The 69,463-nt window shown below is 53.0% G+C and overlaps 3 protein-coding genes across 5 annotated transcripts; 1 reads left to right on the forward strand and 2 right to left on the reverse strand.

Annotated features, from left to right (window-relative positions):
- Positions 1-407: 407 nt before the first annotated feature.
- On the reverse strand, positions 408-23,138 carry LOC149523104 (uncharacterized). 3 transcript variants are annotated; one of them, XM_089771263.1, is made up of 4 exons: positions 22,987-23,138; positions 21,801-21,913; positions 10,253-10,327; positions 408-2,757 (listed from the first exon to the last, which is right to left on the reverse strand). In XM_089771263.1, exons 2-4 carry the CDS (start codon positions 21,832-21,834, stop codon positions 542-544), a joined length of 2,325 nt encoding a protein of 774 aa, XP_089627389.1. In that variant the 5' UTR covers positions 21,835-21,913; positions 22,987-23,138; the 3' UTR covers positions 408-541. The 3 variants fall into 3 exon arrangements, with proteins under 3 accessions (XP_089627389.1, XP_089627388.1, XP_089627387.1); XM_089771262.1 differs by having other exon boundaries at positions 408-2,760; XM_089771261.1 differs by having other exon boundaries at positions 408-2,808.
- A 12-nt stretch (positions 23,139-23,150) lies between these two features.
- Positions 23,151-36,062, forward strand: ZNF544 (zinc finger protein 544). Its single transcript, XM_089771348.1, has 3 exons — positions 23,151-23,284; positions 24,501-24,622; positions 27,165-36,062. The coding sequence occupies exons 2-3, from the start codon at positions 24,535-24,537 to the stop codon at positions 28,622-28,624; spliced, it is 1,548 nt and encodes a 515-aa protein (XP_089627474.1). The 5' UTR covers positions 23,151-23,284; positions 24,501-24,534; the 3' UTR covers positions 28,625-36,062.
- A 9,358-nt stretch (positions 36,063-45,420) lies between these two features.
- LOC149523106 (uncharacterized) lies at positions 45,421-49,719 on the reverse strand. Its single transcript, XM_089771435.1, has 2 exons — positions 49,279-49,719; positions 45,421-47,092 (listed from the first exon to the last, which is right to left on the reverse strand). The coding sequence occupies exons 1-2, from the start codon at positions 49,594-49,596 to the stop codon at positions 45,743-45,745; spliced, it is 1,668 nt and encodes a 555-aa protein (XP_089627561.1). The 5' UTR covers positions 49,597-49,719; the 3' UTR covers positions 45,421-45,742.
- Between the last annotated feature and the right edge of the window lie 19,744 nt (positions 49,720-69,463).

Raw genomic sequence — 69,463 nt, forward strand, 5'->3', positions numbered from 1 at the left:
GGTGGGGAGGTGGGAGGAGCCAGGCGTGTGAAGGTCAAGAAGAGGTGGTGGGCGTGGCTCTCGGAGGAGGAGAAGACGACCTGGGGAAGGAGGAAGGAGCTGGAGAGTAGGGAGCTGACAGCACAGCCCTGGGGGCAGGAAGAGTGAGAGGGGAGACAAAATGCAGGGCAGGAGGGGGAGACATGGGGAAAGCGAAGAGGGAGGCAGGTGAGAATTAGGCAGTGTGAGGGGGGAATGAGAGCGGCGGGGGGGCGACGGGAGGGGAGAAAGGCAAGATTCTTGGGCAGTAGGGAGGGAGAGGGGTAGGTGAGAATTAGGGAGTGTGAGAGGGGGAACGGAACGGCAGTGGGGGGCGACGGGAGGGGAAAAGGCAAGATTCTTGGGCTGTCGGGAGGGAGGGAGGCAGGTGAGAATTAGGAAGCGTGAGGGGGGGAACGGAACGGCAGTGGGGGGCGACGGGAGGGGGAAAGGCAAGATTCTTGGGCCGTCGGGAGGGAGGGAGGCAGGTGAGAACAAGGGGGCACGAAGAGGGTCGGGGGGGTTAGTTTATCAGTGACGAGGCCGGGGCGCCGGACGGAGCCGGGGAGGGGAAGGACGGGTGGGGGAAGGCGCGGGAGGGGAAGGACAGGGCCCAGGGCAGGTCCAGCGGGTTGCTGGAGAGGGCGGGGATGGAGAGGGGCGAGGGGGAGGAGGGGAAGGAGGGCAGGGAGGGCAGCGGAGCGGAGGAGGCGCCCAGCGGGGAGGGGAAGGAGGCGGAGGAGAAGGCGGAGGAGGGCTGCAGGGGGTTGCCGGCGGCGGGGGCGGCCGCGGGGGGAGGAGGAGCCTTGGCAGCCAGCAGCGAGGGCTTGTCGCCGGCGTGGGTGCGCTGGTGCCGGTTGAGGTGGGAGCTGCGGCTGAAGCATTTCCCGCACTCGGGGCACTTGTAGGGCTTCTCGCCGGTGTGCACCCGCTGGTGGATGGTGAGCTCCGAGCGCTGGATGAAGCTCTTGCCGCACTCGGAGCACTGGTAGGGCTTCTCGCCCAGGTGGATCCGCTGGTGCTTGATGAGGTTGGAGCTGACGCTGAAGCACTTGCCGCAGACGTTGCACTTGTAGGGCTTCTCGCCGGTGTGCATGCGCCGGTGCTTGGTCAGGTCCGACTTCTGGATGAAGCCCTTGCCGCAGTCGGGGCACTTGTAGGGCTTCTCGCCCAGGTGGGTGCGCTGGTGCTTGATGAGGTTGGAGCGGACGCTGAAGCTCTTCCCGCAGTCCCCGCACTTGTAGGGCTTCTCGCCGGTGTGCATGCGCCGGTGCTTGACCAGGGCCGAGTTCTGCCCAAAGCTCTTGCCGCACTCGGGGCAAGTGTAGGGCTTCTCGCCCGTCTGCGTCCCCTGGTGCTTGACGTTCTCCGCCCGGTAGGTGAAGCTCTTCCCGCACTCTGTGCACTTGTGGGTCCTCTCCGCCGCCGGGGCAGGCCGGGCGCGGGAGCCCCACAGCAGGCTCTTCCCGCAGTCGGTGCACTTCCCCGGGCGCTCGCTGCTCAGCGCCCGGCGCCGCTTGGCGCTGGCCAGGAAGCTCTTCCCGCAGTCGGTGCACTGGCAGGGCTGCTCCGCCCCCTGGTGCACCCGCTGGTGCCGCTCCAGGTGGGAGCTCTGCGAGAAGCTCTTGCCGCAATCCCCGCAGCGGTAGGGCTTCTCGCCCATGTGGATGCGCCGGTGGCGGTCCAGGTGGGAGCTCCAGGCGAAGCTCTTCCCGCAGTCGCCGCACTGGTAGGGCTTGCCGGCCGCGTGGGAGCGCTGGTGCTGCAGCAGGGAGGCGCTCAGCCCGAAGCTCTTCCCGCACTCCTCGCACTTGTGGGGCTTCTCGCCGGCGTGGGAGCGCTGGTGCTTGGCCAGGGCGGCGCTCTTGTTGAAGCCCTTGCCGCACTCGGGGCACGGGTAGGGCTTCTCAGGGGGGGCGGCGGCAGCGGTCGCCCCGCGTTGGGCACCAAGGCAGCGGCCGCAGTCGGCGCACTTGCAGGCCTTCTCCCCGCCCAGGTGGGTGCGGCGGTGCCGGTCCAGGTGGGAGCTCCAGCTGAAGCTTTTCCCACACTCGGGGCAGGTGTAGGGCTTCTCGCCCGTGTGGATGCGCCGGTGGCGCTCCAGGTGGGAGTTCCAGTTGAACCCTTTCCCGCACTCGCCGCACTTGTAAGGCTTCTCCTCCAGGTGCTGCTTCTGGTGTTTGACCAGGCCGGCGCTGGCGCCGAAGCTCTTCCCGCAGACGTTGCACTGGCAGGGCGTGACGCCGCCGGCGCCGGCGTGCACCCGCTGGTGCTGGATGAAGGCCGAGCCCACGCTGAAGCTCTTGCCGCAGTCGGCGCACTTGTAGGGCTTCTCGCTGGCGTGCCGGCGCTGGTGGGTGATGAGGGTGGAGCTGAGCCGGAAGCACTTCCCGCACTCGGAGCACTTGTAGGGCTTGTCGGCGCTGCGCAGCCGCGGGCGCTTGGTGAAGCCGGCCCCGAAGCCCAGGCTCTTCCCGCAGTCGTGGCACCGCCCGTGGCCCAGCAGGCCCCGCTGGTGGAACTTCTTGAAGCCCCGGTGGGCGGATTTGCCCTGCCGCTTGCCCGGCGGCTTCCGGGGCTGCGCCTCCGCCTTGGGCGGGCCCTCGCCAGCCTTGGCCCCCTCGGCGCTGGGCGGGGCGCTCCCCTTGGACTTGCCCGGCGGCGTCCCCTGTGCCTCCACCTTCTCGAGGCCTCCCTGCTGAGCCGCCTCCTCCTCATTCTCGCTCACCAGCCCGTCATCTGCTGGAACAACGAGAGAATCCAGTGACTCCCCGGCTCTGGGAAAGGAAACTTGGGAGAAGGGAACGGGAGAGGGTCTGTCACATCGTCAGCCACCCATCCACGCGACCTCGGCCAGCCTGCTCCCGCTACCCCGCCTCCTCCTCTCCTTTCTACTCCACCTCCCGCTCGCAGCCACCGCTTCCCCGCTCCTCACCACCCACAGAGGCCCCGGCAGCAATTTTCAGAAACAGGGGCCAGATTCTCCCAGCTCTAATTATACTGCGAAGCGTCCCACTCAATGCATGACCCGTGTGGCCGGCTAAATCCGAGGCTATGTCTAGACTGTAGGTTTCTTTTGGAAGAAGATTTTCCGGAAGAGATCTTCCAGAAAAGCTTATTTCGAAAGAGAGCGTCCACACAGCACAAGCGCAACGAAAAAGCGATCTGCTTTTTCGGAAGATAGCGTCCACACTGATTGGAGGCTCTCTCGCATTTAAGTTGTGATTAGTCTCGACAGAGTGGCCACCAGGGCACCTGTGTTACTTCCTGGAGGCCTCTTCTTTTGAAAGGAAACCCTCTTCCCCATCCACGCACGCCTTTTTCCGAAAAAACTTTTTTGGAAAAAGGCTTCTTCCTTGTAGAATGAGGTTTATCACTGTCAGAAAAAACCCTTCCATTCTTTCGACTTTCTGCTGAAAGAACTCCATGGCAGTGTGGACACACATATTCTTTTTCCGGAAAAATGGCTGTTTCCCCGGAAAAATGCTGCAGTCTAGAGGCACCCTGAGAGTCAGAGATTCTCACGCCGGCAGATCACAGCCTGGATAAATTCCGAGGGCAGACCGTTGAGAAGAGCACCCAGCCTCGATTTAAAAACGGTCAGTGACGGGAGAACCCACCGCAACCCTTGGTAAATTGTTCCCATCGTCAATTTCGCTGTTAAAAACGTACTCCCGATTTCCAGCCTCAATTTGCCTAGTTTCATCAACACAGATCGTGTTCCACCTGTCTCTGCTCGTCTGAAGACTCATCATTAAATAAATTCATGGAGGTTAGGTCCATAAAAGGCTATTAGCCAGGGGATAAAATGGTGTCCTTGGCCTCTGTCTGTCAGAGGCTGGAGAGGGATGGCAGGAGACAAATCGCTTGATCATTGTCTTCGGTCCACCCTCTCTGGGGCACCTGGTGCTGGCCACTGTCGGCAGACAGGATACTGGGCTAGATGGACCTTTGGTCTGACCCAGTACGGCCGTTCTTATGTTTGTACGTCCTGTCTGCCCACAGTGGCCAATGACAGGTGCCCCAGAGGGAGGGAACAGAACAGGGATCGAGTAATCCCACCCCCAGCCTCTGACAGAGGCTTGGGACACCATTCCTACCCATCCTGGCTAACAGCCATTGGGATTGTCCTGCTTTGGGCAGGGGGCTGGACTTGATGACCTTCTGAGGTCTCGTCCAGCTCTATGATTCTATGGACCTGTCCTCCATTAATTTATCTAGTTCTTTTTCGAATGCTGTTAAAATCCTGGTCTGCCCCACATCCTGTGGCAAGCAGTTCCACAGGTTGACTGTGTGAAGAAAAACTTCCTTTGGTTTGTTTTCAACTTGCCACCTATTCATTTTATTTAGTGACCCCTCATTCTTACATTATGGGAACAAGTGAATCATTTTTCCTTATTCACTTTCTCCATACCACTCATGATTTTATATAACACTAGTATATCCACACAGAGGTATAGGAATTTGGGTATAGAGTAGGAACTTAGCAAGCCATCCCTTAACCTTCGCTGTGTCAAGCTAGACGGCACCGCTTGAGCCTGGCACTTTAAGGCAGGTTTTCTAACCCTTTGATGGTTCTTGTAGCCCCTCTCTGACCCCTCTCCAATTTCTCCCCTCCTTCTGCAAGTGCAGGCCCCAGAACTGGAGGTAGCAGTCCAGCAGTGGTCCCAACACAAAGTCGCACATTTGCTTATGTTCAGCTGATTAGCCACCAGGACCCACCAAGTCCTCCCAGTGCAGAGTCCCCACTCCGGTACACATGGGCTGCTGTTTTTGTTCCTAGACGGCTACGTTTCCGTTTAGTTGTATCATCACACGCATTGTTGTCGGCTAAATAGACGTGACAGCCAGGTGGGTCTAGTCTGACCTCTTGTAAAATGCTAGAGAGTTCCACCCAATTAATTGGGTTGCCAGATGGTTTCGACAAAAATACCGGACTCGCCTGACATTACATCACAATCTACATTACATCTTATTGAGAAAATACCAGACATCTATATTTTCTCAATTTGCTCCCCGAACAGAAAGCTCAAATACTGGACTGTCCAGTTCAAAACCAGACACCTGGCAACCCTACCAATTCACCCTGTACTACATCCCCTAGCGACTTCACTGGGCTCTCTAACCGAGTAAGATGCCAGTCATGTAAGCGTAGCAGAATCTAGCCCTAAATTCCTCCCCATTTCCCACTTCCTGCCTGTTGGGGGGGTGAAACGCTGGAATAAATTGCCTAGGGAGGTTATGGAATCTCCATCTCTGGAGATATTTAAGAGCAGGTTGGACAAACATCTATAAGGGATGATCAAGATCAGTGTTTCTTAAACTTTTTAAGACTGAGGATCACCAAACAATAATTTTCTGTTATGAGGAACACCAAGGATTTTTGGTGAAGAAAAAAAAAAAGTGGTCTGTCCCTTTAAGGGTGGCCGTTTTGAATTCTGTTGTTCTCCATGGCACACCTCCGACTGCCAGTGTGCCACGGAACACAGTTTAAGAAACACTGATCTAGATGGTGCCTGGTCCTACCGTGAAGGCAGGGGACTGGACTCGATGCCCTCTCAGGCCATGTTTACACTGCACAGTTATTTCGGAATAAGCTATTCCGGAATAGTTATTCCAAAATAGCATATTTCGAAATAGCATGTCTACAATGCAGGGAAGCCTCCAAATGAGTCCAAGGCCCGCTTCCCTAATGTAGATGAACTATCTCGATTTAGAGCCCCAGGAGGAATAACTTAGAATGGCTCTGGGGAGGGGCTATTTCGAAATAGCAGAAATGGAGCGTCTTACGCAGACCTTATTTCGAAATAGCTATTTCAGAAGAGGCATTATTCTTCGTCAAATGAAGTCCTATACCGGCCACCTCAACCCCCCATGACAGGCATTTAATGCTAGGCTGAGCAGGGCCCGCATGGTGGTTGAGGGTGCCTTCGGCCACATGAAGGTGCGTTTTTGATGCCTCCTCACCCGCCTGGACCTCGGGGAGCACAACATACCACATGCGGTGGCTGCGTGTTGTGTCCTGCACAACGTGTGCGAGAGGAAGGGGGAGGCCGTCCTGCCAGGGTTGGGGGTGAAGGCAGACTGGTTAGGCAGGGCCTACGAGTAGCTGCACACGGCTGCCATCCGGCAGGCCCATCAGGGGACTGTGTGCATCCTGGAGGCCCTGAGGGACAGCTGCTCAGGTCTGCCCTGTTCCCTGCTCTGCCCCAGTAGGGGCTTCTGCTTTACCCCTCACTGCCGTCCCTCCAGTTACCCGTCCCTTCCCCCAGTTCCGGCTGAAAAAATAAAGACACTGTTGTTTCTGAAAAACTCAGCAGTGTGTATTTTACATAACTGGGGGGTTGGAGAGACTGGGGAAAGAACCTGGGAGCGGGGAGGGGAGAGCTTGTCGGGTAGACGCTCACTATGTTATTTCGGAATCATGTTGGTTATTCCAAACAAATTGCCCCAACCTGGCTTTTTTTTTTCTCAACAACTTTTCCTTTAGAGTACCAGCACCGTTTTTTTTTTTTTTTTTTTTTTTTTTACAGAAAAAGCACTGCATAAGGCCACTCAATTCCAGCAGGACTGTTTAAGTCCAGAAGTGACAGAACGGGGCTAAAATAAGACGCATTTCTCAGAAGTCGGAGTCTCTCCCTCGCTACGTTTGCAACCAGCTTGTACTGGAAGTAGGAAATTCCACCGGGAAAGGTGAAAATGAACTGGGGAAACTCTTCTGAAATGGGGTGGGAAAAGGAACAGCTGCCAATCTGCTGAAATTCTCCCTTTTCCCATTTTCTGGCTAGCTCGGGGGAGCACTGGGCCCAAGCGAAGCCTAGCCACGTCCCAAAAGGTTCCAAATGAGCCATTTTTAATTGTTGGGGTTTTTTTCCCCCATTCAGAACCGAGGAGATATTTCAGGAATGTCCTGCGTGCCGAGGAGAATTAACTCCAATCGTGTGAAAGCACAAGGAGTTTTGATTCACAGGAAAGATCAAAACCTTAGCCATGACACGGTGGCCGCAACGTTTCCTAGGAAGTGACGGTCTTCTTTCGGTAGTTACGTGCACCGCAACAAAACCAGGCAAATCGGCCCACCAAACCCGCAGCTCCCTGCCTGCCGCGCCCTACACACCGGCTGCGAGGACCACGTGCTCGCTGAATGCTGTGCTTGGCAGGGGGCTTTGTACATTGCCTCCACCCTGAGGAGAATCTCGTGGCTCCCTGTTCAAGATAACACCCTCCGCACACCTTGCTTCTCTCGTACCCTGGGACCCTCACACTACAGCACCCCTGTTATAACAAACTAGGTGCAGCTCCAAAGAGGAGCTAGCAGAATTTGAGCCCTGTGGCTGCTAGATTTTATCCCCACGGGGTGAAATCCACCCGCGTGCAGAGGAAGAGTGCCACACGGCCATACCACCCTTGAGAGGGGCTTAGGTTTGTGGCTGGCCCTCCGCAAAGGGTCGCGTGGGGGAGGGAGCAGCCGGCCCCATCCCACGGACTCTGTCAGAGTGGCCCATCGGCACTGTGACAAAGCGGCAGGACGACCCAGTTACAGAAAGAGAACCCGGTGCCTCTCGCCACTGAGACTGGAAGCAAAGAGGATTCTGGGAGGCGTGTGGTGAGCAAGACCTGAGAAGTCATTTTTCTGCTCTACTCTGAGCAGATCAGACCTCAGTTGGAGTCTTGTGTCCAGTTCTGGGCCCCACATTTCAGGAGAGAGGTGGAGAAATTGGAGAAGGTCCAGAGAAGAGCAACAAGAATGATGCAAGGTCGAGAGAACATGAGCTAGGAGGAGAGGCTGGAGGAATTGGGCTTGTTTAGTTTGGAAAGGAGAAGACTGAGAAGGGACATGAGAGCGGTTTTCAGGTATCTAAAAGGGTGTCACAAGGAGGAGGGAGAAAAATTGTTCTCTTTGGCCTCTGAGGACAGGACAAGCAGCAATGGGCTTAAATTGCAGCAAGGGAGGTTTAGGTTGGACATTAGGAAAAACTTTCTGTCTGGGGGGTTAAACACTGGAATAAGTTGCCGAGGGGGATTGTGGAGTCTCCATCCCTGGAAATATGTAAGAGCAGGTTGGATAGACACCTGTCAGCAGCCTTGGGAATTAAATTCATTGTGCAAGCGCTCTGCGGGTGAGGTGTGAGGCCATAGAAAGAAAGAAAGAAAAAAAAAGGCTGCATGTGCACTGCATTGGGGGAGATAGCTCAGTGGTTTGAGCACTGGTCTGCTAAACCCAAGGTTGTGAGTTCAATCCTTGAAATGGCCATTTAGGGATCCGGGGCAAATCTGCCAGGGACGGTACTTGGTCCTATCGTGAGGGGAGGGGACTGGACTTGACGACTTCTCCAGGTCCCTTCCAGCTCTATGAGATAGGTATATCTCCATATAAGGATGGGGGTGCTGGGCTAGCAAGGATAAAGAATACCAGCTTTGTCAAAGGACTAAACAGCAGTGAGAACTTGCTAACGGGATGTCAACAGCCTGTGACAAGGTGGGGGGGACCAGAGGAGAGAGTCCGGCGCTCTGTACGGGCGTTGCGGAAAGCGCCCGGAGGTGTCAAGAGTGTTCAGCAGCCGGCGCGGGTGCCTGCGTGGTAGCACCCAGTGTGCCTGGCACAGCAGGGAGAAGAGCGCAGGTGTGCTGTGGGGGCGGCGCCACCTTTCATGAGGGCCGGCCAGTGGCGGAGGAAGAAAGGATGGACCAGAGGGAGGGAGGGAGGGGCAAGGAAGCGCAGAGGAGGTGAGATTGCCACCTGCCGCGATCCAGCCACTGGAGGGGTCGTCTTGGGAAGCGGACGAACCCGGAGGACAGCTAGGGGACGTTGCAGGAGGGTAGGAAGCAGCCCAGGACAGGGCATTTGCGAGGCCCACGGGCTGGTGAGTTGCGGCTAGACGAGAAGGTGGGCTTCCTGCCCTCAGGGTCTCCCTACCCGCCCCCCCTGTAGACCTCGACTAGCCGGAACTTAAAAGACTTGCGGGAACTAACTGAGCAAGAACATACGGGACAACAGGCACCCCAGAGGACTTGAAGGGGGGTGAAACCGTACACACCCGTATGCACAGGTGGGGGGTGAAACCGTACACACCCGTATGCACAGGTGGGGAATCGAAGGCCCAGGGGCCACATCCGGCCCCTGGCTTGCCTGGATCCGGCCCCTGAGGGATTTGGGGGCCCCCCTAGGCTCTGGGGAAGTAAGTGAGGGTTGGTTGGTTTTTTTGCTTCTCACTTGAGGGCGGCCCCCGACTGATTTTTCTGCGGATCAGCAGCCCCCGACCCTAAAAAGGTTCCCCAGTCCTGCATAAGAAACTGTGGCAGAAGGGGGTTGCTTTTCAGAGGGGGTTGCTTTTCAGAGTCACATTTTATCCTAGATGTTGCGCTATCATCGATGGGTTGCCTTCCTGGCTTCTGCTCAGCACGCCGCAGGAACCTGCCGCACCCAGCCAGCTAACCTGAGTTTCGGGCTGATACGTATCGCCAGGGCATCCCAAAGCAGCCAGCACTGGCTGGTGGATCCTAGCCCTACGTTTGCAACCCGCTACAGCTATCTGGCAAAGGAAACATTGGCCTAGCCTGTGTTCTCCTAAAAACGGCCCCCGGCCTACGTCCAGCGCGGCAAAGCAAAATGGTGCCGGGAGCGGATATGACCAAAAAGCCACTCGGAGCTGTTTAAAGGTGCAGCGTCTTTTTTTTTTTTTTTTGCTCGACCAAACGTGGCTGGGGTTGTGTTTAAAGGGGCAGCTGGGGCTTTCTTTTTCCCTCCCGGCTCTTTACGCTGTATCCCCAACTATTGTGGCTCTTTGCCTTTAACGGGCTGTCCATCCCTTGCCTAGACTCCTCTGCGTCTGAGACTGAGTGCGTGTAAAGATTTCGTTTCAAACACACCTGCCTTTCCTAGTGCTGAACGGGGGGCATTTTTGACCCGTGCTCGGCCCTCTGGGGCTCAGCAGGCCTCCTATGGGCCCCGATCCTGTCTCAGATCCATGCCTGTACCTCTGTTTGCCCCTTTGCAGGATCAGGGTCTCGGATTACGACAGAAAGGTGTGATCAGACCGCCTGTTGGACTATCCCTCCCCTCCAATTCCTCATGCTGCCGGCTCTCTGTGGAGTGGGGGAGCGGCCCCCCCCCAGGCCTCCCAGTGCTCCACCTCCCCCCACAAAAGCGACCCCCACCCCCAGGCCTGGGGGGCAGGATCCGGGAGAACAAAACGCTGCCAACTCTGACAGCGTCACCCTTCCGGGAACTTACCGGAGACCAGTCCGCGCCTCCGGTGCGACTCGGCGAAGGCGGTGATCCGGGGCCAGCTGATCGCGATCTCCTCCGCTAGGCGAGAGACAGGTTGGACAGGCGTTAGAGGCGTGGGCAAGGTGGGTGGCGTCCAGAAAGCTGCCCTCCCCTCCAATGTCAACCCAACACCCTGATCTCTTCCTGTGACACACCGGTGGGTTCGAAAGGCTTTGGTTTCCCAACAGTCATCGGGGGCAAGAGAGGGGATAGCCGGGCAACACGGTTTGCTGGCGGTCAGATGGGAGAGGCTCAGGGCTGCGTCTGCAAATCCTCAGCAAAGCCAATTTCTCAGCCAAGGCTCACAGCGAGGGAGGCAAATCAACAACACAGCTCCCCCAAGGGCCAGACAGAAGCACCCGTCGCGCCTGGGGGCTAAGAACATACCATAAGAGCGGCCGGACTGGGTCAGACCAAAGGCCCATCCAGCCCAACGTCCTGTCTGCCGACAGCGGCCAAAGCCAGGTGCCCCAGAGGGAGGGAACTGAACAGGGAATTATCCTGTGAGCCCCCCTCTGTTGCTCATTCCCAGCTACTGAAAGAGGCCATGAATGTATCTAGTTCTTTTTTGCACCCTGTTCTAGTCCTGGTCTTCACACCATCCTCTGGCGAGGAGTTCCACAGGTTGTGCGTTGCATGAAGAAAAACTTTTCCTCTGGTTTGTTTCAAATCTGCTGCCTATTCATTTAATTGGGTGACCCCTTGTTCTTAGGTTATGGGAACAACTCAATCACTTTTCCTTATTCATTTTCTCCACACCAGTCATCCTCAGTGTCGACAGGTCAAGGTGGATACAAGAATACCTTACATTTTGGTAGGGGGCTAGACCTGATGATCTAGGTGGACCCTTCTAACCCTATGGCTACGTCTACACTGGCATGATTTTCCGGAAATGCTTAAAACGGAACAGTTTTCCGTTATAAGTATTTCCGGAAAAAGCGCGTCTACATTGGCAGGATGTTTTTCCAGAAAAGCACTTTTTCCGGAAAAGCGTCCGTGCCAATGTAGATGCGCTTTTCCGCAAAAAAGCCCCGATCGTCATTTTCGCGATCGGGGCTTTTTTGCGGAAAACACTACTGTGCTGTCTACACTGGCCCTTTTCTGGAACAGTTTTCCGGAAAAAGGACTTTTGCCCAAACAGGAGCAGCATAGTATTTCCGGAAAAGCGGCTGATTTCTTACAGTAGATTGTCAGTGCTTTTCCGGAAATTCAAGGGGCCAGTGTAGACAGCTGGCAAGTTATTCCGGAAAAGCGGCTGATTTTCCGGAATAAGTGGGCAGTGTAGACACAGCCTATGGGTGTAGGATTCTAATCTTCTCCTCCTGATATGTACATTCTAGTTCACCAAAGACCATCACATAGTATTTCAACTGAAAGCCACAACGACTCTGTTAATTAATAGTATCGTGACGTGTCCATACAGACTCTCTATACAGTTCTGCGGATGTGAAAAGCAAACACGTTCCTGACATCCATATCCAGGCTAAGTCAACAAACGGGTTTCTGCCTGACCCGGGACCTACATTTATCCCCCGTATCCCTCGTTTCTGTCTAAATTAAGCATTGTAAACCAACACAAAAGGAAGGCCATTTACATACAAAGCTAATGGGAGAGGGGAGCACGGCACCAGAGACTGAATTGTAGTGTAGACGCAGACTATGTTATTTCGGCATAACGTCCGTTACTCCGAAATAACGCTGCTGTGTAGACGACCCCTTTGAAAGTTAAGGGGCAGCATGTTTACGTTCATAAAAACAGAATGCCAATTAGGGAGGTAAAATTCTGTTTAATTGTAGTTAAATTTAGTTCATTTTAGTTAAAATTCCTTTAAGTTTAGCCGGTTAACCGATTAAATGGGGGTGGGTGGGTGGCTACACTGGTTTACCACAACCGGTAAGTATCATCTCTCAAGGGCCATGCTTACTGGTTAACCATTCACATCCCGAATGCAAACCAGACTTGGCTGGAAACCCTGCAGAAGACTTTGGGTGAGATACAGCTACTCTAGCCAGGAGGTAAAAGTGTTCAGTTTAGTCTCTAGAAACCAAGTCTTGATTTTGTTTTACACGTAACCCTTCTGTTTCCATTATATGGATCCATTATCGCTTGAATCTCGGTCTTTGATCATAAATGTACTGCTGTCCTCACTGGGCTAGCCTATCCCACGATGTTCAATTGATCTAACATGACGTCACTTGCGTGACTCATGTAACCGAGTCAGCCTGGTTAGATTCCCCTCCCCGCGGCGGCGACACGGTGCAGTGTTGATGGGAGAATCTCTCCCCTCGACTTTCCTTGCGCGTCTCGGGAAGGTGGAGTACACCAAAGGATGGGAGTGTGCTCTGCCATCAATTGAGTGTGTCTTCCCTAGACCCATGAAATCAACGCTCGCTGCACTGATTGCAGGGGGGCTGATCTACTGGCACGTGTGGACATAACCATTGTAAACAGACCTCAGACCATGGGGTTATCCAAGACGCTGACCCTGAGTGGATTCCTCCGCTCTCTTTGAGGACAGCTGCCCTAGTGTTTGTGTGAGTGGATAAGAGAACCCTAGGGGAGCGGGGCCGTTTCAAAGCTACTTGGGGACACTGATTGTTCCCCTGTATGACACAGGACAGGCTGGCCTGACCTAGAGGAGATTCAGCGGGTGAGGGTGTCACTTTCGGGCCAGCCCCAAGTAGAGTGTTATGTCAGCTACCCTGCGGCAGCCCTGGGACCGTGCCGTAGACACACCCTTCTGAGTCAGGATTCCTCTCCTGCAGGGGCGAGTAATTCACGGCTAGCCTAGAGCGGCAATCCATTCCCGCCCCGCCCCATGCTGGCTCAGCGAGCAGCCAGGTGGCGGAGCCCAGGCAACGCCCATGGCCTGCTGGAGAGAGGGAATGAATGGGACAGGAGCTCCATCGACTTCTCCCAGCCCACAGAGCCGCAGGAAGGGGTCGGGCGCTCCTTTGCACGTCTAACCTGCTCGGCCTGCCAGCGGAGAGCGCCCGGGCCGGGCCCCCACATGTGGGGGTGTTTCACTCTACTCCCCACACACATGAGAAACGTTAAGCACACCAGGCCGGGCCTACACTCAAAGAAGATCAGGACTGCTCACGGCCGTGGAAAAGATTTGTGCCCTGTGCAATGTCGTTGGGTCAACATAACCCTTGGTGTGGACCAGTGGTGGGTAACCTCCCTTCATCTCAGCAGGCCGCACAATTGTGGTACCCAAGACGGTCTCCTGGCCCAGGCCCGGGTGACGGTGAACAAAACATCTTGCAGGACACACACAGAACCCCGACGGCTCATCGCTGGTGGGGACGCAACGGGGCCAAACTAGCCACTTCTTCGCAAGGGGTTGGATTAGCCACAGCCATGGGACGAGCCCCTGCTGAGCCATGCTGATCAACTCCTGCCTAGCCCGGGCCAACGGTTCCCATCCTGAGCAGTTGACTTTGGCTCCCACTTTACAGTTCATCCCGCAGTGAGCCGCACAACAGCGCGTGGGGGATGACCGGAGTCGGTGCTCAGCTGTGAGCCAACCTGCACAGAGAAGAAACCTCTGAGATGTCACCAGAATACACCCATATTGGACCGGTCTAAGCAAACCCCAGGCAGCCGCACCTCCAGCCGGTGGGGCACAGGTGGAGGAAGGGAGACAGAAAAACTCCTCCAGATGCTCCCTCTCCTTGGCTGAAGATTCCCCTCTCTCTTCCCCTGAGAAGTCATTCTTCCACTTGACTCCGCACTGATCCAGCATCAGCTGGAGGATTGTGTCCAGTTCTGGGCCCCACATTTCAGGAGAGAGGTGGAGAAATTGGAGAAGGTCCAGAGAAGAGCAACAAGAATGATGCAAGATCCAGAGAACAGGAGCTAGGGGGGAAGACTGAAAGAACTGGGCTTGTTTAGTTTGGAAAGGAGAAGACGGAGAGGGGACATGAGAGCGGTTTTCAGGTATCTAAAAGGGTGTCACAAGGAGGAGGGAGAAAAATTGTTCTCCTTGGCCTCTGAGGACAGGCCAAGCAGCAATGGGCTTAAACTGCAGCAAGGGAGGTTGAGGTTGGACATGAGGAAAAACTTCCTGCCTGTCCGGGTGGTCAAACACTGGAATCAATTGCCTAGGGAGGTTGTAGAATCTCCATCCTTGGAGATATTGAAGAGCAGGTTGGACAGACACCTGTCAGGGATGGTCTAGATGGTGCTTGGTCCTGCCATGAGGGCAGGGGACGGGACTCGATGACCTCTCGAGGTCCCTGCCAGTTCTAGGATTCTATCTAGCTCTTTTTTGAACCCTGTTCAAAGTCCTGCTCTTTACACCATCTTCTGGCAAGGAGTTCCACAGGCTGACTGTGCGTTGTGGGAAGAAAAACTTCCTTTGGTTTGTTTTAAACTTGCTACCTATTCATTTCAGCGGGTGGCCCCTAGTTCTTCTATTATGGGAAGAAGCAAATAACTTTTCCTTATTCACTTTTTCCACACCAGTCACGATTTTCTAGACCTCTCTCATATCCTTCGTCTCCTCTTTTCTCAGCTGAAAAGTCCCCGTCTTTTTAATCTCTCTGCATGTGGCACCCATTCCGAACCCTTAATAGTTTTTGTTGCCCTTTTCCAATGCCAGGAGACCTTTTTCAAGATGAGGCGACCACATCTGTACACAGGATTCAAGCTGTGGGCATCCCGTGGATTTATACAGAGGCGATAAGATATTCTCTGTCGTATTCTTGACCGCTTTTAAAATTATTCCTAATACTCTGTTTGCTTTTTTGACAGCTGCTGCACACGGAGTGGCTGTTTTCAGGAGATTGATTCAGAGGCGTTCATGCCAGAAGGGACTATGGTGTGTATCTAGTCTGAACTTCACAGCACAGAGCAGAGTTTCCCCCAGTGATTCCTTTATCTGACACCTCCCCCCCCGACTCCTGGCCCAACCTAATCAGTTTCTGTCAATGGTGAACGATTTTGTGGGGGAGTGGGAGGAGGGAGAGGGAAGAAAACATCCCTTGGCCTTGGAAAGGGTTCAGAAAAGGGCAACTAAAATGATGAGGGGTTTGGAACGGGTCCCATATGAGGAGAGGTTAAAGCAACTGGGACTTTTCAGTTTAGAAAAGAGGAGACTGAGGGGGGATAGGATAGAGGTCTATAAAATCATGAGTGGTGTGGAGAGGGCTGATAAAGAAAAGTTATTTATTAGTTCCCTAAATAGAAGAACTAGAGGACACCAAATGAAATTAATGGGGAGCAGGTTTAAAGCTAATAAAAGAAAGTTCTTCTTCACACAGTGTGTAGTCAACCTGTGGAACTCCTTGCCAGAGGAGGCTGTGAAGGCTAGGACTATAATAGAGTTTAAAGAGAAGCTAGATAAATTCATGGAGGTTAGGTCCATAAAAGGCTATTAGCCAGGGGATAAAATGGTGTCCTTGGCCTCTGTTTGTCAGAGGCTGGAGAGAGATGGCAGGAGACAAATTGCTTGGTCATTGTCTTCGGTCCACCCTCTCTGGGGCACCTGGTGCTGGCCACTGTTGGCAGACAGGATACTGGGCTGGAAGGATCTTTGGTCTGACCCAGTACGGCCGTTCTTATGTTCTTATCCCACATCAAACCATGTTGCTCCAGCTGAGGCGTGGGGTCATGTGCAGCTGGCCCATTTGCTAACAACTCAGATCAAGCTATTGATGATTGTAGTACAACTTAGTTATTGTTGTGTCTACTAGGCTCACACAGCAATAAGCACTTTGGAAACACATAGGAGACAGGGCCTGGCCCTGGAGACCTTACAGTCCAAGGACAGACACAACACATAGAAGACAACATTATAATAAGCTCACAGGCAGAGGAAAAAGAATACAAAGGGATATTCAGAACATCAGCCTGCTTCATAAAGGTTGTATTAGTCCACTTACACAGTAAGGCTGTGTCTAGACCGGCAAGTTTTTCCGCAAAATTATCTGATTTTGCGGAAAAACTTGCCAGCTGTCTACACTGGCCGCTTGAATTTCCGCAAGAACACTGACGATCTCATGTAAGATCGTCAGTGTTCTTGCAGAAATACTGTGCTGCTCCCGTTCGGGCAAAAGTCTTTTTCCGAAAGACTTTTGCGCAAAAGGGCCCGTGTAGACAGCATAGTACTGTTTTCTGCAAAAAAGCCCCGATCGTGAAAATGACGATCGGGGCTTTTTTGCGGAAAACCGCATCTAGATTGGCCACGGACGCTTTTCCACAAAAAGTGCTTTTGCGGAAAAGCATCCTGCCAATCTAGACGCGCTTTTCCGAAAATTCTTTTAACGGAAAACTTTTCCGTTAAAAGCATTTTCGGAAAATCATGCCAGTGTAGACGTAGCCTAAGGGAATGTCTAGACTACATAGTTTATTTCAAAAAACTGCCCTTTTTTCGAAAAAATTTCACCTGCATCCACACGGCATTGGTAAACCTCAAATTACAAAGAAGGCCTTTTTCGAAAGCAGAGTGTACAGGGTGTCTCTGATATCTGTCCAAGATACGTTCCAAAAAAAACGTGGACATACAGGGAAACGGCTTAAAGCGGGGAATTTTTTTTCCCCAGGGCTGACTTCTGTTTGCGCAAATTGTAAGAGCGGGGAACGAGAGGACTTATAACGCAACAGTTTCTACAAGCGTCCACGACATTAGTATGGAACATATGTATAGCGGTGTACCAGAGGTGTGGCTGTGTTAGTCTGTATCTGCCAAAACAACAAGGAGTCCTATGGCACCTGAAAGTCTAACACATTTATTTGATTCAGAGGGGGAGCCGAGTGAGTCTGTACCAGGAAAAACTTAAAAAACAACAACAGGCTAGTAGCACTTTAAAGACTAACAAAACATGTAGATGGTATTATGAGCTTTTGTGGGCACAACCCACTTCTTCAGATGACTGGAGTGTAACATTTATTTGGGGATACGCTTTCTGGGCAAAACCCGCTTCGTTGGATGCATTGGAAAGCAGCATGGGCTTTTTCAAGATAGCCAAAGGGATTTAGGTGCCTAAACGCCACTGAAGTCAGAGACAGCTGCAATTTTTCGACCAAAATATTTTATGGCCAAAAAAAAAAAAAAATGCATGTTTCAGTCGACCGAACCATTTAAAGAATTCAGGTCAAATTCCTCCATGCGCTTTCCGGTGGGGAAAAAATAACCAGAAAAAAAGTCAACACATTTCCATTTTTCTATTCACAATTACGTTTCTTTTAAGGTGCGTTTACACAGCGGTGCTATTTCAGGAGAACGGCCGTTTTCCCGAAATAGCATTCTCCGCCTCTTAACGGGAAGCCCGTGATTTCGAAATGCATTTGAAATCATGGGCTTGTTATGCCGACGTCCTGAAAACCTCATTGCACGAGGTTTCAGGGACTCGTCGGCACTGTTTAGGCAGCGCCGAATAAGCTACGCAATTGTGTGGCGTAGCTCCAATTGTGTGGCGTATTTCGAGCGCCGCGCAACCTGTGCAGACATATCCTGAGGCAATCACAGGACGGCTCGCCCTTCCTACAAATCTATGAAATCGCTGCTAAAATGCAACAGTTTAATCAGGGCCGTAATGAACCTGGCACTGGGTGGCGGATCGTTAAGGCTAAGATTTAGTCATGGACAGTTTCACGGAGAGTAAACAAAAACGCACAGCCTGCGACCTGCCCATGACATGTACTATATAACCTCCGAGTAAATCATAGGCACTCTGGAATGGGTGCTTCAGGGGCACCGTGGGTGCCCGGGGGGAGGGACTGTGGGTGCTCTATGGGCAAGAGGCGGTCCTGGGGCACTGGTGGCACTGTAGGGCAGACCTGGGGGCACCCCCAGTGCTATAGGGTGTGGGGGGCCCAGGAGGATGGTGGTATGTGGCCAGGCACTGCCACTGGTGTTTTGGGGGTGGGCAGTAGTCTGCAGCCTGCACTGCTTCTCGGGAGGAAACAAGGGGGGAGTGGTGGTTTAAGGCTGCACCAGCAGCACCCCAAAACATCTGGCCCTGACTGCTGGAACTGACCAGATGGGCTAGTCAGTCATGTCTCATTCAGGCCTCAAGAACTAGCGGTTACCAAATGAAATTAATGGGCAAAAGATTTCAAAGAAAGAAAGAAAGGATTTTTTCCACACAACGCACAGTCAACCTGTGGAACTCCTCGCCAGAGGATGTTGTGAAGGCCAAAACTATAACCGGGTTCAGAGAAGAACTAGATCAATTCATGGAGGACAGGTCCATCAATGGTTATTAGCCATGAGAGGCATAAGGATCTTGCCCCAAAAAAACCCTTTTGCGCAAAACGGAAGGGACGACGCTGCTTCTTTTTGCGCAAAAAGAATCGGCAGAAACTTTGCTAATCACATCGCAACTCATGCTAATGAGTGTCTCATTAGCATATTTTCTGCCGCAAAAACTTGCAGTGTAGACACAGCCCAAAATAGCTCATATTTGCCAAGTAAGAACGTAAGAGCGGACACTGGGTCAGACCAAAGGTCTATCCAGCCGTGTCCTGTTTGCCCACAGTAGCCAATGCCAGGTGCCCCCGAGGGAGTGAACCGAACAAGGAATCATCACGCAATCCCTCCTATGTCGCCTATTCCCACCTTCTAACATACAGAGGCTAGGGACACCCTCTCTACCCATCGTGGCAAATAAAATAAGAACGAGGGATGACCTAATTAAATGAATAGGCAGGTTTAAAACAAACCAAAGGAAGTTTTTCTTCACACAGCGCACCGTCAACCGGTGGAACTCCTCGCCGGGGGATGTGGTGAAGACTAGGATTTTAACAGAGTTCAAAAAAAGAGCTCATGGAGGTGAGGTCCATCAGTGGCTATTAGCCAGGATGGGTAGGATGGCTGTTCTTAGCTTCTGTTTGTCTGGAAATGAATGACAGGGGAGGGATCACGTGAGGATTACCTGTTGTGTTCACTCCCTCTGGGGCACCTGGTGCTGGCCACTGTCGGCAGACAGGACACTGGGCAGGACGGACCTTTGGTCTGACCCAGTATGACCATTCTTATGACAAAGATGCAATTGAACTTACGTGGGTTTGTGCAAATGAACGTCAGGTTGGCCGGAGAAGAGCACGTAGCAGATAGGGAATGGAGAGGAAATAGAATGGAAGGAGGAAAGTACCTGCCAGCCATCCCTGGTACGTTTGAGACCTTAAAGGCCAGAGCCTCACCTAACGACACCTTCCAACGGTTGGGATTAGCTCGCTAACTCCCTTCGTTATTGTTAATTATCCTGCAGCAGCGCCCCAGATCCCATGAGACAGCCCAGGCCCCGGTGAGCTTCCAATCTAAACAGGGTCTGACCCTCGTTCTTCTGGGCAACTTCTGGAGGTAGAAAAATTAGCCCATGAAAAAGAATCTCAGTTTTCTGGGAATCCGGGCACGTCTGTCGAGGGACACCTCTTCCGCCTGACCGTGGTGGTAGTGTCGCTTAGGGTACGTCTGGACTACCGCGTTTTGTCGACGGAAGTTTTGTCGACAGATACTGTCGACAAAACGTCCGTCGACAAAGAGCGTCCAGACACATTGAGTTCTGTCGACAAAGCAAGCTGCTTTGTCGACAGAACTCCGTAGTCTGGACGCAATGTTACAGGCAATAACACCTTCTGTCGACAGAGTTCTGTCGACAGAAGGTGTTATGCCTCGTAAAATGAGGTTTACCAGCGTCGACAAAACTGCTGAGTTCTGTCGACGTTATGTCGACAGAACTCAGCGGTAGTGTAGACGCTGGTATAGTTTTGTCGACAAAAGTCCACTTTTGTCGACAAAACTAGGTAGTCTAGACACACCCTTAGGGAGGCTAAAACTAGGAGCTGCGGCTATTTCGAACCTGCGACGGCAAAACTTGGGATAATCCGCCCAGCATAAGAAAGCGAGGGGAAGGACAAAAGAACCTGGCACTAAAAGGATGCCTTGAAAGCTAAACAGAGCTTGCCATTTTCACGTGGCCTCTCTCTGGGATGCCTGAAGCTGTAAATGTCTTAAGAGCAAAGGACCGACCCGGCTGCTGTTTCTACAAAGTACCAAGCCCTGCCACGGAGGCAGCAGAAACAGGTGTCTGCTGGGTGGTTTTAACTCTGGGCTGGGGGCAATCTTTATTAATGACCTGGACGAGGGGATGGATTGCACCCTCAGCAAGTTTGCAGATGAGACTAAGCTAGGGGGAGAGGTAGATATGCTGGAGGGCAGAGATAGGGTCCAGAGTGACTTAGACAAATTGGAGGATTGGGCCAAAAGAAATCTGATGAGGTTCAACAAGGACAAGTGTAGAGTCCTGCCCTCGGGACGGAAGAATCCCAAGTATTGGTACAGGCTGAGGACCGACTGGCTAAGTAGCAGCTCTGCAGAAAAGGACCTGGGGGTTACAGTGGATGAGAAGCTGGAGATGAGTCAACAGGGCGCCCTTGTAGCCAAGAAGGCGAATGGCATATTAGGGGGCATTCGGAGGAGCATTGCCAGCAGATCCAGAGAAGTGATTGTTCCCCTTTATTCGGCTCTGGGGAGGCCACCTCTGGAGTGTTGCGTCCCACTACCGAAAGAATGTGAGAGGGTCCAGCGGAGGGCGACCAAAATGATTCGGGGGCTGGCGCACAGGACCTAGGAGGAGAGGCTGAGGGATTTGGGTTTGTTTAGTCTGCGGAAGAGAAGAGTGAGGGGGGATGTGAGAGCAGCCTGAAGGGAGGTCCCAAAGAGGCTGGCGAGAGGTTGTTCTCAGCGGTGGCAGAACAAGGAGAAATGGCCTCAAGTTGCAGTGGGGGAGGTCTAGGTTGGAGATTAGGAAAAACGATTTCCCGAGGTGGGTGGGGAAGCGCTGGGCTGGGTTCCCGAAGGAGGGGGTGGAATCTCCATCCCTAGAGGTGTTTAGGCAATCTTGACCAAGCCCTGGCTGGGATGATTGAGTTGGATTGGTCCTGCTTTGGGCAAGAGGATGGACCTCATCCTGAGGTCTCTTCCAGCTCTACGATTCTACGACCTGGCAAGGAACGGTCCGGCCTCCACCAGTCTCATCTGCCAGGGGATAAGATGCAGCCGCAGCACAAGCAGTTATAATGCCTAGCAGGTTCTCAGCCTGCCCCTACGGATGGGGCCAGTCCGGGGATGGGAAGGCACACCGACAGTGCCGAAGTCGGCAAGAACAGAGACAAGTCGCTATGCCTATCCTGCCGCACAGAAAGCCCGGGGGAGACAGGGGAGGGACCACTGGACGATTCCTTTGTTCTGTTCACTCCCTCGGGGGGCATTTGGGATTGGCCGCTGTCGGCAGACAGGACGCCGGGCTAGATGGGCCTCTAGACCCAGTGTGGATGTTCTTAGAGGAGGAGACACATGGATAAAAAGACCAGAAAGGACCAATCGGACCTTCTGCAGGACAGAGGCCAGAGACCTGAATCTATGCCCCACCCGTCTGTCCCAGAATCTGGGAAGCGCTCTCAAATGGATGGGGAAGGGACAACTGTAGGGCTGACCCCTCTGAGGCTCTGCCCCGTGCGTTCCCTCCCGTTTCTTACCCCCGCGGGTGCAGGGAGCCTTACCCAGTGAGATCACGTTCTCGTAGTTTTCCTGCATCTCGTCCGTGGGCTCCAGGTTAGCTCACTGACGGCCCCTCGGTGGAATACACAGCCGCCTCCTGGACGGTCGCCGGTCCCTGAAACAGCCGGAGAGCCTCGCTCAGGACTTGGTGCCTGGCCACGCTCTGCTCTCTCGCCCGTACGATTCTGTCTCACCTCCCCGCCAGGCTAACCCCTTACTTGGGCTCTGGCGGGGCGAAGTTTGGGGTTGAAACTTTGTAGGGACGATGCGCAAAGCGAGCCCAACCTGCCGGGGCGAGGGGAGACGCCGGAGCAAAGTGGGGATTTGATGCTGCAGCCCGTCGGGAAAAGGAGGGGTTTTCGGGCCCCGGTTCTTCCCGACCTCTCCCTGCAGGCTCCACGCTTACATTGCCGGGGAGGTTGAGGTTGGCCATGAGGAAACACTGGAGTAAATTGCCGGGGGAGGTTGCGGGCTCTCCATCGCTGGAGACACGGACGAGCAGGTGGGACAGACACCAGCCAGGGATGGCCGGGGCGTCCCACCAGTTCGGAAGCGAACGAGCCACACTCCACCGGCCCCGTAGCCACGCGTGGCTAGCGGCTCACGTGCCGGACACCCATGGGGCTCAACGCTAGACGGTGCTCACTCCTACCACGGTTTGGGGGAGCTGCCCTCCGGCCCTGCACTTCCCTGACCCCGGGGGCAATGCGCGTGGGAGGACCAGACTCCTTCAGCCCCGCTCGCAACGCAGAGTCCGAGCCAAAGGCCGGACGAGGAACCCCAGGGCCCGGCTTTGGGGGCACCAGTGTGGGTGGGACCGGCTCCTTCCCACGGCTCTTTAATTCAAGTCGAATTTTCATCTCCTGCGGGCTCCAAGCTAGTCCTGGGGGTCTAGCGACTCTAAGGACCCCCCCTCCCGGTACCCCAGCAGTGGGGCACCAGGCAGGGGCAGGACCTGGCTTCTCCTGCTCCTCCCCAGGCCAGTCCCTGCAGGGAAGGGGGCCCTGGAGGCCGCCCCACGGCTGCCCCCTCCTCGCCCCTTTTCTCCCCGGGCTGGGGGTGGCGCACCGGGTAGGGCGCGCCCAGGGCGCGCCGAGCGGGGCGCGCGGGGAGGGGGGCACCCCTTTCCCCAGCCCCCGGGCCAGGAGGGGGGGGGTTCTGTCCCGAGCCGGGCCCGCCCCCCGCTACCTGGCGCTGGCGGCTCGGGGCGCTGGTGTCGGGCTGGCCCGGGAGGCGCAGGGCCGTGCGAGGAGCAGCCGTGCCAGCGCGCCCGGGTTTGTTGCAGCCCGGCTGGGCTACGGGGAGGCACACAGGAAGGGGCTGGGTGGAGGAGGAGACACAGGAAGGGGAGGGAGAGGGGGGGAGATCGTGCACAACAGAGGGATCCCCCGGCCCGTGGTGGGGGGGCTCCCCCGGCTGCGGCAAAGCCCCCCCCCTCTCCCCCAGCTGGGGAGTTGCTCATTGTTCCCACCCGCGCGCCCAGCAGGTAAGGGGGGGGAGAAAGAGAGAGAGGGAGAGACTCCTGGGGAGGAAGGGTCCTTCCTCGCCCTCCCCCACGCATCCCCCCCCTTCCTAGCCCCCCTCCTCCCGGGCGCTGCTCCCCCTCCCTATGTGGCAGGAGCAGAAAGTTGGGGCATTTGGCGCTCGCCCGAAGTGCGAGGGATTCCCACGGTCCGGTGTTCCCCCGTGGGAAAGTTCCTCTCGGTTGTTCCCACCCCTCCTTTGCTGCGTCGCCCCTTGTCGGGGTGCAGGAGGGAGGGCAGGGGGCCTGGGCCTGGGGGGCCGAGGATGAGGACCCGGAGGAGGTGCAGGGAAGAGCCACACAAAGGATGCCCGGGCCTGAGAAGGGAAAGGGGAAAGAACCAGGTTTTGCTCCGGAAAGAGGAGAGAGCAAGAGGGGCTGGGGGGGGGGGAGTTTTCAAGGGGGTCACAGGGAGGAGGAGGGGGAAATTGTTCACCTTGGACAGGACAAGCAGCAAGGGGCGGAAACTGCGGCCAGGGAGGTTGAGGTTGGCGGCGAGGGAAAAGTTCCTGCCCGTCGGGGTGGTGACACCCAGGAATAAATTGCCCAGGGGGGTCGCGGAGTCTCCATCCGTGGAGAGATTTCAGAGGCGGTTAAACAGACACCGGTCGGGTTCGATGTGGACGGTGCTGGGTCCTGCCGGGGACGGGACTCGATGCCCCCCGAGGGCCCTTCCCGTGGTGGGGTGCTGTGGTGCTCCAGCAGACTGGGCCGGCTGGGATTTCGGAAGGCTTTAGGGGACAGGGCACCCAACTCCTGTCGACGGTGGAGGAGAGTTGGGCACCTCGAGGCCGTCTGCTCCTTTGGCCTCTCAAGCCCCGATGCTGGCGCCTCCCCTTCCTGCGACGGCGATTCCAGGGGCCCCCTCTCCCAGCCGCCGCAAAAAAATCTTCGCCCTGCCTCTCCGGCTCTAGGGAAAAGGCCAGTCTTAGCTGCTGTATGTCTGACTCCCTCGGTTTCGGTGGCAGCCACCCGGGGGTGGGGGGTCTGGCCCCCAGTGTTCTCCGGCCACCCCGACTCGCGCCGTATGGAACTTTGCCGCAAACGTCGCCAGCCCCGTGCGTGGGTAGGGGGTTGGGTCACGGCGAGAGGCCGCCGAGGCAGACAGCAGAGAGGTGCCGGGGGCAGGCCTCCTGGATCCCTATAAGGACTGAGCGGGAGGCGGGGCTTCTTGTTTCAGGAGCTGGTGGCCTCCCGGGTCGGTGTATCTCGCCATGGCCGAGTGGGCGGCGGCCGATCCTGCTCCGAAGGCGTCGTGCCGGGCTGGCATGCAGGAGAACTGCGACCCGCTGGCGACGCTGAGTAAGTAGCCCAGCTCCCGGGGGGGCAGCTTTTGGGCAGGGGGCCGCTGCGCGCCTTCCCACGCTGCTCGGTATGTTTTTTAGCAGGCTGGGCCGGCAGCCTGGCTCGCGCCGAGCCCGGGACCTGCCCCCGCTGCGGCTCTGTGTTTAAAGGGAATTAGGAGCCGGGCAGCCCAGCTCGGTTCCGGCTCACACTGGGTCTGGGAGCTCAGATCCTGCCGCCTCATGTTGCTGCCTCTGTGTCAGAGGCAGCAGCACAGGGAGACAGGCAGCTGGTCTGTGAGGGGAGCTACTGTAATTTAGTGACTATAATCCGTGGGTTATATTCGTTTTTACAACCCCCCCCCCCCCGCCTCCCGCGGGGTATACTTGGGTACAGGGTATACTCGGGTGCAGGATATGCAAAAAATTTTTACACACCAGCTCGCCTCCCAGTTCCTCCACAGCCGTAGGAAGGAGCAGGGGGAGCGCTCATCCAGCTGTGCAGGAAGCGGGCAGTGAGCGCTCCCCCGCCTGGTGTCTGGCAGCTGGCAGCTGCGCAGGAACCGGGCAGTAAGTGGCTGGCTAATTCCCCCTCCCTGCACCATAAATATACCCCCGGCACAGCCTTGTCTACCCCGCGGGTTATACTCATGCGCGGGGTAGACAAGATTTTTTCAACTCAAAAAGCAAAAACAGCGGGGTATATTTGCTAAAAGACGGTGGTTTTTAAACTAGCTCTCCTCACGGACCAGCTCCCGCCTGGTACCCCTGATACGGCGGCAGGAGGGCAGAGGGGCACGGGGCTGCTCGGGCGTGGGGCTGGAGCGTGCTGGCTGCTGGCCCCACCCCCGGGACTATCGAATAGTCGAGTAACCGCTACGGATTCACGAGGTTAATCGACTGCTCAGTTAACGGAAATTTAACATCTCTAGACCCCGGGGACAGAGGGCAGGGCCAGGCGTCCACAAGAGGCGCAGGAGTGGAGGGGACGTTCAGGCCAGAAGTTAGGGTGAGGAGATTGCTTCGACCTCCCGTACCCCTTCCCGACGGGCATACTCCCCTGCCCCTTCCGCTGTCCGGGGAGAGGATTCCGGGGCCTTGGTGGGGTCGGCAGAGACCGCGAGCTGGGTTTTTCTTGAGGGGGAGGTCTAACATTCAGGATCTAGCGCAGCCGTTCCCAACCTTTTCCAGACGGGGACCCATTTTGACAATTCAGGAAGACGCGGTGACCCAAAGCACCTCAAAAACGGGGGGCAGAAGGGGAGTGGGCAGAGCGGCCTGGGTAGACACTTGGCTCCTCTTTTGAAATGTAATGGCGACCCATATTTGGGTCCTGTTGGGAAAGCCTGCTCTAGCGCTGTCTCCTCTTTGATGCCCCATCCGGGAAACGCCTCTGGATAGCTCGAGGTCGCCTTCATTTGGGTCCAAAAAGAGCTGGATAAATCCGTAGCGGACACGTCCGTCAATGGCTGTGAGCCAGGCTGGGAGGGCGCGCCTAGCCGCTAGTTGCCAAAGGTTGGGAATGGGCGACGGGAGAGGGATCGCTGGATGGTTCCCTGCTCTGTTCCCTCCCTCTGGGGCATCTGGCGCTGGCCGCTGTGGGCAGACAGGACACTGAGCTAGATGGACCTTTGGTCTGACCCCGTCTGGCCGTTCTCAGGAGTCCCTGAAGGAGCGAGGGGAGGAACCGTATGGCCCAGGGCTCAGTGAAAAGGAGGAAGGAGTTAAAAAAAAAAAGCCCACATGATTCTGGGCTGCATGAACAGGTGTGTGGTGAGCAAGACACGAGAAGTCATTCTTCCGCTCTACTCTGCACTAGTTAGGCCTCAGCGGGAGTCTTGTGTCCAGTTCTGGGCACCGCATTTCAAGAAAGATGTGGAGAAATTGGAGAAGGTCCAGAGAAGAGCAACGAGAATGATGAAAGGTCGAGAGAACATGACCTATGAGGGAAGGCTGAAAGAATTGGGCTTGTTTAGTTTAGAAAAGAGAAGATTGAGGGGGGACATGAGAGCCGTTTTCAGGTATCTAAAAGGGTGTCATAAGGAGGAGGGAGAAAACTCGTTCATCTTGGCCTCTGAGGATAGAACAAGAAGCAATGGGCTTAAACTGCAGCAAGGGAGGTTTAGGTTGGACATTCGGAAACAGTTCCTAACTGTCTGGGTGGTTAAACAGTGGAATAAATTGCCCAGGGAGGTTGTGGAATCTCCATCTCTGGAGATATCGAAGAGTAGGTTAGATAAATGTCTATCAGGGATGGTCTAGACAGTATTTGATCCTGCCATGGGGTCCCTCTCGAGGTCCCTTCCAGTCCTAGTGCTCTATGATTCTAAAACAACACTGACGCGATCAGTGAACGAAGGATGCGGCTGGATTCTCCTTGAGGTCAGGATTGTCCCCAGGAGAGGCATCCTTCCGGCTTCCCAGCCCCTTCTCCCCGAATTGGGAGGATGAGATGGGGTGAGGAGGGTCCCGTCCTTTTGCTGCTTTAAGGAACGGGGTGGATTTGGCTTCTGGTCTTTGCCCAGGGCCTGACTCCCGTGCGGTTTCTCTCCCTCCCGCAGCCGGGGACAGGACGGCGAGCGAGAACGAGGAGGAAGGCCCGGAGGTTGTGGAGCTGGACAGCACGTTGCTGGAGGGGGCCCGGAGCCCGGCGGGCCCGGGCCCGGCCTGCGAAAGCCTGCGCTGGACGGTGGTGCAGCAGATCGACAAGCCGGCTGGAGGGCGGCGGGGCGGAGGCCGGGCGGCCGGCTTCCCCAACTTCAAGAGCATCATCGTGCTGCAGAAGAGCTACGCCTGCGGGGAGTGTGGCAAGGCCTTCAGCTGCCGCTCCCACTTCAGCAAGCACCGGCGCACCCACACCGGCGAGCGCCCCTTCCGCTGCCGGCACTGCGGCAAGAGCTTCAACGTCAGCTCCAACCTCTACCGCCACCAGCGCGCCCACGCCGCCGGCCCGCGCCCGGAGAGCGCCCCCGCCCCGCCACCGGCCAGCGCTCCCGCCCCGCCGCCCGCCCGCCCCCGCGGGCTGCCCTACAAGTGCGAGGAGTGCGGCAAGAGCTTCCGGCGCAACACCGAGCTGGTGACCCACCAGCGGCTGCACACCGGGCGCCTGCCCTTCCAGTGCGGCGACTGCGGCAAGAGCTTCTCCTGGAGTTCCCACTTCGACCGGCACCAGCGCATCCACACCGGCGAGAAGCCCTACCAGTGCCCCGAGTGCGGGAAGAGCTTCAGCCGCAGCTCTCACCTCTACCGGCACCAGCGCACCCACGCCGGCGGCCGCTCCTACATCTGCACCTACTGCGGGCGCAGCTTCAACAGCACCCTGCACTTCGACCGGCACCAGCGCACCCACACCGGCCTGCGGCCCTACAAGTGCACCTTGTGCGGGAAGGGCTTCAGCGACGGCCTGGCCCTGGTGAAACACCAGCGCTTGCACCTCGGCGACGGGCCCTTCCGCTGCGAGGACTGCGGGAAAAGCTTCGGGGCCCGGGCGCAGTACGCCCGGCACCGGCGCAGCCTCCACGGCGCCACGCCGGCCGCCAGCGCCGCCACTGGCGAGAAGCCCTACCGGTGTGGCGACTGCGGCAAGAGCTTCTCCTGGAGCTCCCACTGGGAGCGGCACCAGCGCATCCACACCGGGGAGCGGCCCTACCAGTGCGGGGACTGCGGCAAGCGCTTCGGCCGCACCTCCCACCTCTACCGGCACCAGCGCACCCACGCCGGCGGCCAGCCCCACGTCTGCGCCGACTGCGGCAAGAGCTTCAACAGCACCCTGCACTTCCACAAGCACCGGCGGGCCCACGCCGGCGAGGCCCCCTGCCACGCCTGCCCCGACTGCGGCAAGGCCTTCGCCGACGGCGCCGCGCTGGCCAAGCACCGGCGCTCCCACACAGGCGAGAGGCCCTTCCCCTGCCCCCAGTGCGGCCGGCGCTTCAGCGTCAGCTCCCACCTCTACCGCCACCTGCGGAGCCACGCTGAGGAGAAGCCGCTGGAGGAGCTGCAAGAGGAAATCCCGTCGTACTAGCGAGCTGCTCCCCCAGTCCCCTCGCCTGGGAGAGGAACCCGCCAATGCTGGCCAGTCAGCTCGCCGGGACCCGGCTATGGGAATGACCCCCCCCACGGGCCAGCCAGAGCATTAGTGGGGCTTCCCGCGCGGGGATCTGGCCGTGGGGATCGCCGACCCTCGAGCAGAGCAGCCCGCCAGTGGGTGTAGTGTGAGGTCCCAAACCAGAGCCCCGTGGTGGGCCCGGACCAGGCCCCGAGGCTGTAGGTAGCTAAGGTAGATTAGGTAGCTAGGATAGATAGACCAGTAGAGCAGAATGGTTACAGTGCTGGGGGGCTGGGCGGGGTGAAAATCGGAGGGGAGATTGTGCGGCGGTGTGGGTTTGGGGGCGGCTTTCCAGCCTTCTCACCCTGGTGTAAATCAGGAGTAACCTTAGCAGAGTCCCAGGTTCTAGGTCCCCTCTCCTTCATCCTGGTGTAAAGGAGGAGTAACCCCGGTGGAGTCCCGGGTTCTAGCTCCCCTTTCGCTCACTCTGGTGTAAACCAGGAGTAACACTAGCGGAGTCCCAGGTTCTAGCTTCCCTCTCGCTCACCCTGGTGTAAATCAGGAGTAACCCCAGTGGAGTCCGGGTTCTAGCTCCCCTCTTCTTCACCCTGGTGTAAACCAAGAGTAACCCCAGTAGGTCCCAGGTTCTAGCTCCTCTCTCTCACCCACCCTGGTGTAAACCAGGAGTAACTCCAGTAGAGTCCCAGGTTCTAGATCCCCTCTCCTTCACCTTGGTGTAAACCACGAGTAACCCCAGTAGAGTCCTAGGTTCTAGCTCCTCTCTCGCTCACCCTGGTGTGAATCAGGAGTAACCCCAGTGGAGTCCGGATTCTAGCTCCCCTCTCCTTCACCCTGGTGTAAACCAGGAGTAAGCCCAGTGGCATCCCAGGTTCTAGATCCCCTCTCCTTCACCCTGGTGTAAACCAGGAGTAATCCCTGTGGAGTCCCAGGTTCTAGATCCTCTCTCACTCACCTGGGTGTAAAGCAGGAGTAAGCCCAGTGGAATCCTGGGTTCTAGCTCCTCCCTCGCTCACTCTGGTGTAAACCAGAAGTTACTCTGGTGGAGTCCCGGGTTCCAGCTCCCCTCTCACCCTGGTGTAAAGGAGGAGTAAGCCCAGTGGAGTCTGGGTTCTAGCTCCCCTCTCTCTCACCCTGGTGTAAAGGAGGAGTAAGCCCAGTGGAGTCTGGGTTCTAGCTCCCCTCTTTCTCACCCTGGTGTAAAGGAGGAGTAAGCCCAGTGGAGTCTGGGTTCTAACTCCCCTCTTTCTCACCCTGGTGTAAAGGGGGAGTAAGCCCAGTGGAGTCTGGGTTCTAGCTCCCCTCTTCTTCACCCTGGTGTAAAGGGGGAGTAAGCCCAGTGGAGTCTGGGTTCTAGCTCCCCTCTTCTTCACCCTGGTGTAAAGGGGGAGTAAGCCCAGTGGAGTCTGGGTTCTAGCTCCCCTCTTTCTCACCCTGGTGTAAAGGGGGAGTAAGCCCAGTGGAGTCCCTGGTTCTAGCTCCCCTCTCACCTTGGTGTAAGGAGCAGTAACCCCCCTGGCTCCAGGGGCAATGCAGTTACAGGAGTAGGAGGCCAGACCGGGCACTGAGCGACTGGAGGTTGGGACGAATGGGGGAATGAGGCATTATCTGGGATTCAGGGAGGTGGGGCAGGAGATGGTGAGGAAGATGGAAACCAGACGGAGAGGGGAAATGATGAGTTTGGGGGTCAGGGTGGCTGGTAGTGGCAGCAAGAGAGGGATGTGGGGGATGGAGCACGGGGCTGGTGGGCACAGATGGAGCACGGGCCTGGTGGGGACCGACACAGCACGGTGAGGGGACTCAAAGATGAGGGGGATGCGAGAAGGTTTCCTGCCAGGCCTTCGGGTCTCCATGCCCTATCCCTGCCCTCTGAGCAGACAGGAAGAAACCCTGCAGGAGAGCCACGTGGAAATCCTCAGGTTGGAAGAGACCTCAGGAAGCCATAGAGTCTAGCCCCCAAACCCAACCATCAAGGAGGGGTAATGCAGGCGTGTGATTAACTTGTGGAACTCCCTGCTGCAGGAGAAGGCCAGGGGGCAAACAGCCCGGCAAAGCCCCCTCTGTCGGCGGCATGGAGCAGTCTGGGGCTGTTGACTCCCTGTATGTGTCTGTGTGAAAGTCGCCCTCCACTGCAGGCCCTCCCAGTCCCGATCCAAATTCAGAGCAGGAGGGACAAGGACCCTGTTCGGGGATGAGTTTCGATAACGGACGGAAGCGAATCGCTCCTGAAATAAGCTGGCCAAACCAGGGCTCAGAAGGTCTAAGCTTCACCTGTTGCACTTGTTGGAAGGATCTGGGAGGTATTTCCGTACCAGGAAATCTGTTGTCAGAGGTCACGTTCCTAGTTGATGTCATTGGCTATCCATAGAGTTCTGCACATTTTTACCAGGTGATAATGAAGCTCTTTTTCTACAGCAGGGTTAGGCCTTGTCTGTGCCTCAAAGTTGACTTGCTTTAACTCCACAGGTACGGGGAAAACAGTACAACCCTCACCTGCTGTAGTATCATCATCAGCATCCAAGCAAATTCCCCAAAGGGGTGGGGGGAGGTTACCTCCCTGCAGAGTGAATGCCTCCCGGATTGATTTGTAGCAAGGTTCTCACGACCCTCCGGCTGAGTGGTCCAGCTGGGTCCAATGCTGGTGAGCCCGTCAAAGTCTTTGAACATTCGTGGGTCTTCCATCCTAAGAATACACTGGTACCAAGAAAGCCACCAATCAGCACCGATGGAAGCAGTTACCGGATGTGGCCACACGTACCCTCGTTGCTGATCTTGTCCCGATATGGAGCAGCCGGTGAAGATGACGTGAATTGTATTGGTACCAAGGTGCCCTCTCTCAGTAGAACGGTTCCCATAAAGGAATGGGATTAAAGCACCGTTGTGGGATGTCTTTATACCGATATAACCAGAGGTTGTACCCATCGTACTACTCTGATGGAAAGTCAAACCCCTATCTCATGTTGCTAATCTGGTTTAAAAACAATGTGTGTAGACAAGGCCTTAAAATATCCCACTACTGCCACCATGGGTTCTGCTTTTCTCTTGGTGTGAGAAGTGGGATCCCCAACGTTGACAGAGCTACTAGCATGTTTTAGCGCTGTTCCGTCTAAGCCAGTTCGGCGCAGGTCAACACGGTGGGTTGAATACTTCCTGCGGGCCGGCCTAGCATAGCACTTACACTGTTGCTGCCACCAGGGGAGTTGAACTGGCCCTCGTGCTAGTGAGAAATGTTGGGCGACAAAGCCTACGTCCCTTCATGGAGGCACTAGCCCCTTCACGGGGGAAGTCCAAGAGTGGGTGACCCTAGCTGGGTATTGGCTTTCACTGGAAACTTGGTCACCTGGCTGGGCCCCAGAGGAAAATAACTTTGAGTAGGTGACCTGCAAGGGCAGTTAGCTCTATTTTGCTTTCTTTTGTGCTTGTTTTTTACACTAGAAATTCTGGGTCCTCTTTCCCCTGGACAATGCCAGAGTGCCCGAGAGAACCAGTGAAGCGGGGACATCCCAAGAAACAGCTGTTGGAAGAAGATGGGATTTTTCATCTTCCGAAAAACTCTTCATTAGGGCTAGGGATCTTAAACTGTGTTTAATCAACTAATCGATTCACTACTTGACTATCCGATAAGCTTATGCTTATCGGATAGTCAACTAGTTGCTTATATCCCTAATTATGGCTGTCGATTAATCGCAGTTCACCCGTGATTCACTGAAAAAATCACGTGTTATGATTAAAAAAGGAATCATTCATCCCCGTTTTAATCACACTGTTAAACAGATGACATTTATTAAACATTTTTGGATGTTTTCCTATCTTTTCAAATACAACACAGAATACAACATGCACAGCGCTCACTTTCCTATTTTTTATTACAATTATTTGCACTGTAAAAATGACGCACAAAAGAACTAGTGTTTTTTTTCAGCTGATCCCCTACAAATACCGTAGTGCAAATTCGATAGCGTGAAAGTGCAACTGACAAATGTCGTTTTTATTGTTGCGGCGACAATCCTGCACGCCAAAACCAAGCGATGTAAAATTTTAGTGCCTACAAATCCCCTTAGTCCTACTTTTTCAGCCGACCGCTAAGACAAACACTTTTGTTGACATTTGCAGGAGAAAAAGCCACCTGCTTCTTATTTACAGTGTCACCCATAAGTGGGAACAGGCATTTGCATGGCGCTGTTGTAGCTGGCGGTACAACGTATTTACATGCCAGATGTCCTAAACATTCATGCTTCAGTCACTGTTCCAGAGGACATGCTTCTGTGCTGACGATGCTCATTAAAAAAGTGTTAATTAAATTTGTGACCGAATTCCTTGATGAGAAATTGTACATGCCCTGCTCTATTTTACCTGCATCCCGCCATATATTTCACCCAGCCGATGTTTAAGAATACGTTCCCCGCAGATCTGACCTACGCAACGAAGGTACCAATGGGAGATCTCTAAAGAGAGCAACCGGACTTGACCAGGGGGTTAAGATGCAGTGCTCTCCAAAATCTGAGAGGGACAGGGTATGGAGCACGCTTTCAGAAGTTACAAAAAAACAACGCCCCGATGCTGACACTACAGAAGCCGAATTGCTAAAGAGGAAAAACAACCTTCCACTGAGGACATGTGATTCATAATGAAGAAAATGAACACGGGTCGGCCTGCACTGCTTTGGCTCGTTGTCGGTCAGAACCCATTGTCGGCATGGACGCACAGCCTCTGAAATGGTGGTTGAAGCATGAAGGGCCATATAGAGCCTTAGCACACATTAGGGACTATAACAGGGTAGCATTCCCTTCCCACGAACGCCCCTGTCTGGTTGAGTGCGTTTGCCTGCAGTGTCTCTTTGGCGACTCAGCCCTGTGGCCGAGTCACACTGTGGCTACGTCTACACTGGCATGATTTTCCGAAAATGCTTTTAACGGAAAAGTTTTCCGTTAAAAGCATTTTCGGAAAAGCACATCTAGATTGGCAGGATGCTTTTCCGCAAACACACTTTTTGCGGAGAAGCGTCCATGGCCAATCTAGACGCGGCTTTCCACAAAAAAGCCCCGATCGCCATTTTCGCGATCGGGGCTTTTTTGCGGAAAACACTACTGTGTTGTCTACACTGGCCCTTTTGCGCAAAAGTCTTTCGGAAAAAGACTTTTGCCCGAACGGGAGCAGCACAGTATTTCCTCAAGAACACTGACGATCTTACATGAGATCATCAGTGTTCTTGCGGAAATTCAAGCGGCCAGTGTAGACAGCTAGCAAGTTTTTCTGCAAAATCAGATGATTTTGCGGAAAAACTTGCCAGTCTAGTCACAGCCTGCGTGAAACACTCAAACCCCTTCCGGGGTGTTTATTTTCCCAGGGATCCATCTTCTCTAGTGTCTCTGTTCAGTCCATTTTCTTAGGGTATGTCTACACTACAGCATGATTTCGAAATATCTAATTTCAAAATAGCTATTTTGAAATAGCTTATTTTGAAATAACACGTCTACACACACAATGCATTTCGAAATAGCTTTTTGCTATTTTGAAATAGTGCGTCCTCGCTGATTGGACACTGAATCGCATTTAAGGCCTACCGGAACTAGTTCCGGCAGGGCATCAAATTAGAAGTTACCTTGTGGCCAGGACAGCCAGCAGGGCACCCTGGGAAGGGCTAGAGACCCCCTATTTCAAAATAAGCGTCTACACAGCACTTATTTCGAAATAGCAATTTCGAAATTGGTACTATTCCTCATGGAAAGAGGTTTACCCATTTTGAAATAAGCCCTCCGCTATTTCAAATTAATTTCGAAAGAGCAGTTGGCTTGTGTAGACACTAGGAAAGTTATTTCGAAATAACTTTGCCGTGTAGACATTGCTTTAGTCTCTTTCTCCACTCAGTACGAGAGTGAGGTCTCTAAGGTGTCTCCTTCTGAAGACAATGTTCTAAATATCTCCCCACTCTGAGATGTCCTTGGGTGGGTCGGTCTGTCTGCCTGCCATCTATCCCTCCCTCCATCCCCATACACACCCATCCGTCCTCCATCCCTCCCTGTACACACACACCCATTCATCCCTGATCTTCTCCTTTCCAGGTCTGGGCTGCAGTTAAGCTGCTTTTAGTGCTGCAGTTTCTTATGTAGTCCCACCTGGTCTCTGATTGGCTGGATCCTTCCTAGCCACTCTGTCTCCTGGAAGACTTCTCTATGGTCCTTTTGACTTTAGGGCCTAGTCCTATTATGGAGACGTAGAAAGCCTTAACACACATTAGGAACATATGAAGCTGTGTCTGGCATGTAAATATCACTGGTTACAACAGGGCCATGCAAATACCAGTTCTCACTTTCAGGTGACATTGTAAACAAGAACTAGGCAGCATTATCTCTTGGAAATGTAAATAAACTAGTTTGAGCGTTTGGATGAACAAGAAATAGGATTGCGTGGACTTGTTGGCTCTAGAGTTTTCCGTTGTTTTGTTTTTGAATGCACGGGGCTTTGGTACATAATTTTACATTTCATCTTTCATGATAAAAAGATTGTATTATATTACTTAATATAATGCAATTTAAAAGATCTTTTTGTTGTTGTTTTTACAGGGCAAATATTTTTTAATAAAAATCAATATAAAGTGAGCACGGCCTACTTTGTATTCTGTGTTTGAAATTGAAATCGGTATATTTAAAAATGTACAGAACATTCAAACTATTTACATAAATGGTATTGTGTTATTTAACAGCACAATTAATTTTAATTGATTACTTTTTAATTGCTTGGTAGACGTACTTTTTATTCATACCTGTTTCGCGCCTGTATTTATTGATCGCCCGTGAGAAAAAAACATCCATGGTACAGATTATGGGCCAGTTCTTCAAACGTGGCTCTCTAGTAGTAGGTTCCTACGTCCATATTTAGGCACCTAAATCATTATATTATTTAACATATTTATTATGTAATTTGTAGGTGCCTAGGTGTGAATTTCGAAGCCTAGCTGTAGGCACCTCAGCTCAAAAATGTTGCCATGAAAACTCACAAGTGATATGTCTAAGGCCCTACCAAGTCATCCGGCCTAAGCCGGGACGACCTGACTGGACATGCCCGACATTTCGAAGGTAAAAAACAAGTAGCAGAAAAGAAACACGTGGCTACAAAAATGAAACCTTCCCGGCCTTTGCACAACGTCACCAGGAAGCCACGCAAGGCGCAGGCCCGTGTTTGTTTTCCGAGCCACGGCAGGTCTTCGTTCCGCCACATAATCCCAGCCCCACAGCATGGAGCGGTTTAGCTTGGGGGCTAGAACCGGGAGTTCTCCAGCGAGAGTTGTAAGAAGGGCGTTGGCTCTCCATACATTTTGCTGCTGTCTGCTCCGTCTCTGGCCGAGGGGCACTGGGACTGTGTGTGTATTGTGAATAAAATAGACTAGGGGGGAAAATACCTCGCGTCCATGTTCAGTTATTTGTCTGCTCGAGAAGGGGTTAGCCCATTTTTTCTAACAGCACCTTGCGGGCAGACTATAGGTTGAACCTTTCTAATCCAGAACTCTCTGGTCTGGCATGGTTTTAATTAGCCAGATGCCCATTTATGGATGTTGTGACGGTAAGATGGTGGGGCAGGTTCCTGCGTGGCCCAGGCGATAGGGTGCCCACTTACGGATATTGTGACGGTAAGATGGTGGGGCAGGTTCCTGCGTGGCCCAGGCAATAGGGTGCTTGCCTGGGAAGGATAGGGTTGTGGATTCTAGTCCCGCCTCCCATGGGTCGGCCCCATAAGGGTAGCTTACAGCTACCAGTCCTGGCTTTCTGTGTTTTGTGCTGTTATTTAGTGCTAATTTACCCTTAAATGTCTTCTAATAGCCCAGCAGTGGCTATTAGATTTGCGCAAGAGGGCTTTATTGTTAAACACATGAGATTGTCAGTGTTCTTGTGGAAATTCAAGTGGCCAGTGTAGACAGCTGGCAAGTTTTTCTGCAAAAGCAGATGATTTTGCGGAAAAACTTGCCAGTCTAGACACAGCCTTAATGTCTCTGAGCTACTCAGACAATGTGTATTATTAGGCCAGGTCTACACTACGCCTCCCATTGATCTATGCACCTTCAGCTACAATTGAAATTGAAGAACTTCCTGTGGCGCCTTCTACACGGTAAGGTCGGCAAGGGCTGCTCTCCCATCGACTCCAGCTACTCTTCTCGTCTCGGAGTACCGGAGTCGACGGGAGAGCACTCGGAGGTCAAGCAGACATGATAAATCAATTACCGGTGGGTCGATTGCTGCAGCATTGCTACCCTGTGTCATGCAGACAAGACCAGCGTGAGGGTAGGTTTTCGGTGAGTGTGACTGGCACAGCTGCTCAATGGAACTAGGCCCAGTTGAGGATCTGATGCGAAGGGACTCGATTTCCCCACTGCGTGTGGCCAGGTAGTTGAATAAGTGAGTCTTATTTCAAAATGAGTGCTCCCTTCCCCGGCTTTGCACTCATCCCTCTCTCTCTATAAAAAAAAGTTTCCTGTGGGATGACGATGTCATCACATCAGTGTGTGTCCCGCAGCCCTGCCCTCTGCCACCCTGACTCCTCCCTCCCTCCCCGGTACTCGGGTGGGCCAGAGCCATGAGACCTCCTACCTCATGGGAGGGTGGGAACCCTGCACCCTCCTCGCACGTCGGGGGAGCCTAGAGTCACATGGCCTCCCCCCTCATGGGAGGGGGTGAGAGGCTGGGACTGGCATAGCTCCGGCAGCCAAGGGGTGACCAAGAGGCCAGGCTGGCATGGCCTTGACCCTCCCCTCCCAGGTGACTGAGGGGGGAGGGTGATAAGAGGGGGTTCTGGCCCTCCTGGGAGGCTGGGGGGAAAGCCAGACCTGCCTACCCCAGAGACAGGGGGTCTGGTGAGTGTAGCAAATCAGTTCCCGTTCCCACCTTGTTACCCTTATGCAACTTTCTGGGGGAGACAAGTCCTCGGTGACTTGAAACCTACAGACAGCAGCTGTCCAAGAGGCCTGAGTCTTATTTGCACGAAGGGCTCGTCTCAACCGGCTTCACTTCTGGTGGGCATTTCCACGAGTTGAGTTGAACCAGTGTAAACCCCTATGAGGATGCTGGTCATTCAGGACAAAGGCAATTTGTTTCGAATTATTAGTTTCTTCCAGATAAAAATCCCGAGGTCTGTTTCCGCAAAGGGGGCGATGTTTAGCAGCCAGCGTGCAATTCATGTGCATGGGACAGACCTAGAAATGCCCTCTTGATATCTGAATGGCTTCCAAAGCCATCAACATGTTTTATTAGTCTGTAAGGGTACGTCTACACTAGCCCCCTTGTTTGAACTAGGGAGACTAATTAGGGCGACCGAAATTGCAAATGAAGCACGGGATTTAAATATCCCGCGCTTCATTAGCATGTTCCCCGGGCGGTTGCCATTTTGGAAACTGACTAGCCCAGAGTCACTGCCCGCGTCTACACGTGGCAGTGAAACGGGACTTCGAAGTAAACCCCTTAACTTGAATTAGCTGTTAAACCTCATTCCACGAGGAGTAACAGCTAATTCGAATTAGGGGATTACTTCGAACTCCCGTTTCACTGCCGCATGTAGACGTGGGCTGTTATTCCGGGCTAGTCAGTTTCCAAAATGGCAACCTCCCGGAAACATACTAATGAAGCGCAGGATATTTAAATCCCGCGCTTCATTTGTAATTTCGGTCGCCCTCATTAGCCTCCCTCGTTCGAACTAGGGGGCTAGTGTAGACGTATCCTAAGGTGCTGCTAGACTATTTGTTGTTTATCAAGTTTTTCCAGTGGCAGACTAATACGGCTCCCTTTCTGCAGCTTAGAGAAATTTACACTGGCATCAGCGTGCACATCTGTTCCCGAGAAACATGGACGCTAGAGGGCAGTGAAACCCAAGGAAAGTCGCTCATTCAGCCCATTAATTTCAGCGAAGCCGCTCACACACATGAAGTGAGGGCGGTGCTAAAAACCCAGCTGCGTTGGAGGGGAAAAGAGGAATCAGTCGATTTTGAGGTCGTGCACCTCCTGTATCACACTCACGGATTCCTGCATCTGGTCCGTAACATGTGGCAGAGTTAGAGCAGATTTTTCAAGTGACTCTTGCGGTCTCCTCCAGCCTGACACCACCGATTTCAGGGGTGACGTACCCTTAGAAAGAGACACCCCCTTTGGATTTTAAGACTCCCTGGGAGGGAGGATGCAGGGCCTCCTTCAGGGCACGGCTCCAATTGTTAATTCCCGTCCCGGTTAAACACGCGCCTCCGCCTCTCCTTTTCAGGGTGAACTTTGCCAGCTTCGACTTCCAGCCGTTGGATTTCCATTTGCTTTAGGACAGCTGAGCCCAGCAGTGTCCCCTGTCACCTGAGTGCTTGTGTGGCTGCCCAGCAGCCGATTAGCAGAGCGCCCACAGCTAGGTTGTGTTTCTGTGGGTGGTGCACATTGGCACATGTCTTGGCGCATGTAACAACATGTATTCTGCACAGGATGTTGATGACTCTGACCACTAGGCCCCAGTGCCTGAGGGAAGGGAAGGATGTTGATGACTCTGACCACAAGGCCCCACTGCCCTGAGGGAAGGAAGGGATGTTGATGACTCTGATCACTAAGCCCCACTGCCCTAAGGGAAGGGAAGGATGTTGATGACTCTCACCACTAGGCCCCAGTGCCTGAGGGAAGGGAAGGATGTTGATGACTCTGACCACTAAGCCCCACTGCCCTGAGGGAACAGAAGGATGTTGATGACTCTGACCACTAAGCCCCACTGCCCTAAGGGAAGGGAAGGATGTTGATGACTCTGTCCACTAGGCACCACTGCCCTGAGGCAAGGGAGTGGTGTTACTGACTCTGACCACTAGGCCCCACTGTCCTGAGAAAAGGGAGGGGTGTTAGTGACTCTGACCTCTAGGCCCCACTGCCAAGAGGGAAGGGAGGGGTGTTACTGACTGCCCACTAGGCACCACTGCCATGATGGAAGGGAGGGGTGTTACTGACTCTGCCCACTAGGCCCCACTGTCCTGAGGGAAGGGAGTGGTGTTACTGACTCTGACCTCTAGGCCTCACTGCCCAGAGGGGAGGGAGCAGAGTTACTGATTCTAGCCACTGGGCCTGAGGCTCCCCACGCCTGCATTAGCGCTTTTAACCCCTGCCCCACACTGGGAGCTGATAGGGTGAGAGACCCCATAGAATCTGCCCCTGCAGGGAAACCCCGTAGCGTTCCTGAGGAGATTCCAGTTCCAACCGGAACTTGTTTACCCCCAACTGTCAGGAAAAAGGCGGGAAAACCTGACCGGTCAGCCTTCCGGTCACATGACCGATCTTCCATTTTGTTTTCCAAAATGGAAGCCCCGCAATACGTTAAAACACGGTCATAATAAAGCGATAGGATTCCTCCCTGCACAATAGGCTGGTTTCCCAGCGTAACGGGCTGCACTGACCTCACACGGGACCTCCCAGGATTAGCCCTAGTGACCTGGCGGAGGGCGCCTCAGCCCCAGCCTGGCAGGGAAAGCGCCAGCCGGAGGCCGGCACTACAGGCTGCTGGAGCCGCTTGGCCAGGGCTGGTGTCTGCCAGGGACAGAGGCCAAGCTCTTGGTGGGTCACCCGTGGGCTGCGACCTGGCAGAGAGCAGAGACCTGGGTCCCCCAACCTACCCCCATTAACCCGCAACGAGGATGCTACACAGTTGGTACTGACTTTCACCACTAGGCCCCACTGCCCTGAGGGAAGGGAGTGGTGTTAGCAAGTCTGACCACTAGGCATCACTGCCCTGAGAGCAGAGAGGGGTGTTACTGAGTCTGGCCCCTAGGCCTCACATCCCCCTGAGTAGGGAGATGTGTTACTGACTATGGCTGCTGCACCTCACTGCCCTGAGGGAAGAGAGCCGTGTTAGTGACTCTGGCCACTAGGCCTCACTGCCGTGATGGAAGGGAGGGATTACTCTCTGCTCTGAGGGAAGGGAGAGGTGAGAGACCCCATAGAATCTGCCCCTGCAGGGAAACCCCGTAGCGTTCCTGAGGAGATTCCGGTTCCAACCGGAACTTGTTGACCCCCAACTGTCAGGAAAAAGGCGGGAAAACCTGACTGGTCAGCCTTCCGGTCACATGACCCATCTTCCATTTTGAAAAGCAAAATGGAAGCCCCATAATATGTTAAATGATGCCTACGGCTCATAATAAAAGCCTAGGATTTTACCCTGCAGAAAAAGCCGGTTTCCCAGTGGGACCTGGCTGGGTTAGCCCTGGTGAAGAAAGCTCTGGACCCGCAGCCTGGTGGGCAGGCTGAAGCGGGAGGCCGGCTATACAGGCTGGTGCAGAACATAAGAACGGCCATATTGGGTCACCCCAAAGGTCCATCTAACCCTGGCCCCACTGCCCTGAGGGAAGGGAAGGGTGTTATGAACTGGCTACTAGGTCTCGCTGTCCTGAGGGAAGGAAGGGGTGTTAGTGATTCTGGCCACTATGCATCACTGCCCTGAGGGAAGGGAGGGGTTACTGACTGCTCTGAGGGAAGGGAGGGGTGAGACCCCCCCGTAGAATCTGCCCCTGCAGGGAAACCCCGTAGCGTTCCTGAGGAGATTCCGGTTCCAACCGGAACTTGTTTACACCCAACTGTCAGGAAAAGGCGGGAAAACCTGACCACTCAGCCTTCAGGTCACATGACCCATCTTCCATTTTGAAAAGCAAAACGGAGGCCCCGCAATACGTTAAAACGTGCCTAGTGCGCATAAGACACGCCCAGGATTTCACCCTGCACAAGGGGCTGGGTTCCCGGTGGCATGAGGGGCACCGACCCTGCACGGGACCTGCCCGTGTTGGCCCCGGGGCCCTGGCAGGGAGAGCCCTGGTCCCACAGCCCGGGGAAGCAGGCGCCAGCTGGCTAGCGAGGCCGGCGGGGCAGCTGGGTCGGGGCGGACAGTCGCCGGGGAAGAAGGGGCAGTGGGAGCGTCAGGGGACGAGCTGCGGGCAGACCGACCCACGGAGCCAGTCAGCCGGGAGCGGGCAGCGAAACCCCCCGGGCAGAGAGAAGTGGTGGAGAAGGCGGCTGCGGCAAGTCTGATAAGAAGTAGCCCAGGGCGTGGGGATACGTCCCCAAGAGCTTGGGTGCTACGTGCTTGTTCCTCTGAGCAGCAGGCCTTGAGGGAAAGGAGGGGTATTACTGACTCTGCCCATTAGGCCCCGCTGCCCTGCGAGTAATGAGAAGTGTTACTGACTCTGGCCACTAGGCTTCACTGCCTTGAGGGAAGGGAGCAGCATTAGTGACGATAGCCAATAGGCATCACTGTCCTGAAGGAAGGGAGCAATGTTAGTGACTATAGCCACTAGGCATCACTGCCCTGAGGGAAGGGAGGGGTTACTGACTGCTCTGAGGGAAGGGAGGGGTGAGACCCCCCCGTAGAATCTGCCCCTGCAGGGAAACCCCGTAGCGTTCCTGAGGAGATTCCGGTTCCAACCGGAACTTGTTTACCCCCAACTGTCAGGAAAAAGGCGGGAAAACCTTCCGGTCACAGCTTTCTAGGCCCCGCTGCCCTGAGGGAAGGGAGGGGTGTTACTGACTCTGCCCGTTAGGCCCTGCTGCCCTGCGAGTAGTGAGCAGTGTTACTGACTCTGGCCACTAGGCTTCACTGCCCTGAGGGAAGGGAGCAGCATTAGTGACTATAGCCACTAGGCATCACTGTCCTGACAGAAGGGAGGGGTGTTAGTGATTCTAACCACTAGGCATCGCTGTCCTGAGGGAAGGGAGGGGTTACTGACTGCTCTGAGGGAAGGGAGGGGTGAGAGACCCCGTAGAATCTGCCCCTGCAGGGAAACCCCGTAGCGTTCCTGAGGAGATTCCGGTTCCAACCGGAACTTGTTTACCCCCAACTGTCAGGAAAAAGGCGGGAAAACCTTCCGGTCACAGCTTTCTAGGGCCCACTGCCCTGAGGGAAGGGAGAAGTGTTTCTGACTCTGCCCACTAGGCCCCGCTGCCCTGAGGGAAGGGAGGGGTGTTAGTTGCTCCGACACTCAGGGCCCACGTCTCTTTGTACCTCTGACCTATGCAGCAGAAGCCTGCAGTGCAGAACGGGGCTGGCAAGGCCAAGCGGGCAGCTCTGTGTCGAGAATGGGCCTTGGAGTCGGGAGAATTTATAAATCCCTCCGTGAATTCTCCTCCAGACGTGAAGGGCATTAGTTGATTCTCCTCCCACCACCGCCCCGTTCTCTTGAGTGCTGGGCTCGCAATGTTCCCTCCCATTTTTCCCATGCATGTGTGGAATGAATTTTGCTCTGTGCACCAATGGCTATGGGGCTGGGGTGAGGCCGAGGGGTTGCAATGCAGGAGGGAGCTCAGGACTGTCGCAGTGGGTTGAGATGTGTTTTGGAGAGTGAACTCGGCTGGAGGCCTGGGTTCTGGGGATGAGGGACTCGTAAGAACATGAGTACGACTACACTGGTTCAGACTGAAGGTCCATGCAGCCCACTGTCATCTCTGCCCATAGTGGTCGATGCCAGATACCCAGAGGGAGTAAACAGAACATGGAATCATCATGTGATCCCTCCCTTGTTGCCCATTCCAATTTCTGGCAAACAGAGGCGAGGGACACCATCCCTACCCCTCCTGGCTAATAGCCGTTGATGGGCCTAACCTCCGTGAATCTATCTAGCTCTTTTTTGAACCCTGTTCAAGTCCTAGCCTTCACCACCTCCTCCGGCGAGGAGTTCCACAGGTTGACTGTGAACTGTGTGAAGAAACACTTCCTTTGGTTTGTTTTAAACCTGCTGCCTATTCATTTCATCGGTTAACCCCCAATTCTTATATTATGGGAAAAAGTAAATAACGTTTCCGTATTCACTTCTTCCACACCAGTTACGATTTTATAGACTTCTCTCCTATATCCCCCCTTCGTCTCCTCTTTTCTAAGCTGAAAAGTCCATGTCTTTTTTCATCTCTCTTTATAGGGGACCCGTTCCAAACCCAGAATCATTTTTGTTGAATCTTTTCCACTGCCAAGAGATCTTTTTGGAGATGAGGCAACCACGTCTGCGTTCAGTTTTCAAAATGTGAGCGTCCCATGGTTTTCTACAGAGGCAATAAGATATTCTCGGTCTTATTCTCTGTCTCTTACTGATTCCTCACATTCTGTTTGCTTTTTTGACTGCAAAAATGGTTTCAGAGAACTCTCCATAGTGATTCTCAGATCTCTCTCTTGAGCGGTTGTAGCTGAAGTAGTTCCCATCATGTACAGGATGGGGTAGGGGGCTCAGGGCTGGACCGGGGCATTTAGGATTGAGGTGCGTGCTGGGGTTGAAGATTTGGGGTGCCAAATGCCCCACAGGCATGGACAGGAGCAAGGACTGGTAGAGGCCTATACGAGGCCTATACGAGGGGTCTTCCCAGCACTGGTCCCACAATGGGACCCATCCTGACCTGGGGGCTACCTGGGGGTGGTTTTCCTCTCTCTAGCAACGCACGTCCCCAGCTGGACAGGGCCGTGTGAGGCCGACGCTCCGGTGACCTCTATCCGCAGCGCGATGGGCAGACGCGGTTGTGATTGAAACGGCTAGCGCCCTTCAAACCCGCAAGTCCCCGCTTTAGAGCCACGAGTCTCAGGCGTGGGTCTCCGCAGCTCTGCTCTGGGGGGACGAATGTGGAGGCGGGCACATGGTGTGTACCCAACCCCCCCACCGGTGTGGCTCTCCGCTTTCTAGCTGTGAGAAGTCGCCTCTGCGGGGGCCCGAGGCTCGGTGTGGCGGAGGCGGGTACGAATTTCGGGTTGACCCTTGTTCAGGACTCGTGTGCTGGACTGAGGTGCAGGGTGCCGGGCAGCCTGTGGAAAAGGATTTGGGTCTCCCCCCGGGCTCCCAGCTCTCCCATGGCTTCATGGCGTGTCTTCATCGTGGTCCCTGCCCCCCTCAGGGATCCCAAAATGCCAAGTGCTCCTCCCCGAATGGGCGTGGAGATGGAGCCACTGCCCAGCCATCCTTGGCCTCCCCCCACACCCAGCATGTGACCCCTGCACTGTAGGAAAGGGAGAGACACTGTCCCTCACGGGAAGCCCAGGGGAAGAACCTCCAATGGCGGCAGAGAGCCGAAGTGGGGCTGGGGGCAAAGGGTGGGTGTGCGGCAGAACGAATGTGGGGCTGGCAGTGGGGGCAGGTGGAAGGGCTGGGGGAGGGGACGCTCCCTGCTAGGGGGCTGAGGAGGCCTGATAAAGCTATGGGCAGGGGGATGGGCAGATGTGGGGACAGGCAGGTGCGGGGTGAATTGACGGGCCTTTGGGGTGGGGGTGGGTCCAAAGGGCCAATTCCCTTCTCTTCCCTCGCTGTGTGTCACACAAACCCGCTCACACACACTCACACAAACTCTCTCTCTCACACACACACATATCCTTTATCACACACACACACACACCCTTTCTCCCACACACACTCTCTCTCTCACACGCACACCCAGCAGGGGGCGCTCCGAACGAGAAAACACCCTCCGCCCCCGAATCTCTCTCAGGGCCTGGCTTTGGGGGCAGCCGCATGAATCCTGGAGGGGCTGGGTTGGGATTTTGAATCTTTGGGGCCGGCCATGCTGAGCTCACCCACGGGGCGGGGCCTTCTGGGGGCTCTCGGGGCATGCGGTTGGGTGCCCTGCTTGCCAGTCAGGATCCAGACCCTCCCCCCCGGGGCTCTGACCCCCACAGGAGTCCAGGGGGTGCTCCGTATGCTGGAGGGGCGCCCAGGGCAGAGCGTTGGGGCATCTCCCCGGCATAGACGGGCCCAGTGAGCCAAGGTGTCCCCGACCCCATTCTAGTGCAGCCGAGACACCTGGCGAGCAGAGACCTCCGCCCGCCCAGGCCTATGACAAACATGCTGGGAAATTCAAGGTGCTGTTTAATAGCTGGTGCCTTCAGCCAGATAGGAGAGAAAGGGGGAAGAGAAAGGGTCCAAGCAAAGCACAAATCATCTAAGGGCTGTGCGGGAGCCATTCTGGAAGCGTGACGTTATTCCGACCCGGGGCGAGGGCCTTGTCTGGCGCGGGGTGGCGGGTTAGATCCCTGTTCCTGCCGGGCCGCTGATTCATTTCTTCTAAGCTTTGTTGGGAAAGAGCCAAGGAAGCTCACCCTGCCCCCTGCCTACCAATGGGCATTTTACGGGGTGCAGTATTGCCAGGATTTCTCTGGATCATCGATGTAACACCAGTTGTAAGTCTCGTTATGATACCCACAGTAGTGCCGGGGGGAGCAGCAGTAATCCCAGTTCCAGTGGTCATCAGTATAGCACCAGTGGTAAACTTTCCCATAAAGGCCACAGGGATGGTCACCCCGGCAGGGTACCCCTTTGATCGTCACGGTGGAGTACTGGGGGGAGCATGCCACGGTGGTGCCATCTCCTCGTGAGCAACTGTACTGCTCTGACTCTGGATTCATCGTGCACTTGCTTGTGCAGCAGGAATCCCAGTTGTTGCTGTACGACGTGTAACACCAGCTGTAGTCAGTTTGGTTGTGTTGCCCACAGGGCTCCCCAACGCAGCTCCACCCACCGGCTGTGACAGTGGAACCCGGCAGGTGTTTCTGTTTCTGAAGGGTGCATACTCTGTCTGAAGTCCCAGGATCCTTTGCCGCTGCAGCAGCAGGGGTCAGCACACAGCTGAGGTGTCCCTGGTCGTATATCTCCTTAAACTTCCTGTACCAGTGTGCCACACTGGGAAAAGTCACTGCAAACTCAATGCCTGTCAGCCGCACACTGTCCTTATCCAAGTTCAGGTTCCCCATCACCTGGGTGGTCTCCGCATCCAGTTGGCTTCTCTCGTCTGGTGGGAAGAGCTGGGAGTAAGAGTCTAGTAGCAAGGTCTGGAAGGTGGTGTACCAGGCTGATTTTACTGCTGATGAAACTATTTGTTCTTTTGTGGTGTTGGTGCCGCAGTTGTCACTAAAGATCTTGAAGGGCTGAGAAGCGTTGTACAGACGCGCTAGCTCTGCGTTGAGCTCCTCCACGGGGATGATCTGGAGCCTGGACTCCTCTTTGTTCTCTGCTAGGAAGGCCAAGGAGAATTTTTGGGTGTCATCTGCCTGGTCGCAGCACACAGCTGTCCAGATGTGGCTGGGCACCGAGACTTGGTTGTACGCCCGGTTACGGTCCCCTTCCTTATCTGTGTCCTCTCTGGGGATCTGCATGCTGCCACTGGCCACAGCTCCTGTCACCAGGTAGGGGCTCCCTCCAGGACGGATGCAGTTCTCATTTAAATAAGTCTTGAGGACTTGCTGCAGCTTGCTCCAGAGGAGCTGGTGGAAGCAGGGGTCCATGGGGACGGCGTTGGTGAGGGTGAAGGTGGCCGTGCGGTCATTATCACAGTAGTAGTCATTCGGGTTCAGTTGTCCCCGGTCATAGGACGTGTCCTCATAGTCCTCACCTATGGCCTGGCTGAGTCTCAGCTCATGGTCTGTCTCGTTTGATTTACTCTCAGTCGTCATGTCCGGGTTCTTCTCCATATCTGCCAGCTGGGGACACACAAGGTCAGCACATTTTGGCTTTGTTGGGTGTTCCCCTGTCTCTCATGGGATGCAACACACACCCTGGAGCCCCCTCTCCTGCAAGATCTCACCCCGTCCCTCCTCCATCCCCATCCTTCCTTCAGGTCTTCCTTCCTTCCCTCCTTCCCCCGAGATGCCCCCTTTCCACATCCCTCCCCCCTTCCCAAGGAATATCACTTCCTGCCCCTCCCACTCCCAGGATATCACTTTCAGCCCATGTCCCCACTCCTGGGATCCTTCCCATCCCAGTGCGGCAGAAGAGGGGATTTGCTGTAATGTTTTGACAAATGCAGCGCAGGGTAGTGACTTACGGGGACATGTGTGTGAAGCAAAAATACAGACGCAGCCATGAAACTGTCTGCTGTGCACGTAGCAGCAACATCCTGAGCAGCGTGAGATACCCCAACTAGGGCATTGGGTTTTTACCTATCCTGCACAACACGCCATCAATCGGTAAATATGATTAGCACGATCAAGTCTCGCTTTGCTAGGAATTGGGGTTAGTAGGAACAATCGGTTAGAGGGAATGGGCAGGGTCAACCCACACGTCTTGCTCGAGGTACTAGACGTGATTAGGACCTTCCCATTGGCTACATCAGTGGTGGCGTTCCAATGCGTGGGAAGAGACGGAACCACGACCTCCTGCCTGGCACTGTAGGTAGCAGACGGGGGAAGTGTAAGTGAATTAGGCTTTATTATTGTATCGAGTCAGCGGCGGATATAGGGCAGGGCGAGTGGGGCGACTGCCCCGGGCCCCGCGCTTCAGTAGGCCCTGCACCGAGCTGCCGCACGGGAGCAAGCTGCGGCACAAGCGGCCATTTGGGCCCTGCGCTCCCCGTGCAGCACGAGCGCCCCGGCGGGAGGCGAAGGGCGTGACAGAGGCTCCAGGTCCCGCCCCTTGGCCGTGAATGTCACCGCCCCGCCTCCCTTCGCCTCCCGCCGTGGCGCTTGGCTGAGATCTGCGCCGCTTAGCCGGGCCGCCACGTGGGAGCAAGTAGTGCAAACGGCCGTTTGGGCTCCGCGAGTGAGAGGCAGGAGGGGGAGGAGAAAAGAAAGAGAGAGACGGAGAGAGAGGCAGGAGGCGAAGGAGAGCTGAGAGAGAGCGTTCTATTTTTTCTCCAAAGGAGGGCCCCGCAAAATTGTGCTGCCCTGGACCCCGCAAAACTCTAATCTCCCCCTGTATAGAGTAGATCTTTTAGTAACTGCTTTTGCATTCCTTTGCACTGTATTCATTGCTTTAGTTTAGAATCTATAGTATTTAAGGTTTCAATTGTAGAGCCCTTGTTCTTAAGCTTGTACCTGTATGAACTGCTGAAAATTGGCAATAAATAAGACAGTGGTTAAGTAGCCCTGAAGTGTCCTGGTTTCCCTTGGATCTAAAATAAATCGAACCACGCCTCAGCTCCCGTACACTGGCTCATGCCTGAGACGGATGGATGAGAACACAGCGAGACAGGGGCAAAGGCGTTCCTTCCTGCACAGCCACGGGACTGGCCGGAGACCTTGCTGGGCCATGACGGGCCATGCCAACACCACCGCTTCCCTGCAAACCTGAAGACTTCCCCGTCCAGTTTGGGACCCGGCCCCCCCACACACTAACCCACTGGTGGAGATGAAGGAGAGTCGGGCTGGGGGCTGGGAGGTGGCTCCAGCCGGTGGAGGAGGAGTAGGCGAGCCAAGAGATGACAGGGGAATGGAGGGGGACTTAATTGGTGCACCCGTCCCCCCTTCTCCCCCGCGTGGCACCTGGCAACTGCCCCCTCCCACCCCTTCACTTCACCACTGTTACAGGAGTGTCCTCACCCATGGTCCCTTCTGCCTTTTTTCCGTGGAGGTTGGGATGGGTCACGTGGGGCTGGCGCACCAGTCTGCTGCTGGAACATGGTGCCTTTCCCAACGCTCTGGGTCTGGGGGCGCCATGCGAGCCATGCTGCTGGTCCACCTGGCGCCATGGGGCTGAGGGCTAGCAGGCGGCTCTGGAGGTGGGAAAGTCAGGGCCGTGGCCAGATGGGGAGGAACCAGAAGCTAGTGTCTACCACTGAGCAACTCACACAGATCCCCTCCCCCTTCCCTTTCCATTGCACCCTTTTGCTCCCAGGCTGCCTGAGGAATTCAGACCCCTGGCGGGTGCGCTACAGACCGCTGGGACTGACCTGGGGCTCCACAAACCAACTGAACATCCGGCGGGGTTCCCCGGTGCAATTAGTGGTACTCAGTTTGTACGCCGACCAGCGCGGGATCCGGTTGGTCCTGTCATAGAGGGTTGCGAAGTGGAATGCCTCGCTGTACCTCTGGCAGATCAACGGCGTGTCAGACGTGTTAAAGCCGCTTGGTGGAAGAGCGTTGTAGAAAAAGTCTGGACACAAAGGTGTCTCACTGAATGGTACCACTTCGGCCAGCGCCGGCCCTGCCCACAGCGAGACACAGCCAAGGAGCACCGGCCAGGCCATGGTTCGGAGAGACTTCATCATTGCCTGCCGGGAACCTGCATGTCAGACCCCTGCTGGGTCCCCTCCTATTTATAGGGCGCTGGGAGCAGCACCTGATTCTTGTTGTTTTCAGGCTCCCTGCCAGGGGCTTTCAGATTACGCACATTCACCCCATCTCCAGCTGCATCATCTATTCTCTGATCAATATCAAATCTGGATTGTGCCAATTTTTGGAGCCAATATCAACAGCACGCAGGGCACTCTGGGGTCTGCTCAGGTGACAGCTGGAGAGACTCTTTTATGCATTTTATCATCTGCCATCCTCTCCTCCTTACTAAGGCGTAGAGAACCTCAATTAATAGACCCTCCCCCAAAGGACGTCTCTGTCCGATTCACATGCACTTCTGCCTTTTTAGAATTAAGGGTATGTCTACACTAGCTCGTTAATTCGAGCTAGGTAGGCAAATCAGGGAACCGGAGTTGCAAATGAAGCCTGGGATTTAAAAATCTGAACTACGTCCTTAGTGGAATGAGGAGTAACAGTTAATCCGAACTAAGGACTTATTTCGGATTAACTTTAAACTGCCGCGTGTAGCCGTGGGCAGTTCGTTCGGACTAAGGGGGATTTAAAAATGGCGGCCAGACGGGAACATGCAAATAAAGCCCGGGATTTTTAAATCCCAGGCTTCATGTGCAACTCTGCTTCCCTGATTTGCCTACCTAGCTTGAATTAACGAGCTAGTGTAGACATACCCAAAGTGCCAACAAATCTGGTGCCATTTTGGTTTAGGTAGAGCCCATCCTTTCTGGATAGGTTACCCCTTTCCCAGAAGTTTCCCTGGTTCTTAATAAATCTAGCCCCCTCTTCTCTATACCCTTGTCTCGTGTATACATTGAAACCTGCCAGTTCTTCCTAGCTACATGGCCTTGATGAATTTAGATTTAGGCGTTAGTTCCTTGAGCACGGGTAAGAGTTTTTGTAAGGAAACCTCTCCGTCCATGTCTTGGGATAACACAGCTTCCAGTGCTATCTCTGAGGCATCGGTCTGGAGGATGAACGGTCTTGTGAAGTCAGGCTGAACCAAGAGTGGTTCTTGGAGCAACTGGTCTCGCAGGGTCAGTAAGGTCTCTTCACATTTCACACCTTCTGAGGCTGTTGGTTCTTGGTCAGATCCTTCAAGGGGGCCGCTAGGGTGGAAAAGTTGGGCACAAATCTGCGGTAATACCCCGCCAGTCCTAACAACTGCTTCACCTGCCTCTTTGTAGTTAGGGTGGGATGGTCTCAGAGGGTCTGCACCTTGTCTACTACCAGCTTTACTCTCCCTTTTCCCACAGTGTACCCTAACGATGTCACCTCTCGTTTGCCTAGGTGGCACTTGGCTGGGTTCGCCATCAACTTAGCTTCTCCCAGGGCCTCTAGTACCTTTTCCAGATGTTGAAGGTGCTCCTCCCAGTTCCTGCTATACACAACAATGTTGTCAACGTAAGCAGCTGTTACCCGTCATGTGGGCTCAGGACTTGGTTGATCAAACGCTGGAACGTAGCAGCAGCTCCATGCAGACCGAAGGTGGAACCCTAGATTTGTTTTATGGGCAGTGTTTCCCAAAGTGGTCCACAGAGCCCTTCTGAGAAACCTGCTGAAACAGACTCATCGCACTGTTGTCCAATCAAACAGAACTCACAGTTGGTACATCTAAACTACACCTCTCTGTCGACAGAGGGATGTAGATTAGGCACGCTGAAATTGCTAATGAAGAGGGGATTTAAATATCCCGTGCTTCATTAGCATAAACATGGCCACCGCTTTTTATCAAAACGGAGCTTTTTTGAAGAAAAAAAAAAAAAGAAACAAAAACCCGGCAGTCTAGATGTGAATCTTTTGAAAAATAAAGCCTTTTTTGAAAGATCCTGTAAACCTCATTTTGTGAGGTTTACAGGATGTTTCAAAAAAGGCTTTATTTTTAGAAAGATCTGCATCTAGACTGCCGTTTTTTTTCAACAAAGCTCGGTTTCGGAAAAAAGCGGCGGCCATGTTTATGTTAATGAAGTGTGGGATAGTTAAAATCCCCACTTCATTAGCAATTTCAGCGTGCCTAATCTACATCTTTCTGTCGACAGAGAGGGGTAGTCTAGACACAGCCAGTATGTTTCAGTCAAGCAGCATGCACACCACGAACACAAACACACACACTACAGAACACAACTTACCCCAAGGGCACAAAACATTTTCGAAAGTGCAAAGGTCAATTGTATGGTCTCTTTCCAGACTTTGGGCAAACACACTTGGTGGAAAGGACAGATTTATGCCCAGAGAGGGATGGGGGACAGGGCAGGGCTTTCTATGAGGGAGTCCCTTAGTGACTACACAGGACTCACGTTAGACCCTCAATAACACCTCAAACACACAGGCTACGTCTAGACTGGCATGGTTTTGCGGAAATACTTTTAACAGAAAAGGTTTTCCGTTAAAAGTATTTCCACAAAAGCGCGTCTAGATTGGCAAGGATGCTTTTGCGCAAAAGCATCCGTGCCAATCTAGACGCGCTTTTGCGCAAGAAAGTTCCAATGGCCATTTTAGCCATCAGGCTTTCTTGCGCAAAAAATTAAGGTGCCTGTCTACACTGGCCCTTTTGCGCAAGTATTCTTGCGCAAGAGGGCTTATCCCTGAGCAGGAGCGTGAAAGTATTTGCGCAAGAAGCACTGATTTTGTTCATTACAAAATCAGTGCTCTTGCACAAATTCAAGTGGCCAGTGTAGACAGCTGGCAAGTTTTTGCACAAAAGCAGCTGCTTTTGCGCAAAATCTTGCCAGTCTAGACCCACCCACAATATCCTGCACACTAGGCTTGAGGAGACTGTGGCAGTCCTGTTGGTCGCTGGCTGCTGAATCTTCATCCCTGTGCGTTAGGGGGATTTTTCACACTTCACAGATTGGGGCTCAGTCTTTACAAGCGTCTCATTCTGCTTTTGCCTTTTGCTCACGTAGAAAGCCATTACACCGGTCTCCTGCTGGCCTGTGGACCTGACATACCACTTCATCTCCTCCCCTTCCCTTCTGAGGGATCTGAAGCTGCCTGCGTTGGGGAGGGGCTTGGGATCTATTCTGCGGGGCTGTTTGCTAGTCCGGGTACCACCCACTGCTCATCTCAGGCTCCTGATTACCAGGTCTGTGGTGTCTGTTGCTGGCATGATACAATCAGGTTTTAGGTGGCTTCTGTTCCACATGTTCCTTTGTCCTATGGTCTTGAGACACAGGCCTGGAGTCTAGGGGTTCTGTGAACATTAGAGCTGGAAGAGTTCTGTGTGGTAAGAAAGGGAATCATATGGCAACTCCTAATCGGTATAGCTTAGGGTGTGTCTAGACTACTGAGTTTTGTCGACAAAAGTGAACTTTTGTCGACAAAACTATACCTGCGTCTACACTACCGATGAGTTCTGTCGACATAATGTCGACAGAACTCAGCAGTTTTGTCAACGCTGGTAAACCTCATTTTATGAGGCATAACACCTTTTGTCGACAGAGTTCTGTCGACAGAAGGTGTTATTGCCCGTAGGGTTGTGTCTAGACTACAGGGTTTTGTCGACAAAGCAGCTTACTTTGTCGACAGAACTGAATGTGTCTAGACGCTCTATGTCGACAGAAGTTTTGTCGACGGTATCTGTCGACAAAACTTCCGTCGACAAGACCCTGTAGTCTAGACGTACCCTCTGTGACTGACATTTGGCATTAGATAGGAGTTGGGAATTACATAAATGATTTGGTGGACAAGAATATATTTGTGCTAACTCAGGGAAGTCAATAGACCAGAAAGCTAAGACAACAGAATGTCTGAGCAAACTAAGATAAGCGGGAAACCACGCAGGGAATGACTTACTTTGAACTAGATAACTAGATAACAATGTCAAAATAATGTAAAGAGCAAGTCAAATCATGACCCATGTAGGTTGCACAGGGATTTGCTCCTGCAGAGTTACCGAGCCAGTCCAGAAATCGGTATCACCATGGACAGCAAATGGAAGGAGATGTGCAATGGATATAAAGAGAGAAGGTGTCTGGGTAACCAGGGCTGGCCTTACCATGAGGTAAACTGAGGTGGCCACCTCAGGTGCCAGACTGGGGGTGCGGGCGCAACTAGGACCCAGAGTGTAGAAATTGTGTCTGTTGCTGGTGTATATGTAGGTAGCAGAGCAGTACCATGAGAGGAACAGAACAGGAAGAAGGTAGAATTGAGACCTTTCAAAGTTTTGGCCCAAGTGAGGGGGAATGGGGTGCCAAAATGTTGTGGGTCGGCCCTGTGGGTAACTTTGGGCTTATGATGTGCCCTGCATCTATTCCCTTCTGTGTTTTTGTGTGATCAATTCAATGTTGCCCTACCATAAGCCAAACAGAAGTACCTAAGTGAAGAAGGCTGAGTAAACCTAATCTCACAACCAGGCACATTAGAAGAAAGAACTGTGAAATACAGGAGAGTCGGACACCCAGATGAACCAAACTTGTCAAGGAAGCAACAACATGGTTTCTGTAAAGGGAAATCATCTCTCTCCACTCTACTAGAATTATCTGAGAGGGTCACCAAGCATGTGGACAAGAGGGTCTAATCGATTTTGTGTTTATATCTTATCAAAAAGGCTCTCACACGCTGCCTCCCCTAAGGCTCATAAGCAAAGCAAGTTATTATGGGATGAGAGGGAAGGTCCTTTCATGGATTGGTAACTGGTTAAAAAACAGAAAACAATAGCTAGGAACAAATGGTCAGTTTTCAGAATGGAGAGTGGTAACTGCAGGGGTCTGTCCTGGGTGGGTCCAGTCCTATTCAACATATTCATAAATGATCTGGAGAAAGGACTAATCAGTGAGATGGAGACATTTGCAGATGATACAAAATTGCTGAAGCCCGCAGCAGGCTGCGAAGAGTTGACAAAGGGATCTCACAAAACTGGGTGAGTGGGCAACAAAATGGCGGATCACATTCAATGCTGATGGAGGCAAAGTAGTACACCTTGGAAAAGAGACATCCCAATTCTACCTGAGAAATTATGGGGTCTAAGTTAGCCACTCAGGTGAGAGATCTTGGAGTCACTACGGATAGTTCTCTGAAAAATGCCCATGCACAACTGTACCCAGAATCACCCACTACAATGTTGTTGTCCCATCAGACACTGGGAGTCTAAGCCAGAGTGCAAACAGGCAGCAGGCAGTGCGGAAAGGCTACCCACAGTGCATCACTATAAAAATCGAAGGTGGAGATCTTGGTTGGCCAAGTGGATCAGCAAAGCCAGTGCTGACGAGGAATGTGAAAAGGCTGCAAAACACCACACACTACAAACTGTAGCCTAAGAGCATTGTCATTTGTTAACCCTGAAGCTGGACATGGGTTCCGACCAAGATCCGCGAATGCTCTCTCTCCTGTGGCAAGGAACTCCATGGAGCATGGTCAGAAGCAAGTGGTGCCACAGCACAAGACACAACTGAAGAAAAAGTAAGGAACTCTCTATCCCTGCATTCAGAAAATGTGCACGCAGGACTGATGAATGAACCAATGCACCTGAGTGTCAATTATAGGTTGAACCTCTCTAGTCCGGCACTCCTGGGTCTGGCAACCTCCATTGTCCGGCATGATTGGAGTTAGCCATATGTCCACTGAGCCATACTATCAACTATCAGCAGGGGGAGGGGAAGGTCAGTGGTTTGAACATTGGCTTGCTAAACCCAGGATTGTGAGTTCAATCCTTGCAGGGACCATTTAAGGATTTGGGGCAAAAATGTGTCAGGGGTGGTACTTGGTCCTGCTGTGAGAGCAGGGGACTGGACTCAATGAACCTTCAAGGTCCCTTCCAGTTCTAGGAGATAGGCAATCTCCATTAATTTAATTTTAACTGAGCCATGTCCATTGTCCCAGGTACAAATACGTCAGGGTTCATAGGCCCTCTGGCTATGGATAGCTGCTAATGTAATTAGATCAACAATATCCCTGACTCACGCACCTTCATATTGTATCTGAGTCTGTGGTCTTTGAGGGCTCTCGTGACGTCTTTTACGCTAGCTATCTGTGCAGAGCTGGCATGACATATTGGGGGAGCCTATGAAAACACAGTATAGGGGGTAGCCATGTTAGTCTGGATCTGCAAAAGCGATGAGGAGTCCTGTGGGACCTTATAGACTAACAGATATTGGAACATAAAGCTTTCGTGGGCAAAGACCCATGCATCTGATGAAAGCCCACAAAAGCTTATGCTCCAATAAGTCTGTTAGTCTCTAAGGTGCCACAGGATTCCTCATCGCTTTATGAAAACACAGGCAGCCGAATGTTCATTATCCCTGATGGAGCAGGAGATCTGTCAGGACACCACCAGTGAATCCTAAATTTACTGTATCACTGTCCTGAATGCCAACAGGAGGTAAATAGGAGTTGGGAATTACATAAATGATTTGGTGGAAAAGAGAATATTTGTGCTAATAAAGAGAAGTAAATAGATCAGAAGGCTAAGACAACAGAAAGTTAGAGCAAACTAAGATAAGCGAGAAACCATGCAGGGAATGACCTACTTTGAACTAGATAACATGGGACAAACAATGTCAAAATAATGTAAAGAGCAAGTCAAATCATGACCCATAAATGTTGCACAGGGATTTGATTCTGCAGAGTACCCAAGCCAGTCCAAAAATCGGTATACACCATGGACAGCAAATGCAAGGTGATGTGCAATGAATATAAAGAGAGAAGGTGTCTGGGTAACTTTGGGGTTGTGATGTACGCTGCATCCATTCCCTTCTGTGTTTGAGTGTGATCAGTGTAAACGTAGCCCTACCATATGCCAAACAGAAGTAGCTAAGTGATGAAGGCTGAGTAAACCCAACCTCACAACCAGGCACATTAGAAGAAAGAACTGTGAAATACGGAAGAGTCAGACACCCAGATGAACATGTCGAGGAAGCGCCAAGATGGTTTCTGAAAAGGGAATTCATCTCTCTCCACTTTACTAGAACCCTCAGAGAGGTCACCAAGAATGTGGACAAGAGGGTCCAATGGATATTGTGTTTATATCTTATCAGAAAGCCTTCACACGATCCCTTCCCAAAAGCTCTTAAGCAAAGGAAGCTGCCATGGGATGAGAGGGAAGGTCCTTTCATGGTTGATAACTGGTTACAAGACAGGAAACAATGGCTAGGAATAAATAGTCAGTTTTCAGAATGAAGAGTGATAACTGCAGAGGTCTGTCCTGGGTGGGTCCAGTCCTATTCAACATATCCATAAATGATCTGGAGAAAGGAGTGAGATGGTAACATGTGCAGATGTTACAAAATTGCTGAAGGACACAGCAGGCTGTGAAGAGTTGACCAAGGGATCTCACAAAACTGGGTGAGTGGGCAACACAATGGCAGATCACATTCAATGCTGATGGATGCAAAATAGTACCCCACTGAAAACAGAAATCCCAATTCTACCTGTGAAATGATGGGGTCTATGTTAGCTGTAGCCACTCAAGCAAGAGATTCTGGAGCCGCTGTGGATAGTTCTCTGAAAACATCCGTTCAATGCGCAACTGTGGTCAGGGACGTTTGGGAAAGAGTAAGCTAAGGAGGGATCTGACAAGTCTGCAAAATCAGGACATTCCAGGAATACGAAAGTGCTGGAAGTCGATTACAGGGGAGGGGTCGCTCATTAACTGGCTTGTGCTGTTCATTCCCTCAGAAGCACCTCAGACCGGGACACATAGCATCCATGGGACACAGTAGGAAAATTCCAAATTAGGAAAAACTACCAAGAAATAAGACAGACACTGCCCTCAACTGCTACTTCTTCTCCAATAGGAGATTGCAAACCAGCAGCAAAAGTAAACTTGTTTCCCCACATTGGTAACAAGAGGTCAGAAAAGCACTCGGCTTCCCGTCCTGGTATCCGCACCAAAACCACTGACCTTACGGATATGGTGGTATTGGAAACCAATGTAATCAAACCAAAGGGGTTCCTGATCCAAAGGACTGGAGCTCTGATCCTTTCTAGTATGCGCACCATAGACAACCACTTAGTATGTACAATCCAAGGGCTTATTTATAGAAAGAAAGAAACGCGGGAGATCAAATGAGCGAAAGGAAGTAAATTCATACCATCATTGCACTGTGATTGGATCGGGCTGGTAGCAGTGATGGGATACTCTTCCGGCTTGTTAAGTCGTGGGTTCTTCCTCAGTCCCTGGAAGGTCCCTAGTCCCTTGCTTAGACTCCTCCCATTAATCTAACTTTATTGTCCGGAAGGGAGAGCAGGAAAGAGGGAAAATGCAGATGTTTCGGGGTGTTTTATATCCTCTGCTCAGTGAAGGGAGACCCGTTGTTCTCACTGTAGGAAATAGGGAACAAGATGGAGCTGGGAGTCACTGGGACAAGTCATACAGCCATATGCCCGATTTTGCTTAGGCCCAGCAGAGGCCAGTACCTACCTTTCAACTCAGACATTCACAGGAAAGTCCCTTGGGTGTAAAGAGACATCTCCCATTGGGAGTTAGGCATTAAGGGTGAGTGACGGAACATCAGCAGCCCCTTCACAATGTGCTGGATAAATCCCTGAGGTCACAATCCCAGGAGCAAAGATCGGACAAGCAGGGACACAGTTCAGAGTCACAACTTCAGAGGCAAAACCGAACCACGCCTACGAAGAGCACAATTGTAGTCAGTGAATCGCAACGTTTCTATTGACGTCCCACTGGGAAAGATTTGGATGATACTGGCTGCCGTTAGATAGCTGGGGTAGAAATTCCTCTGGGACTGGGAAAATATGGCCACCATGCTGGATTTATTCCCTTCTTCTTTTCTGCCTAGGCTGTCCTACCTCTCAGCCGTTGAGAAGTGGAGTCCTGAGATTTCAAAGGGCCGTGTCTCACTGCTACCAGGGCCAAGGCAGCGGCTAGAGCCCCAGACACTTCCTCCACCAGAGCCCTGTGCTGACGGGTTGCCTGGGGGAGGCTCTTCCCCAGCATGGACCCATTTGCCTGAGGTTCGGTTCTGTTCTTGTCTATTAATAGAAATATGCAGATCATCATTGCACCCAGAATCAAGGATCAACTTTTAGATGTTGTGTCTGACTATGTCTAGATGGCCTTTTTTAAAAAAAACTTCACCTCCATCTAGAGTGCTACTGCGATCTTCCGAAATGAATCAAAAGAACGCAGCGGGTTTTTTGACCGCGGTAAATCTCATTTGACCAGGAAGAATGCCTTTTGTCCAAAGAGGTCTTTCGAAAAAAGGCGTTCTTGACCGCAAACAGAACTTTTTCAAAAGAGAGCCTCCAGACTGCCTGGGAGCTTGTTTTTGAAAAAGCAGATTGCTTTTTGGAAACAGCTGTGGCTGTCTTGACCCTCTCTTTGGAAAGAGGATTGTCGTCTAGACGTACTCTTAGGCTACATCTACACTGGCATGATTTTCTGGAAATGCTTTTAATGGAAAAGTTTTCCATTCAAAGCATTTTCAGAAAAATCACGTCTAGATTGGCAGGACGCTTTTCTGCAAAAGCACTTTTTGTGGAAAAGCGTCGGTGGCCAATCTAGACACGGTTTTCCGCAAAAAAGCCCCGATCGCCATTTTTGCCATCGGGGCTTTTTTGCGGAAAACAGTACTATGCTGCGCTGTTTACACTGGCCCTCTTGCGCAAATCATTTGCGCAAGAGGACTTTTGCCCGAATGGGAGCAGCACAGTATTTCTGCAAGAACACTGACAATCTTACATGAGATCGTCAGTGTTCTTGCGGAAATTCAAATGGCCAGTATAGACAGCTGGCAAGTTTTTCCGCAAAATCATGTGATTTTGCGGGAAAGCTTGCCAATCTAGACACAGCCTTAGAGCGACTGTGATAGAGAGTCCAACAGGCTGCAGAGGTTGCGGAGGCACCTACCCAAACAGAGCTCAAGAAGGGCACACACCCCATGGGCAAATCTATCACCTTTCTCCCCAGCTTCAAGGGAAGGAGGGATTTAACAACCCATCCAGCCCTGATGCTAGGAAGGGAAATCAGGGGAGCCCTGAGAACTGACATTCTCAACCCGTGCATAAACCGGCCAAGGGCTACCCCTTCGGCAGGCCTAGCCACACAAGAGCGGGCTCTCCAGACCTGAAGGGAAGCCCAGGGCCCGCAACTCAGACCCAATGACAAGGGCCAGCTCTGTCACTCTCACTGCCTCGGCAGGTTAGGCAAACCCCACCTGCCTGCAAATGTGAGCCCCGCAGTGGCCAACGCTGACCACTGTTTGGGGACCCGTACTGTTCAATATCTTCATCAATGATGTAGATATTGGGATAGAGAGTACGCTTATTAAGTTTGCAGATGATACCAAACTGGGTGGGGTTGCAACTTCTTTGGAGGATAGGGACATAATTCAGAATGACCTTAGCAAGTTAGAGAAATGGTCAGAGGTAAACAGGATGAGGTTTACTAAAGAGAAATGCAAAGTGCTCCACTTAGGAAGGAACAATCAGTTCCATACATACAAGATGGGAAGCGACTGTCTAGGAAGGAGTATGGCGGAAAGGGATCTAGGGGTCCTAGTGGACCACAAGTTGAATATGAGTCAACAGTGTGATGCTGTTGCAAAAAAAGCAAATATGATTCTAGGTTGTATCAACAGGTGTGTTGTAAGCAAAACTCGTGAAGTCATTCTGCCGCTCTACTCTGCACTAGTTAGGCCTCAGCTGGAGTACTGTGTCCAGTTCTGGGCGCCACATTTCAAGAAAGATGTGGAGAAATTGGAAAGGGTCCAGAGAAGAGCGACAAGAATGATCAAAGGCCTAGAGAACATGACCTATGAAGCCAGGCTTCATGAACTGGGCTTGTTTAGTTTGGAAAAAAGAAGATTAAGGGGGGACATGAGAGCGGTTTTCAAATATCTAAAAGGGTGTCACAAGGAGGAAGGAGAACATTTGTTCCTCTTGGTTTCTGAGGACAGGACAAGGAGTAATGGGCTTAAAGTGCAGCAGGGGAGGTTTAGATTGGACATTAGGAAAAAATTCCTAACTGTCAGGGTGGTCAAATATTGGAATAAATTGCCAAGGGAGGTGGTGGAATCTCCCTCTCTGGAGATATTTAAGAACAGGTTAGATAGACATCTGTCAGGGATGGTGTAGACGGAGGTTGGTCCTGCCTTGAGGGCGGGAGGCTGGACTCGATGACCTCTCGAGGTCCCTTCCAGTCCTATGATTCTATGATTCTATGACCCCCCCCACATCTTCAGCAACAGAGGAGAGGCAGTGAGCTCTACCACTAGGTCAAGCCTGGTGCCTGGAAGGGCAGCGAGCAGTTTCCCAGGGAGGCAAAGGTCAGTGGTGTTGAATGCAGGGGCTGGCGAGACACCAGTTCCGACATCGCTATCGTTAAGGGACGTGGGACAGCCAAAGGACACGGTGCCAAGAGAAGATTTGATGGGAGTGGCGCTGTTTGAGGACTCTGTGAACCTGCATATGGCGAAAGTCCACTGCGAGTGGGAAGGCTGTAGTGTCAACAGCTGTCCAGGTGTTCAGTTCCAGCTGACGAGTTGGTGGAGCTGACGTGGTAGCAGATCTGCCTGGCCGAGTGAATATTGTAACTGGTTGCAGAGCCAGTGTGGGTCTGAGGCAGCTGCCTGGCCAGTTGCAGCAGAGGGAACGGTGAAGAGACCGAGGGTGTCGCTCAGGCTGGGTCCAGAGAGGAGCTGTCTGAGGGGTCGGAGGTGGCTCCGGCTCTGTGTCACACCCAGCTGGAGTCCATTAGGCCCAGGGGAGTGAGGTGTCCCTGCACAGAACCAGGAATGAGTCTCCAATCAGGCCCCGGCTGGCGCAGAGAGAGGCAGGTTTCTCAGGCGAGATGGCCTGCAGTACACAAACCTCCCCCCGCACCCAGCGCCAAGCGAGGAAGCGTTCCCAGACAGCCATTCGCAAACAGCTGCGAGTGTTTGAGGGTTATCGCAAAGGTTTGTTGGAGTTGGCTCATGCTGGCCATTCGCAGGACACCTGGGTGCTGGCAAAGCCCGTGCCAGGCTGGAGCTCAATTTCTACTGGCCCTGATCGGACTGCGCAGGGACGGAATGATGCAGACGCTGTGAGTCGGGCCAGAAATGTAATGGGTTGAAGGGGCCTACCTAGCATCACTGGGGAAGCCTTGGCCAGGGGCTCAGTGGATATTGTGGGACCATAGGTGACGCCTCCCAGAAATGGGAAGAAACACGTCCTGGTGGGGGTCGATTGTGTCACCGGGTACCCTGAAGCACGAGCGTTGTCTCACGCGAGGGCGGAGACAGCAGCAGCAGCCATGTTGTCTAGTTTCAGCAGGGTGGGTTTCCCCAAGGAAATCCCATCCGACCGCGCATCTAACCAGGCAGATACGCCAAGGATATTGGCCTAAAAAGGATACGGCCAGGTGACATACTCATGGGACAGACTCCATTTGGGTGATGCCTTCACACAACGAGAACAATTGGATTCCTTGCACATGGTCATGGTTATGAAAGGGCCCTCAAAGTTCTTCCACTGTCTTCACTCCTGCTCTTCACTTCAGAAACATCTTTGCTACAGATAAAGGGCTGCAAAGGATTTGCTGACCCATCCTAACAAAGGGTGTCCTCCAGAGACCATTAAGGTAGCACGATACTCAATCTCTGCTAAAAGAGCCTGCCTCAGGAACTTGGCGATTGATGCACGTAATGTAAAATCTTTACCGATTCTACTCTCAACCTTTTCTTTCTTCGAATAAACCCTTCTAAGTTTAGATTCTAAAGTGTTGGCCGAGCGAGCTCTTTGGGGGTAGGATCTGCGGTAGAAATTGACCGGGCACTGTGGCCAGTCATTTAGAACTGGGAGAACCTGTTCGGAGTTGGTGAGATTGGTTGTCACAACGTCTCACCGGTGTAAGGAGGGGTGCTGGTGGTAGCACAGAAGAATGGGCGCATTTAAGGGAGTTGCTTGTGTGACTTCTTGTTGGCCAAACTCACCCTGTCCTGCGGTGTGCGAAGCCTCAGTCTGGGACAGCTCCTCAAATTTCTCACCTAAAATCAATGTCTCGGGCTTGGGAATCTGCCTCACGTCCTCAGCCATGAAGAGCGATGCAAAGAATTCATTTCGTTTCTCTGCAAGGCCCATATAGTCCTGGACCACTCCTTTAGTACCTCCATGGCCCTATGGGTTGTTAACAGGCTCCCTGCTGCTGAGCTACTTTACAATGGTTTTGCGATAACGTTTTAAGTTCTTGAGTAGATGAGATGATGGTGTAGGGTAGAGGGGCTTAGCTTTATTAGGAAAAGGGGAAACTAAGGGCTCAGGGGAAGCCAGTGGGTCCAGAGGAGCACATGAATGGGACAGAAGAGTCCCTGAGGGGAGGGTCTATAAATGGAGATTCTCTGTGACCTGGTAAGGAGGAGAGGATGGAAGATGATCAAATACGGGGCAGATACGACAATGAAAAAGAGACCTGTTCAATCCCATCCCATAATGGCAGAGAGCTAAAAAGTAACAAGTTTTCAGAGAGCTTCTATGCAGACACTACAAGGCTAACTAATAAGGAGGGTGAAGGAGAGGATAGGAGTTGGGAATTACATAAGCGATTCGGTGGAAAAGAGAGAATATTTGCACTAACTAAGGAAAGCCAATAGATCAAGAGGCTGAGACAACAGAAAGCTGGAGCCAGGTGAGATAAGCGGGAAATCACACAGGGAGCTATTGACTTTGAATTAGATAACAAGGCTCAACAAACACATTTCTTGACACGTGAAATGACTTCTGAAATGAGGAGAGGCAAGTCTGGACTGAGCCCCCCGTGGTGTGTGGTGCCTGGCAGAGGGGGACCCCCGGACTTGGTAGGCATCATACGTGTAACTTTCGCATGAATGTTACTTTGTTAAAAAAATCACTTCGTTTAGCCTTCATCTCTTTCAAAATACAGCACACTGCAGTAATAATCACAGGTTAGTTTGCCGGCTTGTCTGAAGTGTTTGGTCATGATCTTCCTTGTCCAGCATTTGAATAAAAAACTCCGGTGATGTCTTCGGTTTTATGATAATCGGGTACTCGGTTCATTGTGCTCGAGTGCAGTCACTTTGCTGTGTTATGGACGGGATGAGCTCTCGTTACGATACAAGGAGAGGGAATGTCAGTCATAAGAATTGAACGGCCTGTGAGGACTTAGCAATGTCTGCGGAGTGGCTCCGCCTGCAAACGGGATTCCCCACCCACGATCTGCATGGCCATGTTTTTCTTCCAGGAGCCGTACAACCGGCTACTGGGCTGGACGGCTCATTGTTCTGAGCCAGTGTGACGGGACTCGTGTTGCTGGGAAGCCAGCGGAGCCGTTGGGAAGCCGGGTGGAAAGAAAACTCCAAGGGACACCCACCATTAGCGGTGCGGTGCTTCAACTTTCAGAGCAGGCATCCTGTCGTTTGTTATTGGCGAGCCTCAGCGTGCCAGGTCTCCAGCCCAGCAGCTCGGCACTGCCAGTTGAAGGGTTCACACTGAACTAGGTGCAGAGGAGGGTGCGTTATATCTGAAGAGGGACTCCCCGAACTCCTGAGAGACGTGTCCATTAAGTAGGAACTCCAATAAATAGTGATAGAAATGTAGCCGTGTTAGTCCGGGGTAGCTGAAGCAAAATGCATTTTGCTCCAATAAATAGGGCTGGATAAAAAGTGCAAATGACACCCCACAAACCCACCCAAGGAAAGGACGCTGGTGTACAAGGCTTCACATTAGGAACCAGCCTTACTGTCAAGGCCCGCGTGTTGGAAGAGGAAACAGAAGGGGAGGGGGACCAACAGGCAGTTAATAGGGTACGTGCAACACAAGCCTCTGATGTAGCTGAGTCTGGGCCCAGGGAGACGGGCTGCTGGGGGAAGGGATGGGGAGACACAGAACACCGAAGCCGGGACAGCCATTGTGGAGTCTTGAGGAAGAGAAATTGAAGGACGATGGGAAGAGCTCTCCGGGGGCTCAACCCAGCAAGCACCTCACCTGGCAAACTTCCGATCGGACGGCGAGGGGAAAGGAAATGTTGCCATACGGCCAAGCAGCATTAGCTACGTCAGGGTGCTCATAACAGGATCATCAGAGTGGCCAGACGGGGTCAGACCAAAGGTCCATCTAGCCCAGTATCCTGTCTGCCCACAGTGGCCAATGCCAGGTACCCAGAAGGAGTGAACAGAACAGGGAACCATCCAGTGATCCCTCCCCTGTTGCCCATTCCCAGCTAAGTACTGATGCTAGAGACAGAATTCCTTCCCATCCTGGCTAATAGCCAGGGCTCGACAAACCGCTGAATCTACTCACCCATAGGTGAGTAGATTTCAGCCGGTCGCCTCATGAGCCCCATTCACTGGCCGGTCTTGTGCATGCGCAGAGCGGGGCTGGTAAGTGGCTCTTGCTGGGGTTTTTCAAGCCCATAAATAATTAAGAACAACCCAGGAAACTACAGACCAATCAGTTGAACTTCTGTGCCAGGGAATATAATGGAACAGGTCATTAAGGAATTCATCTGCAAACACCTGGAAGGTAATAGGGTGCTAGGGAACAGCCAGCATGGATTTGTAAAGAAAAAATCATGTCAAGCCAATCTGATAGCTATCTTTGGTAGGATAACGAGTCTTGGGGATAAGGGAGAAGCAGAGGACGTGGTATACCTAGACGTTAGTAAAGCATTTGATACCGTCTCACATGAACCTCTTATCAATAAACTAGAGAAATACAACTTAGATGGGGTTAATGTAAGGTGAGTGCATAACTGGCTGGATAACCGTTCTCAGAGAGTCATTATTCACGGATCACAGACCTCTATCATATCATATCATTAAGAACTAGCCCAAACCAGACTTGTTAGGCCCATGGGCAAAGTGGGGAGGAGTCTGTAATAAAACCAGTGTTGGGAGAGGGTCAACTCAGGGCCAATGGCTTGCAGCCCTTGTCCGGGGGCCCTCCTCTGTCAGGCACCGAACACCAGTTGGGGCTCAGTCCAGACTTGCCTCTGCTCTTGTGGGTTCCACAACCAGCTGCTGCAAGGAGAAGTCATTTCAGGTCTCAAGAAAGTGTTTGTTGAGCTTTGTTATCTAGTTCAAAGTCAATAGCTCCCTGCGTGATTTCCCACTTATCTGACCTGGCTCCGGCTTTCTGTTGTCTCAGCCTCCTGATCTATTGGCTTTCCCCAGTTAGCACAAATACCCTCTTTTCCACCGAATCGCTTATGTAATTCCCAACTCCTATCCCCTTGTTCACCCTCCTTAGTAGTTAGAGTTGAAGCGTCTGCATAGATGCTCTTTGAAAACTGGTCCCTTTTTAGCTGGGATGGGATTGAACAGGTCTCTTTTTCATTTGTCATATCTGCCCTGTATTTGATCATCTTCCATTCTCTCCTCCTTACCAGGTCACAGAGAATCTCCATTTACAGACCCTCCCCTCAGGGACCCCTCTGTCCCATTCATATGCTCGTCCGGACCCATTGGCTTTCCCTGAGACCTTACTTTAAAAACTGCTCTAGAATCTTAACGTTCCAGGAATCCAGTTCCATTTTGGTGTAGGTCACTGTTTCTTAAACTGTGTTCTATGGTAGTTGGAGATGTGCCGCGGAAAACAACAGAGTTCAAAATGGACACCCTTAAAGGAGTAGGAAACCTTTTTTTTTTTTTGCTCAATAATTTTCCTCTGACCCTTTTTCCCCCCCCAACCTTTTTTTTAGGGGGAAGGAGCTTGGTGTTCCTCATAAAAAAATGATTGTTTGGTGTTCCTCAGTTTTAAAAAGTTTAAGAAACACCGGTGTAGGTGGAGCCCATCCTTCCTATGTCGCCTTCCCCTTTCCCAAACATTTCCCCTTCTCCTAATAAAGCTAAGCTCCTCCACTCTCCACCGTCAACTCATCCACTCAAAAGCTTAAAACGTTATCGCAAAGGCATTGCAAAGTAGCTCAAGAGCGGGAAGATTGCTAACAATCCGTGGGACCACGGGACAATGGAGGTGCTAAAGGAGCAGTCTAGGATAATATGGCCCTTGCAGAGAAATGAAATGAATTCTTTGCAACGCTCTTCATGGCTGAGGACGTGAGGGAGATTCCCAAGTCCGAGTCATTGGTTTTAGGTGAGGAATCTGAGGAGCTGTCCCAGACTGAGGTGTCATTGGAGGATATTTTGAAACAAATTGATAAACTGAGCGGTAAGAAGTCAGTGGGATGAGATGGCATTCACCCGAGACTTTTGAAAGAACCCCCCTTGAAATGACAGCATACCTCATTGCGGTTTGGAAGCTCTCCTTTACATCAGTTTCCATCTAGGGGTACGTCTAGACTACAGGCTTCTGTCGACAGAAGTTTTGTTGACAGATACTGTCGACAAAACTTCTGTCGACAAAGAGCGTCTAGACTACATTGAGTTCTGTCGACAAAGCAAGCTGCTTTGTCGACATGGTAGTGTAGACGCAAAGGACAGTTTACATGCAATAACACCTTCTGTCGACAGAAACTCTGTCAACAGAAGGCGTTATGCCTCATAAAATGAGGTTTACCAGCGTCGACAAAACTGCTGAGTTCTGTCGACGTTATGTCGACAGAACTCAGCGGTAGTGTAGACGCAGGTATAGTTTTGTCGACAAAAGTCCACTTTTGTCGACAAAACTCTGTAGTCTAGACACACCCTAGATGAAGGGAAGACAGCTAATGTGACAGCAATTTAGACAAAGGGCTTGGAACATCCCCATGTAGAGTGAGTTTGCCCAACAAAAAGTCACACAAGCGACCCCCTTAAACACTCCCATTCTTCTGTGCCACCACCAGGACCCCTCCTTACACCGGTGAGAGGTTGTGAAAACCAGTCTCACCAACTCCTAACAGGTTCTCCCAGTTCCAAATGACTGGCCACAGGACTCGGTCAATTTCTACCGCAGATCTTACCCAAAAGAGCTTGCTCGGCCAACACTTTAGAATCTAAACTTGAAAGGCTTATTCGAAGAAAGAAAAGGTTGAGAGTAGAATCGGTAAACATTTCACATTACGTGCATCAATCATCAAGTTCCTGAGGCAGGCTCTTTTAGCAGAGATTGAGTATCGTGCTACCTTAAAGGTCTCTGGAGGACATCCTTTGTCCATAGCAAAGATGTTTCTGTAGTGAAGAGCAGGAGTGAAGACAATGGAAGAACGTTGAGGGCCCTTTTATAACCATGCCCATGTGGAGGGAATCCCATTGTTCTCACTGTGTGAGGGTCACTCCCAAAATGGAGTCTGTCCCATGACTACGTCACCTGTCCGTGTCCTTTTTAGGCTGACATCCTTGGCGTACCTGCCTGGTTAGACGCACAGTCTACCCCCACCAGGACGTGTTTCTTCCCATTTCTGGGAGGTGTCACATGTGGCCCCTCAATATCCACTGAGCCCCTGGCCAAGGCCTCCCCAGTGATGGGCAGAGACTTGCTGGGCCCATCCAACCTGTTTCATTTCTGGCCCGACTCACAGCGTCTGCATCATTCCGTCCCTGCACAGTCCGATCAGGGCCAGTAGAAATTGAGCTCCAGCCTGGCACGGGCTTTGCCAGCACCCAGGTGTCCTGTGAATGGCCAGCATGAGCCAACTCCAACAAACCTTTGCGATAACCCTCAAACACTCGCAGCTGTTTGCGAATGGCTGTCTGGGAACGCTTCCTCGCTTGGCGCTGGGTGCGGGGGGAGGTTTGTGTACTGCAGGCCATCTCGCCTGAGAAACCTGCCTCTCTCTGCGCCAGCCGGGGCCTGATTGGAGACTCATTCCTGGTTCTGTGCAGGGACACCTCACTCCCCTGGGCCTAATGGACTCCAGCTGGGTGTGACACAGAGCCGGAGCCACCTCCGACCCCTCAGACAGCTCCTCTCTGGACCCAGCCTGAGCGACACCCTCGGTCTCTTCACCGTTCCCTCTGCTGCAATTGGCCAGGCAGCTGCCTCAGCCCCACACTGTCTGCAGCTGCGTTACCATATTCACCTGGCCAGGGATATCCGCTACCACGTCATCCCCACCAAGTCATCGGCCAGAATGAACACCTGGACAGCTGTTGACACTACAGCCTTCCCACTCGCAGTGGACTTTCGCCATGGGCAGGTTCACAGAGTCCTCAGACAGTGCCACTCCTGTCAAATCTTCTCTTGGCACCGTGTCCTTTGGCCGTCCCACGTCCCTTAACGACAGCGATGTCGAAGCTGGTGTCTCAGCAGCCCCTGCATTCAACACCACTGACCTTTGCCTCCCTGGGAAACTGCTCGCTGCCCTTCCAGGCACCAGGCCTGACCGAGTGGGAGAGCTCGCTGCCTCTCCGCTGCCACTGGGGATGCATGGGTCAGTGTTGGCCGCTACAGGGCTCACACCTCCACCCAAGTGGGGGTTCTCTGACCTGCTGGGGCCCTCGGAGTGACAGAATTGGCCCTTCTCATGGAGTCTGGGGCTGCAGGCCCTGGGCTGCCCTTAGCCGATTTCCATGCGAGGTGAGACTGCCAGTTCTTAGGGTTTCTCTGGCTTCTCTTCTTAGTGTCAGGGCCAGATGGGTTGTTAAACCCCTCCCTCCTTTGAAGCTCGGGAGAAAGATGATAGATTTTCCCATGGGGTGTGTGCACTTCTCGAGCTCTGTTTGGGTAGGTGCCTCCGCAACATCTGCAGCCTGCTGGACTCTCTATCACAGTCGCTCTAAGAGTACGTCTAGACGACAAGCCTGTTTCCAAAGAGATGGTCTAGACAGCCACCGTTTTTTCCAAGAAGCGATCTGCTTTTTCGAAAATGAACTCCCAGGCAGTCTGGAGGTTCTCTTTCGAAAAAGCCCGGTTTGCGGTCAAGTACGCCTTTTTTCGAAAGAGCCCTTTGGACAAAAGGCGTTCTTCCTGGTCAAATGAGATTTTCCACTTTCGAAAAAACTGCCGTGTTCTTTTGATTTAATTTCGGAAGATCGCACTAACAGTCTAGACACA

The sequence above is a fragment of the Pelodiscus sinensis genome, chromosome 19 (genome assembly GCF_052426305.1).
Source record: "Pelodiscus sinensis isolate ZL-2025 chromosome 19, ASM5242630v1, whole genome shotgun sequence".
Taxonomy (NCBI): domain Eukaryota; kingdom Metazoa; phylum Chordata; order Testudines; family Trionychidae; genus Pelodiscus; species Pelodiscus sinensis.

Bases quoted from the DNA above. Each gene is read 5' to 3' on its own strand.
- LOC149523104 (XM_089771261.1), bottom strand. From the start codon at position 21,834: ATGCAGGAAAACTACGAGAACGTGATCTCACTGG. The intron at 10,328-21,800 runs GTAAGGCTCCCT...TCTCTCGCCTAG, and splicing joins CGAGAACGTGATCTCACTGG to CGGAGGAGATCGCGATCAGC. The intron at 2,809-10,252 runs GTAAGTTCCCGG...CCTTCTCCCAAG, and splicing joins GAGGCGCGGACTGGTCTCCG to TTTCCTTTCCCAGAGCCGGG.
- ZNF544 (XM_089771348.1), top strand. From the start codon at position 24,535: ATGGCCGAGTGGGCGGCGGCCGATCCTGCTCCGAAGGCGTCGTGCCGG. The intron at 24,623-27,164 runs GTAAGTAGCCCA...TCCCTCCCGCAG, and splicing joins CGACCCGCTGGCGACGCTGA to CCGGGGACAGGACGGCGAGC.
- LOC149523106 (XM_089771435.1), bottom strand. From the start codon at position 49,596: ATGATGAAGTCTCTCCGAACCATGGCCTGGCCGGTGCTCCTTGGCTGT. The intron at 47,093-49,278 runs GTCAGTCCCAGC...GTGTGTCCCCAG, and splicing joins GTTGGTTTGTGGAGCCCCAG to CTGGCAGATATGGAGAAGAA.